Source organism: Rhinopithecus roxellana, chromosome 2 (assembly GCF_007565055.1).
Source record: "Rhinopithecus roxellana isolate Shanxi Qingling chromosome 2, ASM756505v1, whole genome shotgun sequence".
Classification (NCBI taxonomy): Eukaryota; Metazoa; Chordata; class Mammalia; order Primates; family Cercopithecidae; genus Rhinopithecus; species Rhinopithecus roxellana.
In genome coordinates this window covers 187,183,984-187,256,072 of record NC_044550.1, presented here as the reverse complement: position 1 = coordinate 187,256,072, position 72,089 = coordinate 187,183,984, and positions in this window count along the sequence as shown.

Here is a 72,089-nt window from a genome sequence, read left to right as displayed (position 1 = left end):
TGGCTCACGCCTGTAATCCCAGCACTTTGGGAAGCCAAGGTGGGTGGATGACCCAGGGTCAGGGGTTTGAGATCAGGCTGGCCAACATGAAGAAACATTGTCTTTACTGAAAATACACACACAAACACACACACACACACACACACACACACACACACATGTTGGGCATGGTGGCAGGTGCCTGTAATCCGAGCTACTTGGGAGGCTGAGGCATGATAATTGCTTGAACCCGGCAGGCAGAGGTTGCAGTGAGCTGAGATCTCGCTATTGCACTCCAGCCTGGACAACAGAGCGAGAATCTTCTCAAAAAAAAAAAAAAAAAAAAAAAAGAAAGAAAGAAAAACAGGTGGAATTAAAGAGGAAAGGAGAGCTTAAAAAGTTGAAGACACAGACGTAATAAAACAGTGGTTACCTGAGGTGGAGGTGGGGAGAAAACGAGGAGATATAGGTCAAAGGATACAAAGTTGTAGATGTATGGGATGAACAAGTCTAGACATATATAACATGAGGACTAGAGCTTATAACATTATATCATATTCAGATTTTAGGTGCTCTTGCCACACATGCAAAAATATGGGTAACTATATGAGGTGATGTATATATTAATTAGATTGACTATAGTAACAATTTTACTATCTATATGTATATAAAACAACATGTTGTACACCTTAAATATACACAACAAATTTTTTAAAAAGAGGAAAAGAGATAGCATATACTGTAGATCCAATCTGGGCAATTATTGCAAATTTCAAAATAAAACACAAGCTGAGAAATATTATAAGTTATAAAAATCCAAAATTAGGTAGTACAAGGATCTGAGTTTGGGATAATGGGAGATCTGGTGTGGGTGGCAGATTGCAAGCTTGAGATAAATTTGGGAGAACATTCTGAACAAAATGTGCAAGTTTTAACAATTTACTTTTTTTGCCCAGCATACATTTGTAGGATAACCAGTATACTAGAACTAAAAATTAATAAATAAATGTCATGAAATATCTGCTCTAAAAATGTTAATCTCTTTGAGGTATATAAATTATTTCTTCTACTTTTAAATAAATAGGGCAGTTCTATTCACTAGAGGCTGGCATCTTAGAGGAGACACAGTCCAGAGGGAACTCCTCTGAATAAGAGGAGAATGCCTTGGATACTTCCTTCCTCAAACTCTCCAGTTACCTCCCCACCCATTGGTTGGCTACAATTTCATAGAAGCTAGAGGACAAGGAGCTGGAGATAAAGCAGAGCATAAAAATAAAAATAACAACAACAACAACAACAACAACAAAATGGCTGTGAGAGCAAGGAACAAATGGCTAGGGAAGAGTTATTCTTTGTATTCACTTCTTATTGCTGCTGTAACAAATTATTAATGCCATAAATTTAGTGGCTTACAAGCACACAGCTTTATTATTGTACAGTTTTGGAACTCAGAATGTGAAATGCATCTTCTAGGACTAAAATCGAGGTGTCAGCAGAGCTGAGTTCTTCTGGAGGTGCTAGGGGTAAATCTGTTTCTTGTTGTTTTGGTCTAAATGCATACCTCCCAAATTCATATGTTAAGTCTTAACTCACAAAGTGATTATATTGAAAGGTAGAGCTTTTGGACAGTTTCTTAGTACCATTATAAAAGAGGCCCCAGAGAGCTGCCTTGCACCTTCCATCATATGAGGAAGACATAAAAGGTGCCATTTATGAATCAGAGAGCAAGCCCTCATCAGACATTGAATACGCTGGTGCCTTGATCAACTTCTTGGCCTCTAGAACTGTAAGAAGTAAATTTCTGTTGTTTATAGACTACCCAGTTTTTGATATTTTGCTATGGTAGCCCAAATAGACTAAGAAACTTATTTTACAGACTATGAAACTTGCTTTTCCAGCTACTAGAAGCCATGTGCATTACTTGGCATGTGACCATATCACTCGGACCTCTCATTCCATCTTTGTATCTCTTTGTCTAACCTTAACTCCCTGCCTCACTTCTGTAAGGACCCTTATGATTACATGGTCTCACCTGGATAATTTGGGATACTCTCCACTTCTCAAGATTCTGAACTTAATCACCTCTGCAAAGGCCTTCTTGCCAAATAAGGTAACATATTCACAGATTCAAGTGATTAGGACTCTGCCACATCTTTAGGGGGATGTATTAGTCTGCCTACCACATCCTTTTCCCCAATTTTGTAGTTTATTTTTCCATATTTGCCTGTGATTGAGTCATGTCTTATTGTAAAAAAGAAAAAAAAAAAGTAAGATATGAACCAATTAATATGTCTCTGATTTTCTGGTATTTGGAAATTTTTTATCCACAAACATAAGCCACTATTTCTTGTTCAGCAGATTTTAACACAAGATCTAAAGATGAATAAGTGGCCAATATTTATTGAATGACATCTCTAACAAAATTTCAAAGTAAAGGTTTCATGTATACATAAGTTATAATAATGTGCCAATTTTAGGATATTAAAAACAATTAGAGACATCCCAATACATTAATTTATGTAGTGGCCACTAGGAAAAGTTTTAAAAATGGTCTATTCCTTGAATTGGAATTTCATCTATTAAAGAATTGGCTTATGCTAAATATATGATTTTTTCATATATGCTATTTAAATGATGATCAATAATATTATCAGGCCCACTCTTTCTGAAGGATGGTGAGCTTAAATCCTGTTAAAATCTATATGAGAGACTTGAACCTTTCCAGATGTTTTTCTCTATTCCCCTTCCACCATTTATTTTCTCCCACATTCTGTACTCCTGATACAAGATTACCAACATTAAGATATAACTTTATGATTTCAGTGATCACATATGAATGGATCTAAATTTACAAAGGCAAAGGTAATATATCAGGGGCTCTAATAGTTCTTCCCATGGATATTTTAAGAGCCGATGTATTCCTACTTCAAGCATAGGTTCTAAACTATTGGGATGCAGGGAAATGATCTTTGTAGCAAGCAGAAGTCCATTGAATCTAACAGGTGTCATTTAATTCAGGAGATGTCAGAAAAGCAAAAAGGTTAAGAAAAAGACAGGCAATATTGCATCTGAGAAACTAAAGATACATCATTTATAATTCAGTGTCCCAAACAAAGGGCAAGAAGGAAGAATAATGCAGCTGCCAATCACCCACATGAAACAGCAGGTAAGCTCAGAGAAGGGCTGGAAGAGAGGTAACTTTACTCAAAAGTGCTTGGATCTGGAAACAACCAAACTGTCCTTCAAAACCGAATGGATAAGCGAAGAAAATGTGGTTAGCCATACAATGGAATATTATTCAGTAATAAAATGAAATGCAGTATCTAGCCATAAAAAGACATAGAGGACCCTTAAATGCATATTTGAGTAGTTAAAGAAACCTGTCTGAAAAGGCTACATACTGTATGATTGCAACTGTATGGCTTCCTGGAGAAGACAAAACTATAGAGATAGTAAAAAGATCAGTGATTTCCAGAGGTTTGAAGGAGGGCAGGAGGAATGGTTATGTAGAGCACAGGTGATTTTTAGGGCAGTGAAACTATTCTACATGATACTGTGATGGTGGATATGTAACATCATTTGTCGAAACATAAAATGTACAACACAAAGAGTGAAGACTAGTGTAAACTGTGAACTTTAGTTAACAGTGATGTATTAATACTGGTTATCAATTGTAACAAATGTATTGCAGTAACACTAGATGTTAATAGGGGAAACTGTGAGGAGGAAGAAAAAGGACATATGGGAATTCTCTGAAAAAGAAATTGTATAGATCTACAGTATTGTTCGTTGAAAACAATTTCCTAATCCAGAGTTGGCCACTGGACTGACACAGAGATGGACAGAGCTGCTTTCCAGGTTGAATTGTGATGTAATACAATCTTACTGCAAAGGATCACAGCGGAGCCTGCTTTCTTGTCTTCATAAGATATTACACTCCTTCAATTTTTTGTTCCTGATTTTGGACACTGTCTTCACAGATTATCTGGAGGAAAATCATTTTTAAGTTCCTCATTTATCTCTTAAAGCAAAGGGCATATTCCTTGAAATTTAGGCACACCCCTTTGACTTCGGCCTCTGCTCTATCCTTGAGAGTATTTTATTAACGTATATGAGATACCTTAAATTTTCCACTGTAACTCAACTCTAAACATATTTACCCCTTTCGTGTGCCATCGTCTCTGGTAACAGCTCCCAGATTGCTTAAAATTATTTTATCTTGGAGATATTACTTGTTCTTTTTTAATTTAGATGTGAGCTCTAATCAAGTAGATGAAGTTTCCGATGTTCATCAAGAGTTACCACTTCCTTGTTAGAAAAGATACCTAAGTTAGCTGAGAGTAAGAGAACATTGTCATCAGTAAGCGTAAATATTTATTTGTGTGAGTTTTTGTTCTCTCTGGGTAAAATATCCGATAATGGTAAATATAGAAAAAACTTAAATGTTGATTAAGGGTATATATATGACATAAGAAAACCAGACTCTGAATTTTTTGTTCAGCAGTGGTAGATCTGTAAATATCAGTAACATTTTTCTTTTGAATTATTTTTTCTTGATTTTAATAGAAAATTAATTGTATACCTGCTTATACGATTGATAACATATTTTCTTTAATTCTGTACATAAATATTTATAAACTAGTTTAAAATTATAAAATTGTACATATGGCTTAAAAAATGAACAATTTAGAAAGGCATATGATGACAAATAAACATTTCCCTTATAAATCCCCTACTCCCTAGTCACATGTCCTAGAGTATTTTCTATATAATTATTTCTTGTATATCTTTCCAGCATTGTTTATGCATATACAGGCTTATCTATGTACTTGAGTATGTATGTAATGTCTAAATTAAAGCTATGAGGAATCATGCTACATATATGTCTATACCTCATACACATTATTTATAAGATGTATATCTTACTTATATATATTTGACATCTTTGGACAATACCACATGTAAAACTCCATCAATCACGAATATGGGTTTTGGGTATTGATGTGTATATGGATGATGAATATGTTTTTGTGGCTCAGGAATATATTTCTGGGGGAAAAATTCAGAATGTCTTTTAATTATTGGAATGTACCTCTAATGACAATCATCTCATATAGTGAACAGCTCGCTGTCTGGAGTCACGTTCTTCAAACCTTGAAAACAGAGTAGAAGTTACTGCAGATCACCAAGGTTCAACAATGGATTTCCTGAGTCCATGTGTCTTGCAAAACTTGGCTTCATAAATGCTGCAATCGTGGAGTGTTCTGAACATGATACTTATAATACTTCAAAAGTTTCCCTTTGGCTGTTAGCCAAATAATACAATCTTTGTTTGACTGTCAGTGGAAAATATTCAAGTAGATGAATGTACAGTGGAATGAGCTCTTCCTACAGGATTCAAACTCAACAAAATATTGCCATAAAATTTCAATGAGACTACATTTCTCATAAAGCAATACCACTCTAGATATTAAATGAAATTAAATATGTTTTATTTTCTGGAAATAGCCTTATGGATAAGTTATACACCTCCCCCATTCCAAATATGTTTTATTTTTATGCCAGAAATCCAGAATTAAAAAGCAGCAAATTGTGGTCTTTAAAGTTCTCTGGGGAGGCCTCTGTAATACAAATAACTATTTGTATTTTTTGGCTATATTATTGACAGCTTAATAGTTACCCAATAATGTACTACATTATCCCAAGTAAGAAACCTTTTGCATATCTGTCGAGTTAAGAATGGGAAAGCAGATTTAAAGACTAGTTGACGAGTAGGTCAACGCAAAGCCTGTTAATACTAGTTAAGGTCTATTCAACATACAGGTGAAAGTGTTAACCATTTGCTCCTCAGCCAGTGGCTATTGAAGACCCTTTTATTACCAGAACATGTTTCCTTGCATATCCAGTGTTACTCTATGCAATAAATTGAAAACACACACACACACACACACACACACGCACACACATCCCTCAAGTAATTAATAAAGGGAACTTAATGGTGGTCATTTAGAGCAGATGAAAGCATTTGTTTAAAAGGATGAAGCATAAAATGTGGAAGTCATGGGAAGTGGAAGGCTAACATTTAGTTGCAAGTGTATAGTTTAAGGTTGCTTTGAGTTTCAGATATGGGATTTTGATGGTAGGATAATAACAGGGAAGGGAAATATAAATGAATTGTGAGAAGAGGCTAATGTTTGGGTGAGAGGGATTTTTTTCCTTTAATTTGCTTTTATGTGTGAGATTCTGTTCTTAATTGTATCTTTTGACTTTTTTACACAGTGATTACATAGCTTGATGTTTTATTCTTGAAACTCCCTGCAGAAATGGTATGTTGTTAACTCTGGGTATCAGAGAAAATTTGAAGAATTGGATGCTGTATTCTATTAACAGGTTCAAGAGCAAAATATCAATTTACATAATTTTCACACTGGCAGGGAATAAACAAATGGGAGCTATATCAGCTAAATCTTTTGATGTTAGGAGTCTATCCTCTTAATTCTGGCTCATCAGAGGTTACTTCAAATGTTGTAAGACACCCCCAAATTTAAATCCATTGACAAAATTTGGGACTTAAGCAAATTACTTTCAAAGCCTCTCTTAACACCATTACGTCGCTTTTTTTGTCTTCTTCAACAAAAGCAATCCAATATTCAGTTTCTCTGTCTTTTTATAAATTAACTTGTTCTGCATACATTACTTCATCTTTCAGAGATTATAAAAGTACCTTAAATATACTGAGTAGTTAATTTTACGTAATCCATGTTGGAATGCTGGTGAAAGTTAGAAGAGAATGTAGAGAAGAAGCACATCTCCAAAGAGCCCCATTTATTTTCTCATGCTTTTTTCTCTGTTAAAATGTGTGCGTGTGTGTATGTGTGTGTGTGCAAATATAAAAATGAAATCATAATGTATTTGTTCGCCTAAATCTCTCTCTTTTCAACTAATCTATTTTGAACCATTTTAATACACGTAAGTCTTTCAATTTCTTTTTAAGTGACATTCTGTTGTATAAAGTCATTATAATTTAATTAACTAATCTATTAATAGATATTTGGATTATTTTTTACTTTGTCAATGAACAGAAACAAGAAAAACAACAAAACTACTACAATTTTACCACATAAGTCTTTATACATGTGTCTAAACATTTAAATTCCCTACAATTTGAGTTACTATCTCAAGGAAATATAAAATTCTTATTTTGTTACTTAGATTTTCCCTCCAGAAAGTATCTCCCTATTTACATATCTAGGTGTAAAATAGTTTTTCAATGGTATTTTGGAAGAAGTCTTTTTTATAACCGTGTTGGATATTTGAGACCAAGTATAGAAACAGTTTACAAGGGTAAACACAAAGATAAGGAACATATTGTTGGTTCTGCCTTTTCAACTTTTCAGGCCTATTTAGTGTCTGTGCAGAGAGATTTTTCATGTCAAAAATAGTCTACTCCAGACAAGAAACAATGTTGGATCTATTTTGGAAATTCAGCTTTGAGAGGTTAACTGATGGTCTTACACATTGCCAACTATTAAAAAGTCCGTGAATTTAAAGATGAAACTCAGAAGAGAAAGTCAAGTATAGGACTTTTCAGGAAAGCAAATGTTTAATGTGTGTGTGTGTTTTGTTGTTGTTGTTGTTTTTACTATTGAATGAATTATACTTAGTAAAATATGTAAAGTGAAAGATGGCAGCATTGGAGGGGGTTGTATATCTTGATACCAGAGTACATTGTATATGTACCAAGAGCTGAAATTCAGAATGTCCAAAATATGTAATGTTTTGATGTTTTGCATTGGTAAATAATGGTCTACTGTTTACATTCTGACAGGAGTATATTACCTAGGAATATACTAATACTGAATGTTGTGAATTTTTTTTTTTAACAAAGGAAAAAGGACAATTTTATGACGAGAATTTTATATCCCGTGCTGTAAGGAAGCAAACTAACAAAATCTTGTAACATTGGGTAGTTGAAATATTTGATTTCTTTTCATGGGTAATGACGACTGGAAATTCATTTTAGTAATGGTCTTAAGCTTTGTGTTTAGTTTTATACTATGTCTCTCTATGGTTTTTCATAATTTTATAAATACTTTAGAATGAGCTTAGAATCAGAAATGTGACGTTAGTTAAATAATGAAGTTATAGGGGTGTTGTGTTGTTATCCTTAGGAATTCAGAAACGCCTGAACCCTGAATTCTGTCAAATACTTCTCTGTCCATTCTCATGAGGTTCCTAGAGGCTATTTAATTAATTAGTTTGGGAATAGATTATCGAATAACTTTATAATTTCCTAATCCTCTAATGCAGATTACCAGGGAAAAAGACGAGTCAGAGTTTGGTATAGTGGAGGCTTAAGTGGGATCTCCTACTCTGCCCCATTCCTGCTGCCACTGAAATATAACAGGGCACAGCAGACAGAGAGAGATGTTGTGAGTTGTCTACCTAGGAGACAGGCATGTTTTCACCACAGCCAGTTTATACTGAGCAAAAAATTCAAGAGGAAGGGACAAGGAGGCACTCTGGTCATTAAGGCAAAGTGATAAAATGAGATCCACAGAACGCCAAGGCTCTCACCAATTGTGTTAGTCAGGGTTCTCCAGAGGGACAGAACTAATAGGGTATATGTGTATATGAAAGGGAGTTTATTAAGGAGAATGGGCTTATAAGCTTATAGGGTGAAGTCCCATGATAGGCCATCTGCAAGATGAGGAAGAAAGAAACCTGTAGTAGTTTGAGTCCGAAAGCCTCAGAAATAGGGACACAAATAGTGCAACCTTCAGTCTGTGGCCAAAGGCCTGAGAGCCCCTGGCAAACCACTGGTGCATGTCCAAGAGTCCAAAGGCTGAAGAACCTAGAGTCCAATGTCCAAGGGCAAGAGAAACTGACACAAGCACTCAGCATGACAGAAAGATGAAAGCCTGAAGACTCTGAAAGCCAGCTTTCCCCACCTTCTTCTGCCTGCTTTGTTCTAGTTGCACTGGCAGCCTTTTGGATGGTGCCCACTCACACTGAGGGTAGGTCTTCCTCTCCCACTCCACAGACTCAAATGTTAATCTGTGGCAACACTCTCACAAACACACCCAGAAACAATACTTTACCAGCTATCTCGGTATCCTTCAATCCGATCAAGTTGATAGCTAATATTAGCCATCACATCAATCATCCTTATAAAAGTAATGCTTATATAGTGTACATCACGTACTTTAATATATGCATAGTGTACGCACACAATGTTCTAAGCACTTCACATATATCAACTCATTTAATCCTCATAACAATCCTGCAAAGTAAGTATGGAGAAGAAAGTTGAAGTCCAATGAGGATATCTTCCCCGAAATAATATCATGAACTGGAATTTGGCCTAGAAAATCTGGCTCCAGAGCCAATGTTCTTTACCATTTTGCTATACCTTTTTTCTCCAATGGAGGATGTGATCCTGGGGGACAGACAAAGAAGAAAAATTGGTATAGGTAGACAGGAGCGTATTTAATCTGACATGAGATAATAATTTGAATCTTACCCAAAATTGATTGAGTTCTTAAGCCGTCACTGTACTTGGCTTTCTCTTTACTTCATTTAATCTTCACAGCAATCATTTGAGGTATATACTTATTGACCCTATTTTGAAAATGGACAATCTAAGCAGAGGGAGACTAAGCAAACTGACCAAGTAAATAATTTTTGAAATTAGAAATTATAATTTATTTTTATTCACTGTGCTAGGCTCTCTGCTAGACTATGATACGAAGAGTATTTTTCCCTAATACTCCCCAATACTTGCTTCTTTCTTAGCTCATTGCAATTACTCAGAGAAACTATGGTCAACCAGAATGTAGTGCTTCTTTATGAGGGGGTGAAGCCCAACAGTCTTTAAAGAAAGTCCCAGATTCGCCTTGGGGTAACCTTCTGATGTATATCTATATCTATATTTATATCTATACCTGTGTCTCCATCTTTATTCTTGGAATTGCTAAAATGGGTAGTTCCATTGTTCTCTAAAATTTTTGTTTATTAGGCTGAAAATTTAACTTCTGTATCATTAAATATTTCAACTTTTGAAAAGTTTGCTATCTATCTTGCTTCACCAGAAGATTTGAGAGCCCAGAAATGAATCGAATTATACCCGTAAAAGGGGTCATTAACAACATGAATCATATCTCACTATTATATTTTCAAAGATAAATCAAAATACAAAAAAAGAATGAAATTCCCTTCCTGATTGGAGAAATTGCATTTCAAAGATGTTAAACTCCAATTTCACTTAAACTCTGAATTGCTGATAATTCTTTCAGAAATAGAGATCTTGATTATATTCTTAATATTAGTAGCTGTAGCCTGAGCCTCTTTTCACTCTATTCTCCCCAAACTTTTCATATGTTTCACTGCTCCCAAATTACCATGCATGAATAAAAAATAAAAAGAGCTCTGCATCAGCTTTACATTCTAATGCCAGATTTATTGTGAACTCTTTCTGGTATCAGAGCTTCTATTTTCACTGTAAGTAGGTATTAATACTTCACATTTGTAGCAGTCAGCCTTTTAAATGGCATAATTGTCTTGATTCAGCACATGACCAAATTCATGCCCTTGTCTCTGTATTTTTTCAACTCCAAAGGGATCCTCAAGTTTTTGTCTTGTGCTGTAGTGACTCTTGCTACTACCTTATAAGGAGGTGTCTCCTTTTCTCCTTGTATCATTACTGAACTAACTAGATGGCCATTCTTAACAGATTCCTGAATTTAAGATGCTGCTGTTTACATTTCTTAACCTGTGCTTTCAGAGACTCAGAGACTTGGGGGATGATTTTTGTTTTGTTTTGTTTTTGTTTTTTGCTATTTCGCAAAGTTGTGTGCTTCCTTCAGAGCTTTAATTTTCTAAACCATAAGTTTCATCTGTTCACTGTTTCAGAAACATGAGGAAAGAACTTTCTATTTCTTTACTTTTAAAGCAAAAGTTTTATTTCTCAACGGTTCAATTTTCCCCTGATTAACTCCAGTTCTCCTACAAGTTCCAGGTAAGCTCTATAATGTCCAATTTACTTTTTAATTGCACATGTTTCCTTTCTGTTTTTGATAGGAAGAATAGCACATTGTTGCTTTAGAATTTAAAAAATTATTCCTTTATTTTTGTTTTAGGTTTAGACATTTGTTTCCTGACTATATCCTTCTATATTCTGCCTTTTCAGTTTCTTCATCAAAAGTAACTAGTGGGTCTCCCCCAAAGCTCTTTAAAAGTAATGGCAAAACCCACAATTGCTTTTGCACCAACCTAATAAAACAGGAAAACTTCTCATTATCATGTTACTAATTGTGGTATTTTTTACACAGGAGACAGACTTTTATAATAGGCTTTGAAAATACTTTCAGCTGGCTTCTATCCACTAAAAAAAGTGGATTTGGTCTTCCCTGTAGCTTCTTTTCACCTTCCCTGAGCTTTTACATAGGGCAGAACTACTTTTCCATGATAACTCTAACTTCTTGAAACTGCTAAATGGTTTCAGATGTATTCTTTTCTGATCGTTCTGGTGTTTCCTTTTTCAAATAGGTTCACGTTTAAATAAATCACTCCATTTATCAGAAATACATTCCACAATTGTTCCAATGATTGACTGTGTTTTCAGAGGGCCTCAACCATTTCTTCATCTTGTTTCCCCTTTTGGAAGCCAGTTCAATTTAGTGTGTGTGTGTGTGTGTGTGTGTGAAATCTTTCCGTTCTATTAAATCAGACTGAGCTTTGGACATACTTTCTAAGAAACAATTAGGGTATTTTAACTTTTCTAACCCCATCTTTAAAAACATTTGTATTTGAGTATATCATTATTTCTTTTTCATATTTGTCTAGTTTGGCCTTTAAGCTCCCTGTCATTCTCCTAAGGAAATTTTTGTCTGTCCACAGGTCAATTAGTATACCTGACCTCATTTTTCTTTTTCTTTCCCATTATTCTTATTGAGAACACAAAATAAATATTTTTTTAAAAAAGTGTCCTATTAAATATTACATGTTTGAGTCAGTATAAAAATAGAGGAAATGTGAAAGGCAGAGATCTTTGGTTTCTCTCTGTTTTATGCCAGACCAGCTGCTATCTAAATTGGCTATCTAAATCTGGATTGATCTAAATAGTACACTTAATTAAACTATTTAGTTTGTACTTAGGAATGCCCATTAGAAGTGTTGATGTTCACTGGCTTATATCCTGACCTCGGATGCTAGGCGAGTTTGATCTCTTTTGATCTTTCTTGGAATTGAGTTCAAATTATTAGAAATAAAGAGTGCCCATATTACCCTCTGTGTTCTCAAACAATTTAATGAGTGCTACTCCACCTCCTGCCATAATTGAAAAGCTGAGGCTTCATTTCCCCTGCAGTAACTTTAAGTGGATTTCATGGCTTTTACTATAGCCCATGAATGTCAAGACCAAGAAAAGGGGTTGGTAGCTCTCTATTGCTGCTTCCAAGCCGTTATTTCTCTAACGTCTCCATATTAGTTTGCTAGGACTGCCATAACAAGATTAGGTACCTTAAACAACATAAATCAATTTTCTCACAATTCTGGAGTCTAGAAGTCTGAGATGAGGTGGTGGCAGGGTCATTCTTTGAGGCTTCTTTCCTTGACATTAAAATGCCATCTTTCCTTGTATCTTCATATGGTCTTTCATCTAGTGAGGCCTGTGACCTAAACTCCTCTTCTTGTAAGGACACTAGTCATCTTGGATTAGGGTCCACTCTACTCACCTCATTTAACTTTAATTACTTATTTAAAGACCCTATCTCTAAACAGTCACATTCTGAGGCACTGAGGATCAGGACTTCATCCCGTGAATTTGGAGGAAACTAATTCAGCCCATAACACCATCTTACTCATTCTTGCACCTTTGATAATCAACCTTCTACTGCCCTTTTGGTTGCTGATAACCTCTGATCTGATTATTCCTCCTTATTTAGAAAAAAAAAATTTACCTAATTTATAGGACTTACGTCTTGAATAATTCAAAGCTATGCCAATGTCCCATCCCTCCAATAATCTGTTTTATGCAGTTCTTTGATTTCTTCAGTTTTTTTCCTCCAAAAATCATCCTTTGAACTTTATTATCATCCAAAACTTCTGAATGAAAATATGTCACTCTGCCTTCTTCCATCATGTTTGACTATTGTCATTTAACTCTTCCTTAGTGCCATGAGAAAAGATTTATAATCTAATTTCTCTCAATATTTCAGACTTGTTCTTTCTTCATTTTTCTCTTTATCCAAATTAAATTTTGTGACTAGTAATTTCAATTTTACTCTTGCTAATATACCAAACATCCTTGTTTTTCATTTTTTTTACTACACCTTTATGATGTTCCAGCCATGGATGAGCCCAATTATACTTTGTTCTTATCCAAGCACGGAAAAAGAAAGTCCAATGGAAACAAGTTCCACTGTAAATGTATGATATATACCTCCACATTGTTTGACAGTCTTACGTTTCTTGACAACCTTAGTATATTTCTCTGGCCAATTTATTTATTTTTAAACTTGTCACTAACTGTAACTTCCTTTCTTTCCTGACCTATCCTTGACCTCACCTTCTATCTCACAGAGACAATAGAAGCCCCCATCCTTTTCAGGTTAAACATAACAATCTATTTAGAACACACTGTATATCTTACTGCCTATGAGATATCTCTTGTACATTTCAAAGGCACCTTGAAATATCTTTCCCCACCATCTCCCAAATGAAATGCTCCCCTTCCAATGTTGCCTGTCTCACGGAGTGGTACTTCTATCCATATAGTAATACAAGCCAGACATCTTGATATTTTCTTTTCTCTCACTCTCTTTATTTTGTACATCCCTTTCCGAAGTTTTGCAGCTTTTATCTTCTAATCGTCTTAATCTCTCTCCATATACTTGACTTCATTATATTACTGCTAATTACCACTACCTTTACCTCTAAGTACTATCTTATGTATATCCTTAACAACCCCCTTTATCCATTTTTTCACATTATAACAAGAATAACTTTTCAAAACACAAATATAATAATGCCACCACTTTTCCTTCCCTGTTGAAATTTCTTTGAAGTGTGACAGTTATTCTTAGATTTATAATCATTAATATAGTAAATATAAAACTTAGCATGGTTTCCCAGCAGTTCCTTCTTGTATCGTACTTCTTTGCTATTCAGTTACTATCTTGCTATTGTCTTTTAGTCTGCTGTACATACTGAATCCCTCTAATCACATTTGTGCATTTTTCCTTCATTCATTGATTCAAATACAGTGTGGAACACTCAAAAGACTCTCAAGACATATTTGACAAATTAGGAACAAAATGAATACATGAATGACGAATGGATCAATATCTGATTTGGGGGGAAGAACGTATATATGCAATTAGTAAGATTATTTTTAAATGATAAACAGATGTGATGAGTGTTCATGTAAATGAATGAGACTTACCTGAAAGGTGAATTTGAATTATCAGGCAGATTCCTCTGTGTCAACTGTGTTATTCTCTTCATCAACCTCAACATTGATTGAATCAAGATTGATTCAATCACTTTGGCATATCTTTTCTATCTCTTTTGATTTATCTCAAATCAAGTTACTTCGTTCCATCCTTATGATCATAGCCTAAATTCAGGTAACTAATATTTTCCATTTTGTTTCCTGAAAAAATCTTCCAACTGGTTTTCCTGCTAATAATTTTATATTTTTCTAATACATTTTTCAAAGTTTCAATCAGAGTGATCTTACAAAATACAGAACACATTATTTCTCACCTTGCATAGCCCCATTGCTTTCTGATTGTGTTCAGGATAAAATCTGAAACTTCTAAGCATAGGATATCCATCTCCTTTGGGACATCTCTCCATATTCTCTGAGATGCCTTCCTTGATTCATCATGACTGGTTTACTTCCCCTTCCAGTATGGTCCCATGACACCATATCTTGACCTTTTGTCTCTTACCACTTAATATTAAAATTGTCTGGTTTTTCTTTTATCTGTCTTCCTATCTAGTTTGTTGGATCCTTATGTATATTAACTACAGTTATCATGGAAACCTGTCACCGTGGAGTGGTTTCATAAACATCAATGAAATAAATGAATGATGAGTTAATACATATAAGATGTTTGTTAAAACAGTTACTATGGAGCAGTGGAGTTATTTGGTTTTCCTTCAATAATGTGATCAATGAATTTAATTGCACTTCTCTTTGCATAGGAATTGATATTCTAGTTCTTACTGGTGACATGTCCAGGATTATTGAATTAATATTGATCCTGAATTTATATTATAGGTAGTCCCAAACCAATCCTTTATCAAGTGTGAAGCAACAAACCTTGTCCTCTGTGGCCCCTAATCAAGTTGAAATTAATTTGCTACAAAGGACATGAACTCATCCTTCTTATGGCTGCATAGTATTCCATGGTGTATATGTGCCACAATTTCTTAATCCAGTCTAGCTGGAAACCATCATTCTGAGCAAACTATCGCAAGGACAGAAAACCAAACACCGCATGTTCTCACTCGTAGATGGGAATTGAACAATGAGAACACTTGGACATAGGGTGGGGAACATCACACACTGGGGCTTGTCATGGGGTAGGGGGAGTGGGAAGGGATAGCATTAGGAGATATACCTAATGTAAATGACGAGTTAATGGGTGCAGCACACCAACATGGTACATGTATACATATGTAACAAACCTGCACTTTGTGCATATGTACCCTATAACTTAAAGCATAATAATAATAAAAAAAGAAATTCATTTGCTTTGACTCTAGAACCCTGAGGTTCTGAAAACATGTTTTCACATGGTAGTGAAGGCCATACATGTGAGTCAATAAAAGTTGTATACTGAATAAATTAAGTTAAAAATGGATAAATGAACTAAGCAGGCTCTCTCTTAAGTTGCTGGATAAAATATTAAATGACTATTTTAAATTTTGAAAAGATTAGCCTCAAATTCATGATTTTGTTGCCTGTTTTAGATTTTTATATTATTCTTTCGATTTTCTATGTATCTCATTTGCTATCTACCGGGTAGAATGTTCCATCAATATCTCCAATTCCAAACTTTATCTTTTTTGCGATATTTGAGCTTGAAAAGTAGGAAATGGTCTGTACATGCTAAATCATTTGAAAGTATGGGCAAGAATTGTATAATTCTATTCAAGGATGAAAATAGAATTAGTAGGCAAATATGTGAGAAATGGGCTTTTTATTTGATAAATGAAACTTTTTTTTTTCCTGCTTAGTAAGGTAATGGCAATGTTCTGGCCTGGAAGAAATGAATTCCATGTATGTATTAAAGTCAGTTTCCTGCTACCAATTCAAAATCAAAATAAAATATAGGGAAATTTATATTCCAAAATCTGTGGGGAAAATAACATCAAAAGACATCATTTTGAAGTAGATGGTTATTTGGGGCCTTTTCTGCCATACCTGTATCTTGGTCTTTATAAATTTGGTGAAGTGACCAGACTGCCCTTTAAAAATCGAGTGTGAGGAGGCTGGGCGTGATGGCTCACGCTTGTAATCCCAGCACTTTGGGAGGCCGAGGTGAGTGGATTACCTGAGGTCAGGAGTTTCAGTCCAGCGTGATCAATATGGTGAAACCTCATCTCTACTAAAACTACAAAAATTAGCAGGGTGCGGTGGCAGGCTTCTGAGGTCCCAGCTACTCTGGAGGCTGTGACAGGAGAATTGCTTGAACCTGGGAGGTGGATGTTGCAGTGAGCTGAGTTCACACCATTGCACTCCAGCCTGGCAACAGACTTAGACTCCGTCTCAAAAAAAAAAAAAAAAAAAAAAAAAAAAAAAAAAAAAAAAAAGAAAGAAAGAAAGAAAAGAAAAAATCTAGTGTGAAGAGTTCAAATCTGCAAAGCTTTCCTAACCTTCAACCCTCATTCTTGGATTGCTCTCACAACTTGACTTGATTTCTGACATTTGTTAAGCAGATATCCAATATTTCAATTTATTTTTTATAATTAAATATTACTATGGTATAAAGTCATAAAAAATATGAAAAAAATACAACTTTAAGAGGGCTTCATTTATATTTATGTGTGAGTTGAAATTAATCATATGATAGAATATCCAAATAAAATATCTTTACTTTTCATTTTGAAGTATCACAATGTGAAAGGATAATTACAGGAAAAAATATTACCATTTTTTCAGTTCAAAATCTTCATAAATTAAAGGGATATGAAAGAAAACAGCAATAACTAGTTGTTTATATTTATGGACAAAAATACTAAAACTGTAAGAACAAGCTCCGGCTGAGTGTAGTTAATATGGAGTAATTTTCTCAGGTGACTATTAGAGAAATGACTGCTCATCAGTGTGAAAATAATAGCTTTGAAATGGACAAAGAAAAGGCTGATATATAGATAACTTGTATGAAAAGATTAATATTTAACATGTGAGATATATTTATAGCTGTCAGACATCACTTGACAAAAAATACAAAAATACTGATGGCATAAGGAAACAGTAAAATTACTGCCTTATTTTCTGCTAGCCAATTATCTTGGTGCAGAAAAAATGATTTTTGCCTGGTGGTTCTTGAATAGGAAAATATAAACATATTACCCAAGCCAGAACAATAGCGGGATGAGGGAGTGGGATGGGGGATGTTGGAGGCTATAAGAGTGGAGGAATTTGCACCATATGCTCTAATTTGGATTTGGACAGCTTTTTGGATGTCTTTGGTAATAAACAGGATTTCTGCTTTTTGTCTTCTTGATGTGGAGGTTTACATTTGAAGAAAAAATCCTTGTAGTTTAAGGAAACAAATGAAGACATTCTGGTTTGAACATTTATCTTAATGAGAAGAAAGCCCATTTGGATAAAAAAATGGTGAAGAAATACCAAGTTTAGACTCCCCTGATGTGCTCCATGATCACGTCTGTCTTACCCAGCTCTCATTTTCTTTGATTTTAACTCATCTGTATGACCAGACATCTGTGAGTATTTATGCCGTTTTTGGTTATGTGCTGTCCCGTTCTGGCTATCCATCAAATCCAGAACAGACTTCCCAGCAATGTTTTGTACAAAATGTGGAGTAGAATGATAACTGATTAGCATTACGTGATAAATGGACATTCTTCAGCTGAAACTGTAAAGTGCAAAACAGCTGAGACAACATATGAGCAGGAAATACAGTGCACAGTCTGTCTCTTCGTTCATGTTCGCACAGCTTATTTTTTATTGCTACAGTTCAGAACTATATACGGCTCAGGCAGTGTATATTCGATGCAGAAAATATGAAAAATGAGCTAGTGCTCTTTTGTCTGAAATATCCTTGTAGGAAGACATCTTTATAATATATTCCTAAAATGATATGTGTCTTAGTGGCAAACAGAAAAGGTAAGGGGCAAGGTTGCTGACTTCATTTTCTAGTAAGTCTCCTGAGACAGCTCCCCACACCCACAATGCTCTAGGACCAAAATTTCATGTCTTTTAATTTTTCAAGTCACATTAATCCTTTGATGAATTCCTAAAATAGAGAGTTTAAGTTTTCAAACAAAAAGTCAATGAGAAAATGAAGCTGGGTGAGGTTTCCATAACTCCAATCTAAAGGGTCCTAGCTACTTACCACCAGCCAACTGTTTCTCTGCAATAGGGATTGAACCAGTGTTTCCAAATCTCTCTTTCCTTTTTAGAGAAGTTTAAAATCCACTTTTAAAAATCATGTTTTATAATTTAAAAAGTTTAAACATTTATTTTAAAAATCCACTTAAAAAATCATGTTTTCTAATTTAGAAAGTTTAACTGTTTATTTTTTTTAAACACTGTAAGGGCTAAACATCAACTACTGATAGATTTAACTCACGGGCTTTTGAAAACTCTCTTAGATATTTTTACTTATTTTGATATGCACGTTTGTTACATAGGTAAACATGTGCCATAGTGACTTAGATATTTTTATAAGTTTACATTTTTGTGGCACTAACAAGAGCTGACAGTTAAATATGTAATTAAAATACACTAAACAACTACCAAAGTTTAAGCATAGTATTACATTGCATTATATCTATTGCAAAATGTCTTGATTTATTAAGAAGTGTCAGTGTATGACAGTATTGTATCAAGTAGTAGTCTGTTATAGTAAACTTTCATTAATGGGTACTTTGTTAGTTCACCTGGAAGAATTCTAATAGATCTTTTATCCAAATCACTTGCTGCAGAGACAAAAACAATTGGAATCAAAGATTAGGTGATGAGACCAAAGCATTAAAGCAAACTAGAAACAAGCTGTTACCTGCTTCTCCCAACTTTCCTTTTAGTGCCTTTCACTACATCAAGCTTTTCTAATTATTGTAAAGGGAAGAAGAGTTAGATTATGATTACTGAGTACAAACTGTTAAATCAAGCCTTTCTGTTTGTAATAATGAGACAAGGGTTAGATTACGGATTAGGTTTACATACTTCGCATCAACTGTGAGAAGGGGGAGTTTTACGCAAATAGATTACAGAATTTGCCAAGGAAAGTGTTTACCCTCAAAGGGGGAGTTTTACGCAAATAGATTACAGACAATGCCAAGGAAAGTGTTTACCCTCATGAAAGAACACAGTACTTCTAAGCACTTTAGGTCACTTCAGTGTAATCTGTCCCTAAGCTTGATAAGGCTGGTTCTTTGGGATGATACAAATAGATTTTTTGACTTTATTATTGACCATTTTTGTTAACTTTCTAAGTTTTTGTTTTTCTTAAAAGTAATACAACTGAATTTCTTAAAATAACATCTTAAACATAAGACATTTTAAATTCAAATATGCAGACTAACTTATTTAGCTAATCAAAGCTAGAAATGTTTTAGTATTGTAAATGTTGGTCTGTACAATTAATATTTATTTTATTTCAGAAATTAAATAAATTATGTTTGTCATTATAGTGGTTTATTTATTAATGTCTAAAAATCTAATAACCCTGTCAGAGATTTAACATTTCTCAAGTTGTAATTCCTTATTTGCCCCTAGGTGTTCATTTCCCTCCTATGGATAAGAGTAAATTAAAATTTAGATAATTGCATCTATTTCATCAGGAAAAATAGTTTTTTTTCTTCTGTGCATATTTTTATTTGTTTTGTTTTGAGAACAATTTGCAATAGCATTTAAAATCTTTGAAATATTTTGTATTGAAATTCCGAACACTTATTTTAGTCTGACATTTGATCTTTTTGACAAACCATTTTTGAAAATTTCTTAATGTTTTTTTAGCATTTTATTTACCCAAGTTATTTTTGTCAGCTAATGACATTTTTATTAAACCCATTTCTGCTTCTAAAAATATTCAAGAAAATGTATTATGATGTACAAATTGGGTAAAAAATATGTGAGCAAGGAAAGATGACTGTAATTATGCTTACATTTTCTTCTTCAAAATATCAATTACCTGAATTATCTTTAAGGTATCAGTTGCCTTCCCCTTATGCTGTTTCAGGGCTTTCTAGGTAACATGTTTTAGATGTCTCACCTTTTGTATGATTTATCTTTTGGCCTAAACCTTTTTATCTCTACCACATGTTTTATGACCCATTTCCAAAGATTACATGCAAAATAAGTTTTTAATATGGTAATGACTACAAAATAGTAGGTCAAGTAAGTTTCATAGTGAACTTTCACAGTGATATTTAATATAGAAATTGTATTTTATGCCTGTATTAATCTTGAGGGTCCATCCCAGTGCTGTTTGCTGCCATCCAATACAATTCATTCCCTGCCTCTTTGTAAATACACTTGGTCACCAATCTTAATTATTACCTTATTCTGCCTTATGGTGTGAATCCCAACCTATTTCCAAAATCCTCACCTGCTAATGTCATGAGCACTTTCAATGTCTTGGATTTACTTTATCCTTTAAACCTGGATTTTAGTGCTATTTCTCTTGTCTTCATCTTTGCCTTTCCTCTTTGCCTGTGATTTGTACTAGTTCTTTTGAAACAAAGCCGGTTTCTGTTAAGCAAGAAAGATGGGAAAATGCATCCATGACCAACACACAACAATATTTTGATAGAAGTAATACACAAAATTAAACTATAGACTTCTAATGTTGGAATACTTCTTTGCTCCTTAGAATCTCAACAAATATGACTACAGTGGACTGGTGGACTGACTTGCTTTAAATGTCAAAAGTTTATATTGATTTTATGGTGGTGAAATAAATTAGTTATTTAATGAAATAGTTTCAGTGCCTTCTTATGAAGAATGTAAGTAAAAATACTTATAGAGGAGTGTATGAAATGTTAATAATCTCTCTTCTAATATCTGTCTTGAGAGTCTTCTAGACAATATTCCCATGATATTTGGTATGATTTCATTTTAATGCTTAAGTTGTTTTAATTACAATTTCCAAAATCAGAGTTTTTCCATGGTATTTTGGAATTTTGATTTTATTACAGGGAAAACTATAAATGTTCTTTATATTTACTCTAGTCAAAGTTTATATTTACTCTGGTCCGAGTAAGTTAGTGCTTCAACTAAACAGTACAGTTAAAAGTATAGTGGTGTAAAAAAAATGTTGAACTTCAAAGACACAGACAAAAGCAAAGTTTAGATATTCCTTGTTTCCATTCTCCCACATATTACCTGGGGAAGATGGGCTGAGGGGAGTTGCCGAAACATTGCTGTTGTGTTGCCTCATTCTTTCCTCATTAGTTTTCATTATTTCATAATCATCATTATTGGTTAATACATTGCACGTTATTTCCAACCCAGTTTGTCCTCATATAAGAAGTCAATGCATAAACAACAAAGACACTTTTCATCATGAACATGTATAGTTCTACAGTAACATGCAAGGACTAGTGTGTACTTAAGGTGGATAAAAGAGTAACTGGGTGCGTATTTATGTCTGTATGTGACTGTGAAGTTATGCCAACATCTTCTTGTAAACTGAAGCCTTCCAGATCAGGTACACTTAGTGCATTAGAATGGCTTAAAACCTCCCTTACTTGTGAGAAAATATAAAAACTTAAAGATATTTCTGAGGTTCTGGAAGGTTATAGCCTGCCCTTTCCCAACCCAATTACTGACTGTCCCCGTTTATCCACTGATCAATGCCTGCAATTCTGCTGTCGGAATTTAATTTTTAGTTTATAGATTTTGGGCCTCTTAATGATAAATTATTATTAGAGATTAATATCTTAAGTGGTCAGTCATTCATGTGAAAGAAAAAAATGGAGAACTTTATTTAGTGGAAGGATTGTGAAATGATCTGGGAGTCTTAGCAGTCTTAGAAAAACAAAGATGTTAAACATAGCTTTACATGCTTGCAGGAACATCAAGGAAAAAGAGAATATGCACTAAGCTGTAAATTTGGCATCGTGGAGTTGAAATGTGACTGGCATGATGAAGGGGAAGAATGGACTAGTATTTTTTTATTTATACATTTTTGTATTGTTTTACTTGTTATAATAAATGTGTCTTAGTTTGTAATAAGAATATAGTCAAGAATGGTGAGGGAAAGGAGGGCTATTAAGTAAGAAGGGATCCTTTATGGGGAAGGAGATTCTTATAGTTTCCATAATTTTACTCAGAGCTACTCTGTGAATGCCACAGGATGGCTATCAAATAAACTTAATATGGCCCATTAATGAAGATTTTGTGGATGTAGTCTGTAGGTTGGAAGATTCAGCTGTGGTGATTCCCAAAACAGATGGTATTAAAAATCATTCTGGAGAACCACTAGTTTAATTAACCTGCTATTGTGGTTACATATTATCATCTGGCACTGTGTGGGGGGGCGGCTAACTTCATTCCTGCGTAAATAAACACAATGAAACAAATAATAGGACACTGACCTTTAAACAACGTTATAACAACTTTAGTAAAAAAATTGTGTTTGCTTCTTGAGAAGGGTGGCAAAATGTTTACATAAATGACAATGATGTATATATTAATATCACCCTTTCTGGAAGGCAGAATTGTGTGTCATACAAATACTAGAGCCAAGGCTCTAGTCATTCTCCATTCTGTCCTCTTTCCAGCCCCTGACAACTGCTAATCTTGAGTCTGTCTTGATGGATTTGCCCATGGCATTTCATGTAAGTGGAATCATATAATACACGGTCTTTGTGTCTGGCGTATTTCGTTTAGCATAGTGTCTTCAAAGTCCATCCACGTTACACCAAGTATCAGAACGTCATTTCTCCCTTTTTCAGCATTCTTAGAATTGTCTTTTAATCCAGACTGTCACTGATGGACATTTGGGTTGATTCCAAGTCTTTGCTATTGTGAATAGTGCCGCTATAAACATACGCAACCCAAATGTCCATCAGTGACAGTCTGGATTAAGAAAATGTGGCACATATACACCACGGAATACTATGCAGCCATAAAAAAGGATGAGTTTGCGTCCTTTGTAGGGACATGGATGCAGCTGGAAACCATCATTCTTAGCAAACTATCACAAGAAGAGAAAACCAAACACCGCATGTTCTCACTCATAGGTGGGAACTGAACAATGAGATCACTTGGACTCGGGAAGGGGAACATCACACACTGGGGCCTATCATTGGGAGGGGGGAGGAGGGAGGGATTGCATTGGGGAGTTATACATGATATAAATGATGAATTGATGGGTGCTGACGAGTTGATGGGTGCAGCACACCAACATGGCATAAGTATACATATGTAACAAACCTGCACGTTATGCACATGTACCCTAGAACTTAAAGTATAATTAAAAAAAAAAAAAAAGAATTGTCTTTTATATATGTGTTTTAGACAATTCGCTATGTGCATTACAGTGTGTTGACCACATCTCTTCACTGCAGTAACACTGTTCTCAACATAGTTTTCAAGTAGCAGTGTTAAAATTATCGTTTTATACATGTGTCCTTAAAGACTTCATTACGTGCTTTACAGAGTGGTTACCACATTCATCCACTGAAATGACACTGAAAACTTAATTCCTTCTGGGGGCTGAATAATATTCCATTGTATGGATATACCACATTTCATTTATTTGTTCATCGACTGATGAAACTGTGGTTTATTTTCACTTTTTGACTATTATGAATAATGCAGCTGTGAACATTCATGTCCAAGTGGTTGTGTGTGCATATACTTTCAGTTCTCTTGGGTATGTACCCAGGAGATAAATTGCTGAGTTGTATGGCAACTCTGTGTTTATCTTTTGGAGAAGCTGGTAAAGTATTTTCCAAAGCACCTATAGCATTTTGTATTCTCATCAGCTATGTGTGAGGATTCCAACTTACTTGCATCCTTGCCAACACTTGTCATTAAATGTAGTTTTCATTATAGTCATCTTAGTGGATATTAAGTGCTGCTATCTATTAGTCTGGTTCAAAAGTAATTGCGGTTTTGCCAATAAAAGCAATGGCAAAACCAAAATTACTTTTGCACCAGCCTAATATTGAGGTTTAGATTTGAATTTACCTGGTGACTAATGATATTGAGTGTCTTTTATATGTTTCTTGGTCATTCATACACCTCGTTTGGTGAAATGTCTAATTCAATGTCAATTTTACAATTGTATTGTCTTTTTATTACTGAATTACTGAATTGTAGTAGTTCTTTACATGGTAGACACAAGTCCCTTATCAGATATATGATTGGAAACATAGTCTCCCATCCACTGGGTTGTCAGTTCAATTTCTTTTTTTACCTATTGCAATCTATTTTGATAATAAACATATAGAAATCTGTCCATTGCATAATGTACTTATGAATAGGTATAAATGTTGGAAGAAAATGTTAAAAATAATGGTGTTATGACGGTGGGATGATTAGTAACTATACATTGATTTGTGGGTTTATAACATCCCACCCCCATGATTAAAGAAATCTGAGAGATGTGTCTTTGTGAGAGGACTGAATATAAAAAGGAAGCACCAAAGTTTTTAACTTTTGTGTAGTTCTGTTTATCTATTTTTTCTTTTGTTGCTTGTGCTTTGGTGTCATATCTAGAAACAAAGACCTAATTAAAGATCACAAAGTTTTATACCTATTTTTAACCAAATAGTTTTGTGACTTTAGCTCTTATATTTAGTTCCAGATTCATTTTGAGTTATTTTTGTATAAGTTATGAGGAAGAGACTCAATTCTTTTGAAGATGGATGTCTAGTTGTCATAGCACCATTTGTTGCCAAGACTGGTCTTTCCCCTTTTAATTATTTTGGAATCCTTGTTAAAGTAGGAGGTCCAAAAATTTAAGTATTTGCTTCTGGATGCTCAATCTACTCATTGTTTTACATGTGTATCCTTATGCCAGTATCACACTGTCTTGTTCTGAAGGCCTTGCAGTATGTTTTAAAAATGGGAAGTAGGAGTCCTCTAAATTTATTCTTTTTCAAGATTGTTTTGGATATACTGAGTCCTTTGAACTATTGTTTACAGTTTTGGATTAGTTTGTCAATGTCTACAAACGTTCATTTGGTATATTTATTGGAATTTAATTGACTCGGCCAATCGATTTTGGGAGTATTGCTGACTGTAATAGTGTCCCGGGTCTGCTGTGCAAATTACCATAACCTGAGTGTCCTAAACAACAGAAATGTGTTTTCTCATAGTTTTGGAGTCTAGAACTGTGAGATCAAGATGTTGGCAAGATATTTTTTTTCTGTTTTGTTTTCTGACGACTGTGGGGAGAATCTGTTCTATGCATCTCTCTTAGTCTCTGGTGTTTGCTGGCAATCTTTGGTGCTCCTTGAGGTGGCATTCTCCCTATGACTTCATATAGTCTTCCCTATGTATGTGTCTCTTTCTCTTCACACCAAGTTCTTTCTTTCTTTATTTATTTATTTGTTTAACTTTTATTTTAAGTTCAGGGGTACATGTACAGGTTTGTTATACATATAAACTTGTGTCATGGGGGTTGTTGTACAGATTATTTAATCACCCAGATATTGCCTAGTACACACTGATTATTTTTCTTGATCCTTTCCCTCCACCCACCCTCCTCGTGCTCACAGTCCACTCTTCCCTCTGACAGGCTCCAGAGTCTGTTGTTCTCCTCTATGTGTCCGTGTGTTCTCATTATTTAGCTCCCACTTACAGGAGCATGTGGCATTTGGTTTTTTGTTCCTATGTTGTTTTGCTGAGGATAATAGCCTCCAGCTCTATCTATGTCTTTGTAAAGGACATGGTCTTATTCTTTTTATGGCTGCATAGTATTCCATGGTCTATATGTACCACATTTTCTTTATCCAGTCTATCACTAAGGGTCATTTAGGGTGACTCTAAGTCCTTGCTATTGTGAATAGCGCTGCAATGGACATACACATGCATTTGTCTTAATAATAGAAAAATTTATATTCTTTTGGGTATGTATGCAGTAATGGGATTGCTGGGTCAAATAGTATTTCTATTTTTAGGTTTTTGAGGAATTACTACAACTGTCTTCCACAATGCCTGAACTAATTTACACTCCCACCAACTGAGTATAAGCATTCTTTTCTCTACCACTTCGCCAGCATCCATTATTTTTTGACTTTTAATAATAACCCTTCTGTCTGGTGTGAGAGAGTATCTCATTGTGGTTTTGATTTGCATTTCTCTAATGATCAGTGATGTTGAGCTTTTTTACACAGGCTTGTTGGGAGCATGAATGTCTTCTTTTGAGAAATACCTGTTTATGTCCTTTGCCCATTTTTTAATGGGGTTGTTTGTTTTTTTTCTGGTAAATTTGAGTTTCTTATAGATGTTGGATTGTAGATCTTTGTTGGATCCATAGTTTGTAAAAATTTTCTCCCATTCTGTAGGTAGTCTGCTCACTCTGTTGATAGTTTCCTTTGTTCTTTAGTTTAGCAATTTACAGATTCAATAATTCTTCACAGAGCTAGAAAAAAAAAAACTATTTTAAAATTTATATGGAACCAAAAAAGAGCCTGAATAGCCAAGGTAAACCCAAGCAAAAAGAATAAAGCTGGAGGCATCACGCTACACAACTTCAAACTATACTGTAGGGCCACAGCAACAAAAACAACATGGTACTTCTGCAAAAAGACACATAGACCAATGGAACAGATCAGAGAACCCAGAAATAAGATCACACACTTAAAACCACCTGATCTTCGACAAACCTGACCAAAAAAAAAGTAATGAGGAAAGATTTCCTATTTAATAAATGGTGCTGGGATAACTGGCTAACCATATGCAGAAGACTGAAACTGGACCCCTTCCTTACACATTATATAGAAATTAACTCAAGATAGATTAAAGACTTAAATGCAAAACCCAAAAGTATAAAAATGCTGGAGGACAACCTAGGCAATACCATTCAGGACATAGGCATGGGTAAAGATTTCACCATGATGCCAAAAGCAATAGCAACAAAATAAAAACTGACAAATGGGATCTAATTAAACCAAGTTCCTTTTAAAAGGACACCAGGGATGGGCTCAGTGGCTCGCACCTGTAATCCCAGCACTTTGAGAGGGCGTAGTGGGTGGATCACCTGAGGTCAGGAGTTCCAGACCAGCCTGGACAACATGGTGAAACCTCATCTTCATTAAAAATAGAAAAAAATTATCCAGGCATGGTGGTGTTGCACCTGTGGTCCCAGCTACTTGGGAGGCTGAGGCGGGAGAATTGTTTGAACCCAGGAGGCAGAGGTTACAGTGACTTGAGATCACGCCACTGCACTACAGCCTGGGCAACAGAGTGAGACTCCGTCTCAGTAATTTCATAAATAAATACAAATAAAAGGACACCAGAATATTGGATTAGGGGCTCACCCTGCTCCAATATGATTTCATATTAACTTGACTATTTACATCCTCAGTGATCTTACTTCCATAAAAGACCACATTCAGAGGGACTAGGGATTAGGACTTCAACATAAGTATTTGAGAGGTATCCCATAACACCAGTTTAACAATATTTAATCTTCTGATTTTGTACACAGAATATTTTCTATTTATTTAGGTCTTCTATAATTTATTTTAATGGTGCTTTTTAGTTTTCATACATATACCTATGAACTTTCTCTTTTGGTTTTCATATATAAATGAATGTTTTCATATATATATATAGTTTTCATATGTATGAAACATTAATTTCTTTTAATGATGTCTAAAAAGTAATTTCTTTTAATGATGTTTTTAAATTGTCATGTATATCTTTAATTTCTTTTAATGAAATTTAATTGCATTCATGATATTAATGATATGTATATGACAATTACAAAACATCCTTAAAAGAAATTAAAGATATATATATCTTATATTCTTTTTTGTTAAATTTATTTACAATTTTTATTTCTATTTGTTGCTATTGTAAACAGAATCTTAATTTCATTTTCATATCATTTATTACTAGTAGATAGAAATAAAATTGACATGTTTATATTGATCTAGTATCCATCCATGTTGTAAAACTCAATTGTTAGTTCTAAGAGTTTTTGTGTAAGTTCTTTAGGATTTTCTCTATACAAGATCAGGCCAACTGTGAATAGAAATGCTAGTTTTTCCTTTCCAATATGGATACTCTTTATTTCTTTCATTTGCCTAATTGCCCAGACTAGAACCTTCAGTACAACGTTGAATAGAAGTGGTGAGAACAAATATCCTTGTCTTGTTCCTAACTACAGGGTGAAAGTGTTCAATGTTTCTCCATAAAGTATGATGTTATTGTGAGTTTTTACTAAATGCTCTTTAATCAGTCAGGTTCAGAAATTTCCCCTTTATTTTTAGTTTGTTTAGTGTTTTCATTGTGAAAGTGTGTTGATTTTGTAAAATGATTTTCTTCTGCATCTTTTGAGAAAATTGTGTGTGGTTTCTGTTTTTTTAAAAAATTTAGTCATAGAGTGTATTACTTTTCATAAAGATATTCTCTAATTATTCTGAATCATTTTAAAACACTAGAAGTCCTTCTGATTCAGTAAGGAATGTAGTCTTTGCTTATAAAGAACCAGCCTAGCTCAATCGTGTTAATATAAGATTCTCATTATCTTATACCCTTCTTACTTGCTTGTATACTGAGCTCAAAAGTAAGACTGGAGTGCTTGAGTCAAACCATAAAGCATGGTGTGCCCCGAAAAGAAATGAAAAGAAAGAAGATAAATATGCTGGTTTACTTTTTGAGGGAGTGGTGAGAGGAATTGGTGGCAGCGATTTGTTTCCTCTAGGATCAGGCATATCCTAGTGCATGTTCCCAGTGCAATTGTGAGAAATGGTTCTGCCTATCTTAATGAAGATCTGCTCTAGGGACTAAAGATGTCCCATGGATAAATGAATAATTAAATGCTGCAGATGAATATCTTTGAAGGTGTACTCCTTCAATGTGGGACAATGGAGAAATCATCCTGATGCTACTATTTCAGAAAAGGGATTAAAACAAGAATCTTGTCAGTTCAAAATAGAAGGTAAAAAAGAATTGCTAACAATAGCAGTAGTGCACAGCTAGGTGAAGAAAAATGGAAGGCTTAAGTCCATGTTACGTTCTTCAGTGGGGGTTTGCCAGCAGGGCCTCTTGTAAGTAATGCATTTGGAAGTTATTGGTGGATAAAGTCCTGATGGAACAGGGACAAAAGATGGTAAAATGGCTGTCATCTACATATTTACCTTCATATTTTCATAGCTTCCATGGTTCATTTTATTTTTCCAGTTACTATTTTTACAAAAATAAAGAATAAAAATATTTCTTCCACTCCTTTCTGCTTCTAAAAATGCTCTTAAGCCAAGAACGGCATCATTGTTTAATCAGGTTCACACTTGCCAATTTACTTATTTAATCTGTTTATCACATTTAATCTGTGTATCACATTGAACACAGTTGATCCCTCTCTTGAAATTCATGACTTCCCTGACTTCCAAGCCTATATCATTTCTTCTTCTCTGCCCTCATTATTGGCCACTACATGTCAGATTTTCTTTCTTCTTCCATGTGCCGTAATAATAGATTCCTCTAGGTTTCCATCCTGCATTCTCTTCTTTTCAACTGTAAGTTCTTCCAGCCAATATAAAGCTGATGACTCCAAAATTGTAGTTTTTAGAGTAATAGTCTTTTCTGAACTCCACATTAATATTTCCAATAGCCTTTTTGGTAGCTGCTCCTCAGTGATAAATGGTGCCTTAAAACTGAAATGGAATATATTTCTACATAATTTCTGGTATTTATTATTTTGTGTAATGGCACTACTCTCCAACAAATCACCCAGACCACAGTCTTAGAAGCCCTTCTAGCCTAATGTCTGCTACTCATTTCCAACATCTAAGTAGTCACCAGTCCATGTTAAGTCTATCTTACTATCTCTCAAACCTATTCTCTTTTTTCCTTCACTGTTAGGGTTAAAGATCAGTTTCCTGGTAAACACTGTCTAGGGTACAGGGAATACAGTGAGGAGAAGGAGCAAAGCAGGAAAGGAGAGAGAACCAATGCTTGGATATAATATCTAGTTGTCTCCTGCTAAATAAGACTGCTGGATGCTGAATTCCCTCCCCCAAGAGGTCCTATAACATACATTCAAGGACTGGTAAGGAAAGATTTTAAGAAAATAGTGGAAGAATTTGTGAACTTGTTCTCATCTCCTATTACTCAAATATTTGTTACAGGGCTTCTATAGCCTCACGGTTTTTGGTCACACATATGTGGGTACCAAGTGGGACCACAGAGAAGTGTGAGGAGCTGCTATTAGGTTAAATATGTCTGGCCCATGTAGAAACAACTAAGCCTGAGAGGATTTGGAGTGTTTTATAAGAGGTGTCTAATACACTTCTAACTCTTCTCCCTTTACTTCATTTAGTCTCTTTTCGGCAATGCCTAATGCCTAAACTTTTCAATTGCAAATCCTAGCAATCCAGTCTAAAGTCCTTCAGCGACTCTATGAAGCTCGTTGATAAATTTGGAAATTCTTCATATTGAATACAAGGGATTCATGATCCAATTCTTGCTTATCTTTCCAGCATTTGCAGTACTTCTGCACATTTCCCCAAGGGGACAACCTTGAAGAATAGTTGTTTTTTTAGTGGTTATTTCTTAACTCGTTGTTTCTTCTGCTTATAATACTCTCCTATTCATCATTTAAAGTGGCTCAAATGTAATTTTTTATGTGATATCTTCTCTGAGATCTTCTGACATAACTAGAAGTGTTTTTCCTGAACTTTCATAACCACCAGTTCATACTTTTATACAGCACACAGCAAAATGACTTTAATAATTAGTTTAGGGGTAGAGAACAGGGTAAAGATTGCTCTCTATTCATCTTACTATTATCTAGGACTAGGAACAAATCCAAAATGAATCAAAATTGTACTTAATGTGGTAGGTTATATGAAAGAATGAATCTTAGAATAACCGAGGCCAAAAATTATTTTATCTTGATTTCAATCTTCAATAATCACCCTTTGTCTGATATTTCATATGCACATGTGTATTTTTTATTGTGTCAGTTACTTGTTTTCATTTTCCAGTTATCCACTTGTATTTCAAGGTTTTAATTCTTCAGTCAGATTTTAAGGTCTCTAAGAAAAGGGTACTATTTCTTAGCTCTCTGTGTTTTCCATGACATTTTGCACAGAAAACAAGCTCGGTAGTCATTCTTGAATTGATTCGACAAATGACGTATTAAAATTTATGTTTAACTTCCATTCAAAGTTCTACTTAAGTTGTTTTCTTTAAAGATATATATTTCACTGGTTTGAGGACAACTTAAAGGATAATTATTTTTTCAGTTTTTTTTTCCCTAGTTTGTTTCATTCTATTTGTGGGTTGGTGAAATTGGCTCTGAAATCCTATCAGTGACTTTTGTTGCATTCTATGAAATTTTTAGACATCAAACAGTTTTAACCACTGCATTAAGAGAACTGTTAAAGTGTTTCTGTGACCCTGAGATAATACAGAACATTTAGGGATCAATGTAATAATTGACGAGAATGATTATCACAGAATTGTGGGACTGGGCTAAATAATGTGTCTAATCTGTCTTTTTTGTTTCTGTTTTTTTTTTTTTTTTTTTTTTTTTTTTTCTTTTTTTGAGACGGAGTCTGACTCTGTTACCCAGGCTGGAGTGCAGTGGCAGGATCTCTGCTCGCTGCAAGCTCCGCCTTCCGGGTTCACGCCATTCTCCAGCCTCAGCCTCTGGAATAGCTGGAACTACAGGCACACGCCACCACACCTGCTAATTTTTTGTGTTTTTAGTAGAGACGGGGTTTCACTGTGTTAGTCAGGATGGTCTCAATCTCCTGACATCGTGATCCACCCGCCTCAGCCTCCCAAAGTGCTGGGATTACAGGCATGCGCCACTGTGCCAGGCCCAATATTTTTGATATAATGGAGAGAATATTATATTCTCTGTTTGAGCTCCCTTATCTAAAATTTTCATTCTCCCCTCTTTAATACATGTAAGAATATCTATTGTGTATGTCTAGAAAATCTATCATATATATGTAACATATTATAGAGATGCAGGGCTAATTTTAAAGATTGGATAGTTTATACTATGAGAGGGCCACTGAATATTAAAACTTTTTTTTTTTTACTATATGTTGTAGTAAGTGCCTTTACTACTTAGTTTTGAAGTTAGAAAAAAGTAATAACCTTATCATAAACCTTTATATCAATTAATAAAATGATTGTTAGTAGTGTTTATAAAATCACATGGAAGAAATGGAGGGAATAATTTTAAAAAGACAATTTTGGCTTGTCTTTCTTGCTTCTGTGGTATCTAAAGTATTGCAAATAAATAAGAACCTTAGTCTTCTGTTTTATCTGTTTACTTGTCTCTCTCTCTCTTTCTCTCTCTTTTTCCACTTGTCTTCTCTGAAGATAAGATTGATTTAATTTGGGCAGTTGGAGGAGAGTAGGATGAAAGACTATCAGAAAAAAAAAAAACTGCTGTCTTTAAACCCTAAATTTATTCTAATTTCATGTTTATTTCTTTTGCTGATTATTTCATTACTATCTTGTTATTAATCCATTATTAATTTTTGAAAACTTCTGATATGCAGGAGAAATATCTTTCATTTATATTCTTTAGAAGTCTTACTGCTTACAGAAAGCAACTTTGGTCTGGGAGTCTGGAAGTCTATGTCAATATTTTAATCAAGGAATAAGTAGCAGCCACTTGAACTGCAAAAAGGCTAATACAAAGCATTTTACAACAAATGGTTTCTGGCTCATACTGAAAGGGTATGCAAACTTATTTCAGCCTCCACATTTACTAAACATAATTGTGGGTGGGATAGCAGAAATTTCTCTAGTCATATACAAAACACCAGCTAACTGACTTGTGTGTATAAAAGGCATCACTGATAAAGAGAAGTCTTTATTAAAAATTTAAATATATGTATTATTATATTGTGACATCCATACTAAAATAGTTAAATAATCATAATTTTATATGATTTAATACAAATAAAATATATAAATATTGTATTGTGGGTAAATCTTATCCATCTGCTGAAATCTGCTGAAAAACCAAAACTACTTACTTAGGAAGTCTTTGAATTTAGTTCAACTGTTCAATTAGATTTATTTCAAATTGGTAAGTAATTTACTTTTGAAGTCTTATGTAAAACTTAAAGTAAAAAATGTTGAATTTAAAAATATTTTGTAAGAACTCCATTTTCTTATGTTCTTTATCAGATAATCTACATTGCCTGTTATATAGTTAATGCCTCTCATCTGAAACCTGTTTAGGAATAATCCCAAATAAAGGCACACAAGATAATAAATGAAGATGTAATGAAATAATTAGGCCTAACTATGAACAAGTAGAAGAATCCATACTTTGTCTGACATTAACTGCTAATTGGATCATAACCTTGACCAAGATGTGGCAGAAAGATAGAAATCATCCTAATTCTGATGCATTGATGCATGGGATACAGATTTGTATTTACAAGAAACATTTCCTGTGAATCTTGATCACCTCTAGTTTTAGTGACTAAATAGTCTTTATTTGAAAATCAATTAACCATTTATAAGCCCATAGATCTTTCCTCAGTCACAAACATAAATGTGACTCTAGAGCCACACATTGGTATTGTCATTGCACTGTAACCTTGCCTAATTAGAGAAAATGTGATTCTGGCTGTAGGGTAGATGTCAGCTTGATTCTCTTTCTGCCTACACTATATTCTTATGCTAATTTTTATCATATTAATTTCAATGTTTTCCATTACAAAAATATATGGCAATGAACATCCTTGTAAAAACACTTGTCAACATCTCCAATAACCATTGTTGGCTAAAGAAATTTAAATATATGCTTTTATCTCTGCTTTCTCCATTAACCAGCTCTTTTATCCAGCCATCATATTGTCCAATGCTCTAAAACACAAAATCTACAGTCAGCATTTCTTCAGTTTTCTTCTAAAAATGTGTCTACCTCAGTATCCCAACTCAGTAAACAGTAACAGCATCTACCACATTACTTAAAACATATGTATTTTTCCTTTTACCTCATGTATTATTGAATCCTTTACGTCAGATATATGTTCCATATTTATCCACTTATTTCTACTTCTACAACTACTACTTTAGCTTGAATCACACTGATCTCTCACTGAGAAAACTCCAATATCACCTTTACTACTTACTCTAATTTCATACTTGTCATCCCCATTCTTCCTGCCATAGCATTCAAAGTAATACTTTGAAATTGAAAGTAGATGATGCCATTTTCCTGTTGAAACTCTCCAAATGACTTATCATTAGACTTAGTAAAGTTCAAATTCCTTATGGTGGCCTTTGAGACTCTACATGAACTGGCTGAATAACTCTCTGATTTGCTCTTTTACCTCTCTTGCCCTTTGTTGAATTTGACCATATTGAACTTCTTCCTATTTTTCCACTATATAACAAATTTTATTGGATTTGACTCAAATATCAGCTCCTCAGAGACCATCCCTGACTATCGTATTTAAAGTAACTTCCTTCTGCACCTATTATTTGAATTGGTTTTCTTAAAGCATTAAGAGCATATTCACTGTATCATCTTAGGCAGAAAAAAATACATAAACATATTCATTATCAGATAATTGTCATTACTCTCTTCTATGTATGGCAATTATTAAACTACTTTCATATTCAGCTCATGATGTTGGGACTGAGACACTACAAACCATGTTTTCTCCTTTGTGAGCTGGGTCCTGTTAGATTCTGCAGGGGTAGAGGGTAACACAGAGACTAGAGAGTTGGAGGTTAAAGAGGGGATTTTCTGTTCCTATCAGTGTCTCCTACGCAAAGCTTCCTCACTGGCAGCAGTACACTACATTAGAAGCAGCAGATTCCAGGTTACAATTTTTTTTCCCAGTATTCCTAGAACTAGCCCCGTTAGAGACAGGTTCTTTGGAGTTCTGACAGCAATATCCAAGCAATACCTTCTTTTCAGAGATCTGAGTCCCAGTTCCACCAGGCCACTTCTCCAACATTCTAAACTTGGATAATTCCAACCTTGTCCTTTTGCTCTCATCCCCCATACTGGGTTAGCATCTGCTTCCTGCAGTTACTTGTTCATAATACCTCTGCATTTTCTATTGCATTTTCCATTTTCTAATAACTGGCTAACAATTATTCCTAGCAATTTTTCTCTGTTAACATTACTTGTGTGGTTTCTATCTCCTAACTGGATTTTGATTAATAAAGTAGGACTGAATTATTAGCTAATTAAAATATGTAAAGAAAAGACTGTATTTCACCTTCTAAAAGAGACCTTAGAATTAAGGAAGGAGAATGTTAAATGGCCTTGATGTTGTTCCTAACCGCACAAATTTTGACTGTTTCGTAAAAATATCTCTATATAGTGATCTCATGTTTGCCACATACTCATGTAGTCTTGAGTTGTGTGGTCAGGTTCTTGTTTGCAGAAGAGGCAAAGTAATGAGCGGTGTATATTATAAAGAAAACTCAGTGTAGAAAGAAACTTAATGAAGATATTATAGGATTAGTCAAGGGATCAGTAGTGGAGACTGCTGCTGTACTTATAAAAATATGTTTAATTTCTGTTTCACTGTTTCTTCCGAATCTAAAACACTAAAATAGTTATCCTTGCCCTACTTACATAATGTGCTTATTGACAGAAATAGGGAGTCATCTAACTAAAAATTATTTTGAGAAATATGAATTGTTACAACAGTAAAATTATTTAGTTATATATGAATTGTTTTTAAGAAAGAATTTAAATTGTATCAGAAAGGATCCAGGTACATTCCTTATCACATCCAGCGCAAGAATTACATATACAGTCTTATTTAGTATCTTTTGCTATTTATATGAATATAGACAATATTTTGAACTGTTAATGTAGCATGATTCCCTATTTGAAATGATTTTCTCTGGGAGTCAGGGGCTTTGCCTCACTTTCGTATTTAACCACCCTTGAACAATACTTCCGACATCATAGAAAAGGACTTGTTTTGTCATGGCCAAGATGTTACTGACATCAGAAATGGAGTGAGAGCTCACGAATTTGCATAGCAGTTTTGAGATGAATGAAACTGTGTGTAAATATTTAGATCCAAAGTTAGAAGAGAAAAACAATGAACTTGAAGTGCTTTCTTAGTTGTCTGGCACAGAAACAGCTAGTTTGTAAAACGTTAAAATGTTAATTTCTAATATTCTTAACCTTTGTTCTTATTTGAATAAATGGTGGCATGACAGCATGGTTGTTTCTACTCTCCTCTCTAGGCTGGAGGTGGGTTAACAATTCGGTGACGTTTAAGGTCCTGAAGCAAAAATGCCTATTTTCCAATCAAGGCACCATCAACTTGGTTCTCTGAATTTCAAAAAGAAGCCTCTTTTTTTCCTCTTAGAAAGTAAATCAAGGACTATAAACTGTCTAACGCTTGTGTGACGTCCTGAGAATTTGGGGTGACTAAGCATTTAGAGGCTGCTTTTGGACATGATTTTATCTTCTTCCTGCTTCTGAGAATCAGGTCTTGGTATCTGCAGTGGCTGTCAGCTGTGGCTGTACCGACTGATGCCAAAGAAGGCTCATGTAAAAATACATAGAAACTTTCAGCTTTGGATACAAATTCTACCTCTTTGCCAGATTTTGTGCCAGAAGAAAAGCTATGAATTCAATACTTATCTATAGAACACCAAATATAGGAAAAAATTCCTCTTAAGCATAGCAAAGAATATTATTTATTGAACTTGTGATAATCCTGGGCCTTTCTCCAAATCAACCTTTATAGCACGAGGTGTGTACTGTTGAACCAAGCCTTCTTAAACCATAGGCATTGACAGCAGAGCAGGGCAACTAATGGCTTTGGCCCCTTCACGCCAGGTGAATCTGAAGACCCTGCTGCTGGTGTCCTCTTTTTGTCTTACCTTCTGCCTCCATTCTGAAGAGGCAGTGATAGCAGCAAGCCTCTGTTACTGCAGTTGTCTTGGCATCAACACACAGATATTCTGTTCTCTGGCACTCACTCTGACGATTGGCAGACAGAGGATGAACAGGCTGCAGAATCAACCCCATTAGTGTCATCCTAATCCTCTGTAATGGGATCCACATTGGCTAAAGCTAGGCACCAGTCCTCATCCCCATCCTCATGCGTAGGACGCCTTAACTTAGCAAGATATCAGGCAGTTCATTGAAGAGATGACAGTAGTGTGTTTGCTGCCACCTTTGGAAGAAAACCAGAACAATGCCATTGGGAATGTTATGTTGCACATTAGAAGCCGGGGAAAAATATATATTTTTACAGTTAAAGGCCATTTTTGAGGTATATTCACATGTATCTTCCTAGCATTTCTCTTTTTAGAACAATGCTGTTAGAGCTACTGGTGTTATAGTATCAATATTCAAGAAAAAATATTATGAGCTTTCTGAGCAGGATAATGTATGTGTGTGTAAGAGAGATAGAAGGAAAGACAGGCAGAAAAAGAGAGAGAGGCAGAAACAGAGATAATGAGAATGACTAACATTCATAACACATTTTCAGCAGGAAAAGGACAAGAAGGAGGGACATGGCAGGCAGAAATTTAGTTAATGTTTGCTGGAGATAGTAGATTTGAGATTGGCAAGGGAGGGAACCTAGCATTTCTGATTACTAAAAGTCTTTAGAATCTTTTATTTTAGGTGAGAAATGAAGTACTTAGAAGATTAAGTTCTGCTTCTAGAGAATAAGAGGATTTTGATGAATTTCTCTAGCCTCACCACAGAATTAAAATTGCTTTTAACAGCTTACTAGACTGTCTTTCCCACCTTTCCTGCCTTTCTGTTTCAGGTCATTTTGATCATTAGAATACATCAGAACAAATAAAAGTCTGTGCTTTTGGCAATAGTACATAGTAGCCAAAGTCTAAACATCAGCAGAAAACAATAAATCACTTTGAATGCCGTTTATTATGACAGTGGCCTTGCACTTCCAAAGCATAATGAACATTGAACACAGGAGAGAGAAGCATCAGAAGATGAACAGCTTGCCTCTGGGTTCTCCAGCAATGACAACATGGCTGCTGACAGTCATAAGCCCTAGAAATTTCCAAGTTCTGTTTATAGAGGAGTGATCATTACTGATATATTTCAGTAAACCCTGGAACACTTCTGGTTCAGTTGCTCCTTCATGTGGCACCTGTGGATGTACCTGTGGGCCTAAAAATAGCAAGAGCCAAAAGTATATGGAAATCAAAAGCAAACTCTGTTGTGTTCACAGTTTGTGTTTCCATATAACTCCTTGTAAGGACACCCACTTAACATACTTTCCCAGATTTTATGGGCAGCTGCAGAATTGGGTTTTTATTTCTTTTCATGTGAGTTTTTTTTTTCCTTTAAGAATTTCAAGTTTTAAAGAGCTGAGTCATATCTCCCTGAGTTTTCATGATTTTATGGGCTCCTCTGAAGGTTTACATAATAAAGGTTTTTAACTAGACAACACAGGGAATAGTGGACTGAACAGACCAAAGTTACTATCATGAAAAGTAATTGAGATTGTCAGTTGAACACTTCTGGGCTCAGAAGGAAGTGCCTTCTAAACCCTACCCATAGCCTTTACCTTCTAACCCCTAACCATAGTTGATAAAACCAGGGAGAATAGGAAAATTCTTTATTTTAATGAGAAATATGTTCACTTTGGACCCAGAGGGAGTTTGGAGTTTAGGATTTTTTACGTCAACTATGGCTCCACCCAATTCAGGTCATTGGTTGAATGACTGGAAGGAAGGCAATAGGTGTGAAAGAAGTTTTAATTTCTAACAATATTGCCCCTTTCAAGCAAGCATATATGATTCTGAAAGGTCTGAGCACAATAAAAAGAACTTTGGTAGAGACTCTTATTTCCAATTCTGGCAGCCATTTCTTCTAATAAAAATGTCACACTGTCATCTGGAATTTAGTTTTTTGATAACAACTATGCCAAAGAATCACAGGCTATGAGTCAAGGCAGATTACATCTTCCTTTGCCTTCTGTAAAGCTCCAACCCAAACATGAATTGTGGCAAAATGAGTGAACAGCAGCATATATTTTAGCGAGGAAGCCCCGAACTTTCAAACTCAATATTTAGCTGTTGATACTTTCTCTGTGTCCCTTCAACTTGCCCTCCCCTACATTTTCCTCCATGTTTGCTTCCAGAATTGCAAAGCAACACAGATGACCCTTGAGTCAACCCTTCAGAGACGTTCAGAAGGCAGGGTATATTGTAGAATCAGCAGAAGCGTTATCATGTTGAGAGAACACAACTGAACATACATGTAACTCCTGCCCTTCTCTTAGTCAATTTCAGGACTTTCTATGACATTGTAAGCACAGATATGAAAAGCATTGCACTAAGAATAATTTAATCTGAAAGAGTATTATAAATACCCCAGAGCCATCTTCTGCTTCTCTTGTGTAGAGTTGTAATTAAAGGGAATTTAAGCCAAAGATAATTCTGACTTCTTATTCCATACGTTGTACAATCATAATGATATCTCATTCCTTATTCTGTTTGAAATAATATTTTAGAAGTTCTTTCATATTGTTGACTGTTTCAATAGTTGATTTTGTAAATTGCTCAGTATCATTATAATGGATATGTATTCAACAATATATTGTCATTCACTTGTTGGGCATTTGGATTGTTTCCAGTTTGCGACTGTTTCGCATAAAGCTTCTATAAACGTTTTTGCACAACTCTTTTCATGTGCATATATCTTCATTTATCTTGAGTAAGTCCCTCAGTCAAACTCACCTCTTAGGGAAGAAGTGGAGTATTTGGGGTCTAGAGTAGACGACTAAGTAGTTTTTCAAAGTAGTACCATATTATAATTTTATAATTCAAAAAATAAAGTGTTTACTTTTGATGATGTCCAATTTATCATTTTTTAAGGGTTTTAACTTACAGTGTCCTGTTAAGGAAATCTTTGCCTACTCTAGGGTCATGAAGATATTCTCATATGTGATCCCTAAGAAATTCATATTTTTAGCTTTCATGGTTGGCCTATGATTAATTTCAAATCAATTTTTGTATATAGTATTAGGTAGGGCTTGTGATTTATGTTTATCCTGTTGTTAGGGTAGCATTTGTTGATATCACTTTCCCCACAAAATTGCATCTTTGATGAAAATCAGGTTTCTGCAAGTTCTATTTCTAAACTCTCTATTTGGGTTTATTATGTTCTTTCCCTTACACCAACACTCTCCTGTATAATTACAATAGCTTTTTAGAAATTGTTAAACTCAGGCAGCAAGAATTGCCACAATATGTTCTTTTTAAAAGTAGTTTTGTTTATGCTAGATCCCTGTATTTCTATATAAATTTTAAATCTGGTTATGAATTGCCACCAAAATTTTATTGAGCTTGGGGCTGCATTAAAACATATAGACCAGTGTGGAAAAACTGACATATCAGTAACATTGAGTCTTACAATCAATGAACATGGTATATTTCTCAATTTATTTATGCCTGCTTTAATTACTCTTATCAGTGCTTTGTCATTTTCAGTGTAGAGGTTGTGCCTGGCATTCATTCGTTAACTCTTCTTAAGTGGTTTATGTGAGTCTTTAAGTTTTCTTTCCTTTTTCTCAGGAACCACAGTCCAATGTCAGAAAACAGTTATCTCGTATAGTTTGTCTATTTTTTATATGTTTATTGCAGAAAGGTATGTCTCAACCAGTTACCTCCTCATAGCTACAAGTAAAAATGCTAGAGCAATCCTTTTGAAAGAGAAAATATTTTATGTTACCCTCTGTACAAAAGATACTGTGAGTCTCCGTTTCAGTTATAGCAAAAAAACTTTCAAGTCCTCAGATGGTCCTGCACAATTTATATTCTGTCCCTCCCTCAGTCAATTCATTCATTCCATCTCCTCCCATGGCTGCCAGCATTCTAATCACAATAACTTCATTGCTGTTCCTCAAAAATTTCAGGTAAGATCCAATGGGTCATTTGCTCAAATATTCTGTCTGTAATAATCTTACTCAGAAATCTGCTTGGTTGATTCTTCGTCCTCCTTCATCTTTGTATCAATCTTATCCTCTCAGTGGGGTCTGTCCTAATCACTACTTGACATTGGAAACTGGCCTTCCTACTATCTTTTTTTTTTTTTTTTTTTTTTTTTTTTTTTTTTTTTTTTTTTTGAGACGGAGTCTTGCTCTGTCGCCCAGGCTGGAGTGCAGTGGCCGGATCTCAGCTCACTGCAAGCTCCGCCTCCCGGGTTCCCGCCATTCTCCTGCCTCAGCCTCCTGAGTAGCTGGGACTACAGGCGCCCGCCACCACGCCCGGCTAGTTTTTTGTACTTTTTAGTAGAGACGGGGTTTCACCGTGTTAGCCAGGATGGTCTAGATCTCCTGACCTCGTGATCCGCCCGTCTCGGCCTCCCAAAGTGCTGGGATTACAGGCTTGAGCCACCGCACCCGGCCCTTCCCACTATCTTGAAATAACAGTCACTCTTACCTTATTCTAATTCTTTTCTTTTTGCCAATAACATTTTTTGTTACCTTGTAACATACTTGAAACTTACTTTTCTACTCCGTTGTGTATTGTCTGTATTAGTCTAGCATCCCTGTCCGTGCCCTGCTGAAACTCTGGATAACTTTTATATACTCCTGCTCTTACCCAAGTACCATTTTATGCACCTCTGGGCTTTAGGGCTTTCCTCAGGGAACCATGAAGTCTGTCTTGTGTGGAAGCCTGAATGTAGAAGAAATTAGCACCCCAAAGCAGTTCCCAACCAAAGACTCACATGAATTAGTCCATATATACCCCAGCTCTCTCAGTCCATGGGTGGACAATTTTCAAGCCTGTGTTTTACAGTTTTTTTTCATAGTTTCCATGCAAGATGGAATAGCAGTTTTCCACCATGATAACTGATTTATCAATTCATCATTGACTGGCTATATTATTATTACTATTATTATTATTATCATTATTTAAGATGGTGTCTCACTCTGTAGCCAGGCTAGAGTGCAGTGGCACAATCTCAGCTCACTGCAACCTCCACCTGCTGGGTTCAAGCAATTCTTCTGCCTCAGCCTCCCGAGTAGCTGGTACTACACATGTACGCCACAATACCCAGCTAATTTTTGTGTTTTTAGTAGAGACAGGGTTTCACCATGTTGACCAGGATAGTCTCGATCTCTTGACCTCGTGATCCACCCACCTCAGCCTCCCAAAGGGCTGGGATTACAGGTGTGAACCACCACACCTGACCGACCAACTCCTTTTATATCCCTAATTCAATTGCCCACTACTGTGCTTTCCAAATAGTACACTCTAAATACATTATTTACAGTGAAATCCTTTATTCACGATCTGTTTCTAAGGCAACCCAAACTGAGACATCAAATAAAGTGTTTTACGAAGGTAGAGATCCTGTACTTTTAGAAATTAATATTACCTTTAAATGATGTGCAAATATCTGTGAAATGAATTAATAAACTTACTAAATACTTTTAAGAAACATTCTGTAATAATGATACTCACAAATAGTGTCTGTTTTTATTCCTGTGTTTGGAATTCTGAGTTGCCCATTTCACAGGTATAAAAGTTAACCTTACTGTTATTTATATTAAGAATTTCTTTAATAATTAGTATTTTCTTATTTTTAAAGGTTTCTTATGGTTATTTGTATTGACTTTGTGAATTTACCTGTTCTTTGCAATATTCCTTTTAGAGATATGATTTTTTAAAATAATTACATTTTACAAATGTTTCTCGTTTTATTTTTCAATGTATTTTATGTCTAGAAATTTTATGTTTATGTAATCTGATCAATTAATGTTTGTTTGTAATTTTTCCTATAACTATATCAAAATGTTATCCTATGTCTTCTTCAAGTATTTAATATTTTTAAAAATTGATATTTATTTTTCATTTTCCCCACAATATACTTTTATTTGAGACAGGTCTTTGTCCTTTGCTGTAGATAACCAAGTACTATTTCTTCAACATATTGAACTGCATTTTGAAGAATAAATAGAGATTTTTAGGATAAGAAAAGGGAAGAAATTTTTCAGCAAATAGAATCACATTGTGGAAGACAAAATTCTGAGTAAGAAAATGGTGGGATCTAGGACCTCTACTTTAGCATATCATTGGCAAAATGAATTGGGAGCTCTATACTTGGTTCTGGACACCATTTCTATTATACTTCTATGTCTTGTAAAGAAACAGATGGTGCCTGTAGCAGAGAGAGTCGTGTTCACTAAGCAGTCCATGTACTCCTCTACATTTCACAGAATCCCTTACAATTATGTTAAGACCATATAATTAGCTCTGTACAATGGACTGGGAATGGAAATAAAATGGATCATGTCTGGACAGAGTTGCAGTAAAAAAACTCATGTCTATTGCATCCCAGTGTTCTCTTTCTGTGGAACAGTCAGAGGCCCTCTGGTTCAAATGTGAGCTAAAGAGGGCAGAACTCTATCAGTCTGTGACTGTATAGGAAGAGTCCCCAGACAATCTGTGTGGAACATGTAATGAGAGTGAAAAATAAACTCTCTTATGTTCGATTTCTAAGGTATGGGAGATAACTTTCTGCAGCATAGCTTACCCAATCTTGACTAAAGCTGTATCTAAAATTAAAACCGAATTTATTATCCTTCACTCTAAATCTATTCTCCCATCACATTTTCTAATTTGTTTTAATGGCAAACTGATTCCTAGCTTCATAAGAATGGTGTGAGAATTAAAATATAATGAATATATTTGGGCTACTTAAAACTTAACAACCTCGCACTGTTTGATATTATACCATCCCCTTATGTACTTTTTTCTCTATCCCTACTGTATTATCATTGCAAAATACATATCATAGATTTCTACTTTTGTGCTTTATTGGGGTACTAGCTTTAGTAACTATGTGAAATATTCCAAATCTTAAACTCTATCTCAAATGTCACCTCTTCTTCAAAGTATTCCATGATTTTCCTAGTTAAAAGATATCTTTTTTCCTCTGATCTTTTGAAGCACATTGATCTTTCTGTATTACTCTATACATTGTATCACATCTATACAATGCTACATATTTAATAGGAGAACTCAGTTTTCATTTTTATCTTTACTTAACCTAATATTCTGAATCTCTTGGTTGTACAATTTCTGTTTCTTGAATATAGATGAGGTGGATTCCAATAAATGAAGTTAGAAACTTTGCATGCCAAGTTCTGTGAAATCTGTTGCAGAACTTACCTGTTGTTTATTTATTTAGTTGGGGCTTATTTTTAATTTGACTCACTGAATTGTGTCCAGTGCATTTTATTACTTATTAAATAAAACATTCAAGTTTTCTGCTTTTACCTTCCTACAAGGTGACATTCATACCATTACTATCTAAACAGAAAATCAATGGGAAGCTTTAATTTCCTATGTAGAAAGATTTAGATTTAAAAAAAATACACCTCTGACAGCAACACAGAGTAGCATAAATTAGAAAAAAAAATGATTAGGGACGTTAAAGATAAATATGGCTGCACTTTGAGAAGAAGAGAGAAGTATGGAAGAGCCTTTAAACCAGCTGCAATTAAAAATGTTAATAAGAATTCATGAAAGAACAAGAATCGTAAATGAGTATTTTAAGAGGTAGAGGAATATGATAAATTGTGGTACTCTGGATAATCACAATTAGCAAAATGGAGAATAATTAAAGAAACCAAATGAGAGCATATATAGTGATAAATGAGCTTAGACTTGTTAAAGAACTGTGTTATTAGCAGATTCCTTTTGCTGGTAAGGAAAAGAATATGGACAGAAAGAGAATTTCTCTGTAAAATAAAAGATAGGTTTTCATACCTTATTACACTTAATGAAATGCTGGTCTAACCGTGACCCATCCACAGGGATGAGAATCTACAAATAGGCAAATGTCCCTGAATCCTCAGGGAGGCAGCCTCTGTCTCATGCCTGCCATTCAAGCAAGTACTTGGAAGATTTAGGTCACTAAAGACTAACCTTTTCCTGCCTGTGTTTTTCTTTAGGAAGAGTGGCTATGAATTACACAGCAGGAGAGGTGTGTGTCCGTGCTTGTTAAAGACACTCAGCTTTGAATCACATATGGCTTCCAATACCTACGGTTTACTGTGGCAACTCTCTTGAATATTCCTGGGGAAATAGTGTTCAATAATCCCTGACAATATTTCTACCATGGTACAAATTATTAGAGGCATTTCTACATTTTTAAAAAAACTGTAAGAGAATTGATGATTGACCAGGAAACATGACCTAATCTCAAACCCTAGGAATTGTGTTGAGTGCCACATACAATGTCCTCTAAAATAATGGAACTGTCAGGCCTGTGCCTGGAGCTTTCTAGGACTGAGCTTATCAATGCAATCTGTGCAGAAATGGGCATACTGGGATGTTTTATTCAGTTCTTCCTGTTCAAATTACGTTAGAGCCATAGACTTAACTGACTAGAAGTTGCATTTATGTGCCCACATAAGCAGGCCAGCACTTTATGGCCACCAGACTCTGCTTTTCCTAATGCCTATTGCTTTTAGTGGCTGCCTTCCTGCTAGAGTCGCTTTGGTGTGGGAAAGACATACTGGTCAGAAAACATATATAAGTTCCAAAGACACAACATCCATTATGTCTATGCTATTCACAGATACTTAAATTGATTTCTGGAAGATTAATTCAAGATGGATTAGAGACTTAAATGTTAGACCTAATACCATAAAAACCCTAGAAGAAAATCTAGGTAGTACCATTCAGGACATAGGCATGGGCAAGGACTTCATGTCTAAAACACCAAAAGCAACGGCAGCAAAAGCCAAAATTGACAAATGGGATCTAATTAAACTAAAGAGCTTTTGCACAGCAAAAGAAACTACCATCAGAGTGAACAGGCAACCTACAGAATGGGAGAAAATTTTTGCAACCTACTCATCTGACAAAGGGCTAATATCCAGAATCTACAAAGAACTCAAACAAATATACGAGAAAAAAACAAACAACCCCATCAAAAAGTGGGGAAAGGATATGAACAGACATTTCTCAAAAGAAGATATTCATACAGCCAACAGACACATGAAAAAATGCTCATCATCACTCGCCATCAGAGAAATGCAAATCAAAACCACAATGAGATACCATCTCACACCAGTTAGAATGGCAATCATTAAGAAGTCAGGAAACAACAGGTGTTGGAGAGGATGTGGAGAAATAGGAACACTTTTACACTGTTGGTGGGATTGTAAACTAGTTCAACCATTATGGAAAACAGTATGGCAATTCCTCAAGGATCTAGAACTAGATGTACCATATGACCCAGCCATCCCACTACTGGGTATATACCCAAAGGATTATAAATTATTCTACTACAAAGACACATGTACACGTATGTTTATTGCGGCACTATTCACAATAGCAAAGACTTGGAATCAACCCAAATGTCCATCTGTGACAGACTGGATTAAGAAAATGTGGCACATATACACCATGGAATACTATGCAGCCATAAAAAAGGATGAGTTTGCGTCCTTTGTAGGGACATGGATGCAGCTGGAAACCATCATTCTTAGCAAACTATCACAAGAACAGAAAACCAAACACCGCATGTTCTCACTCATAGGTGGGAACTGAACAATGAGATCACTTGGACTCGGGAAGGGGAACATCACACACTGGGGCCTATCATGGGGAGGGGGGAGGGGGGAGGAGGGAGGGATTGCATTGGGGAGTTATACATGATATAAATGATGAATTGATGGGTGCTGACGAGTTGATGGGTGCAGCACACCAACATGGCATAAGTATACATATGTAACAAACCTGCACGTTATGCACATGTACCCTAGAACTTAAAGTATAATAAAAAAAAAAAAAAAAAAAAAGAAAAATACAAAAACTTCTTCTTAGACTAAGCCAAGTTGACATTTTATTAATGTTTTGAAGAGAATATCCAAGGCCTGTTTAAATATCTGATACCATTTTTATGCCTATTATGAATAGATACATCTACATACATTTGCACTTTGCTTTTTCAAAGTACATTGAGAGTTTGCCAAGAGGCAAACAACGTTTTAGGCATTAGGTATAAAAAAGTGAGTAAGATAGACAAGGGCCTGTCTAAAGTTATATACAGGGGGAAAGAGAGAGAAATAAACAAATTGATTAATACAAAATAACCAGCACAATATGTTGAATACAAGACAAGATAAAGTGTTAGAGATTAATTGGATAGGAAAGGCCTCTCTAAGGAGATAACATTGAAGCTGATTGTTGAATTCTGCGGAGTCAGCCCTTCAAAGATCTTAAGATAAGTCCCTAATATTTGAGACACATTGATATATTTTAAGAACAAAAAGATTAGCATAAGCAGAAGGTGCTGAGCAAGGGGCAGAACGTCAGTAGATGTGGTCAGAAGGTGGCAGGGGATACATATTGAGGTTTACTGTATGTACATTTATTCTAAGTGTAATGTGAAGCTTTGGGTTGGTTTTAAGCAGAGGAACATTACAATTTGATTTATATTTTGAAAAGTTCCCTCTGGTTGCTCTGGTGAGACTAGAGTGGAAGAGGGCAAGAAGAAAGCAGAGAGATCAGTTAGAAGTCACTTGTAATAAGCAAGATGAGAGATGATGGCTTGGGTGAGAACAGCGAAGATAAGAGGTTAAATTCATCAGAATTGCTGGAGAGTGGAGTGGGAGGAGGGTAAAAACAGTTCTACTTGAGATATGTTAATTATGAGATGCCTATCGGAAACCCAAGTGGATATATCAAATGGACAATTGGGGGTTTGAGTCTGCAATTCAAAGGAGACCCCAGGGCTGACTGTGTACATTTGGAAGTCAAAGGCATGTCAGTGTGTTTAAAGCTATGAGCTAATTGAGGTTGTCAAGGAATAGGTGGAGAAAATAATGGGTCTTGGATCATATCCATGAACAGTGAGAAATGTAGTGGAATGGAGAAGCAGGCCAAGGAGATAGAGGAGTAACCTGTTAGAAAGGGGACCTAGAAAAGAGGTATTTTGAATGACTGGAGAAAAACTAAAAAAAAAAAAAAAAAAAAAAAAAAAATCCAAAGAAGAAAAAATTTCCAACAGTGTCAAATATTGCTAAATAGTCAAATGTTATAAAAACAGAGAAGTGATCCTAGGAACAATGGTGAGGGAAATGAGGTAATGATTATAGGAGAACATGGGGTCCTGGGAGGGTTTATTTTATTCAAGAATGTCTGCATGCCACTGGCAGTGCTTCCATAGAGATAAATTTCTGTTGGCAGGATGTTGTTGCAGAGGTTTGTATAAATTTTGTAGGGTACATCTAATCTCAGGGACTTGTTGAAATTGATCATTTTGAGTTTGTACACTGCAAAATTAAGAAGAAAACTTAGAATTGCCATCATAGTATTAGTACTGTAAAAACAAACCTGAAAAGCTCAGCCAATGTGATGCACATTCTACAATAATATGCATTGTGAACATGGTTGGCATAGATTAATTTATCGTTATATTATAGACTCGTAATTTTGAGGAAAGAAATGAGTTGTCATAGTTGTGATAACTTTATATTATTTAATTGGGAAGAGTAATAGAGTCAGAACAGAATTTTGGGGTTGTGATGTAACTTAAAAAAACATCTAATTCTATTGTCTCATTGGTGGAAATGTGGCTGTAAATTGTTCAAAGGCACATAAGGCAGTTACAGCTGGTAAGGAAATCATGGAAATATGATCTTCGTATGTCCTTTTTTTTATCTACTCCCCAGTATAAAGTATGGTTATTCACATCTCTAAGTCCTCTAAATCTTCATATATTTATTTGAAAAACATTCTTTTGGTTAACTGTAAAGAGTATTTTTTGTTACATACACACACACACACACACACACACACATCTATAAGTGTTTTTGTAATGTATTTTCAGAAACATGTCTTTATATTAATGATTATCATGAAGTGATAGAAATATTATTGTCCGTTGAAATAATATCTTTTTTCATCAATCCTGTTTAAGAGCAGCCATTTATTGAGTAGTGTCTTCATGCTACACATCCTGTATATATTATGCTGAAACTTGACAGTAGTCAGCAAGGTAAGTATCACCTGGCAATTTTGCAAGTTGAGGAAATATAAATCTAGGAAGTTGAAGTACCTTTCCTATAGGCTCACTCTTATTTTGGTGGCTGAGTCTAGGTTTGAACTTAGCTGAACTTTTTCTTCTTATAAAATACCATATTTGTCAATGACTGGGTTTTCCACAGCAAAAGACTATGCATTAGTGTGTAAATGCACATGTGCTTGATTAAGCTAAAAATAATTATCATTCTGAGAAAAATTAAAATAATTTTCATCCTGAGAGATAATGATATAAAGAAAGAAATACATTTAGAATGTCTAGCATCTTAGAAGTGCCATAACATTTATCTGTCAAAAAATGGTGAAATATGACAAACAGTCATGTCTGGATTTGTGTCTTTGCTCAACAACTTAATATATGTAATCTTAGCCAAATTAACTCTTTGATCATTGGCAAAAATTTGTTATACTACTGTTATAAGTACTTCAGAGTTTCTAGAGTTTAAATTACATGTATTTTGACAGTTCATGGGGCCATATTGTGCTATTCTTTAAAACTTAAAGATAAGATTATGTTGCAAAAATAAAATAATGAAAAATCCACAAGTAAGTAAGATCAGATTTTGTTTTATCAGAGGAAACAAAAATGTAATAATAACTGACTCTGGATGAAGCATATTGGGAGATTCAAATTCCAATCAAGTTGCAGACATTCTTCCTTGTAGCCTTTGTTTAAAATATAAAAAGTTGACAAAGCAAAATCATCCATAGAATTATTTGAATATTTAAACTAAGAATTCAGCCTCCCTTTTTTCAGGATAGTCTATAAAAATGTACTTGAATATTGTATGCATTGAGAATATGCATATTTTTGAAAAGTGGAGATAGATAAGCAGGCTATTTTATTTTTTTTACCATGAATAAAATCAATTTTTTTTTACTACTTTATATTGCTTTATTCTACAATTTTTTTTATTATACTTAAAGTTCTGGGATATTTGTGTAGAACGTGCAGGTTTGTTACATAGGTATATACATACCATGGTGGTTTGTTGCACCCATCAACCCGTCATCTACATTAGATATTTCTCCTAATGCTATCCCTCCCTGAGCCCCCTCCCTTGACTGGCCCCAGTGTGTCATGTTCCCCACCCTGTGTCCATGTGTTCTCATTGTTCAACTCCCACTTATGAGTGAGAATATGCACTGTATGGTTTTCTGTTCCTGTGTTAGTTTGCTGAGAGTGACAGTTTCCAGTTTCATCTCTGTCCCTGCAAAGAACATGAACTCATCCTTTTTATGGCCACATAGTATTCCATGGTTTATGTGTGCCACATTTTCTTTATCCAGTCTATTATTGATGGGCATTTGGGTTTGTTCCAAGTCTTTGCTACTGTGAACAGTGCTGCAATAAATATACGTGTGCTTGTGTCTTTATAGTAGAAGGATTTATAATCCTTTGGGTATATACCCAGTAATGGGATCGTTGGGTCAAATGGTATTTCTGGTTCTAGATCCTTGAGGAATCACCACACTGTCTTCCACAATGGTTGAACTCATTTACACTCCCACGAACAGTGTAAAAGGGTTCCTATTTCTCCACATCCTCTCCAGCATCTGTTGTTTCCTGACTTTTTAATGATCGCCATTCTAACTGGTGTGAGATGGTATCTCATTGTGGTTTTAATTTGCTTTTCTCTAATGACCAGTGATGATGAGTTTTTTTTTTCATATGTTTGTTGGCTGCATAAGTGTCTTCTTTTGAGAAGTGGCCATTCATGTCCTTCCCCAATTGTTTGATGGGTTTGTTTGTTTTTTTTCTTGTAAATTTGTTTAAGATTCTTGTAGGTTCTGGATATTAGCCCTTTGTCAGATGGATAGATTGTAAATATTTTCTCCATTCTGTAGGTTGCCTGTTCACTCTGATGATAGTTTCTTTTGCTGTGCAAAAGCCCTTTAGTTTAATTAGATCCCATTTGTCACTTTTGGCTTTTGTTGCCATTGCTTTTTGTGTTTTTGTCACGAAGTCTTTGCATATCCTTATGTCCTGAATGGTATTGCCTAGGTTCCTTCTAGGGATTTTATGGTTTTAGGTTTTATGTTTAAGTCTTTAATCCATCTTGAGTTAATTTTTATATAAGGTGTAAGAAAGGGGTCCAGTTTCAATTTTCTGCATGTGGCTAGTCAGTTTTCCTAACACCACTTACTAAATAGGGAATCCTTTTCCCATTGCCTTGTTTTTATCAGGTTTGTCAAAGATCAGATGTGTGGCATTATTTCTGAGGCCTCTGTTCTGTTTCATGTGTCTATATATCTGTTTTGGTACCAGTACCATGCTGTTTTGGTTACTGTAGCCCTGTAGTATAGTTTGTAGTCAGGTAGTGTGATGTCTCCAGCTTTATTGTTTTTGCTTAGGATTGTCTTGGCTATACAGGCTCTTTTTTGGATTCCATACGAACTTTAAAGTTTTTTCCAATTCTGTGAAGAAAGTCATTGGTAGCTTGAATGGGATGGCATTGAATCTATAAATTACCTTGGGCAGTATGGCCATTTTCATGATATTGATTCCTCCTATCCATGAGCATGGAATATTCTTCCATTTGTTTGTGTCCTCTTTTATTTTGTTGAGCAGTGGTTTGTAGATCTTCTTGAAGAGGTCCTTTACATCCCTTGTAAATTGGATTCCTACGTATTTTATTCTCTTTGAAGCTATTGTGAATGGGAATTCATTCATGATTTGGCTCTCTGTTTGTCTGCTACTGGTGTATAAGAATGCTTGTGATTTTTTCACATTGATTTTGTATCCTCAGACTTTGCTGAAGTTGCTTATCAGGTTAAGGAGATTTCAGGCTGAGAAAATGGGGTTTTCTAACTATACAATCATGTCATCTGCAAACAGGGACAATTTGTATTTCTGTCCCTGTAGTCACCTGAAAAAAATAGTTTGGTTCTATTTTTAACTATCATTTGCATTTGTTATTCCTGAGCAATTTTTGTGAACTTGCTCAAATCTTTGGTCCAACAGTCAAATGTATGGAACTGCAATGATGAGACTAGATCCTTAAATGACGAAACTGACCAAAGACCCTCTACATCCTTATGTTTCAATAGAGTGCTATTTATCTCTTTAGAAATTATTTTTGTTTCATTTTATCGTAATGGTAAGAGTTTTTAAACAAAACAAAACATTATCTTCAAATCTGGTACATAAATGTACGACAAATGTGACTCTTTTTTTCTATTAATCTTTTTACAATTTCCTTTTTAGCCTTTTCATTATTGTTAACATGTATCCTTTTGTAAAAACATGACTCCATAGCCACATCTAGACAGAAAGTAGAAATCCATGACCATGTAACCCTTCAAGCTAGAATGACAAATCAATACTACATTTCTATAAAACAAGTATATCTAAATATTTCCACAAAGGACCTGACCTATGCTAACTTTCTGCAAGTTTGGGACCAATCCAATAGCAGTATAGTTCTGAGCAAAGTCTTCCCATGTCAAGAAATACTGTTGAAAGCTTTGAAATAGGCTCATAATATCAAAAAACTAAACAAGCCTATTGAAAATATGCACACCTAACTTCACTATGGCAAATAAATGTTATTTATTCATAGCTTTTAGTATACTGACCAAAATTATTTGAATAGCACACATAAACTGATACTAAATTAATTATTGTAAAACTGTTACATTTTTGTATGCTCTTGCCCTTCCAGATTGGGTGTGTATTCCAGTTAACTGTCAGAAGCCCAGATAACTACGTGAACACAGACTAGGCAAGTGCACTATTCAATACTTACGACTTTACTAATTACTGCCACTTGTGAATAAACATTTTCATATTGAGTAAAGAAAGGCTAAAGTGACTACAGGTGATAAACCAATTAACCAGCCCTAGAAGTGATTGAGGGACACAAGATTAAAGCTTCAACAGATATGAAGCCTGATTTACACTATTCTCTTCTTCTTGAGCAGATACATTGCATTTGTCAGCCTCCTTTACAGTTAGATATGGTAATATCTACTAATGGTAATGTACTTGTTACTAAAATATATGGAAGAAGGCATTGTTTCTGTCTTTAAGAAGACCAAAGTCTAAGAGCAGAATAAATAGACAGTAATCACAGTATAATGGGGAGAGCTTTGTAATAGTGCAAAAATATAGATAAGCAAGTAACATTTCTTAGGAGGGGAGGGAGCATAGTCAAGAGAATCAGGAGCTATAGAGAGGAGTATGTTTGGAATGTTACCTAGAAAATGAAAGGAAGTTTGCCTAGTAGACAAGGTAATTTAGACACAGTGTTGAAGCATGGGGCTACTTACAGGGGCATGATTTAAGCAAACAGGACTGGGAACACAGAAGCGGGGGCTAATGGCTACAGGGGCATCAAGTTGTGACCTTTACACCATTCTATGAAGCTTAGATTATTCTAAAAGCAATCAGTAAACACCAGTTTCTAAAGAAGTAACAGAGTTAACTCTGTTTGGAGAATCATCACATTCATGGACTAAGAGAGAACGGAGACAGAGAATATGATTAGGAAGTTTTAAAGTAATGTTCTGGCAGTAAGTGGTGGAATTGTGGCATTAACAATGGAGTAGAGAGAAGAAGAAGCTGCAAGAAATCTTAGAAGTAAATGAAAAAGAATTTGGTAAGAAATCAAATATCTGGGTAGGAACTTGGTAGAATTACCTCACAGTCTCTAGCTTGGGCAAATGGGCAGATACTGATAGTATTCCCTGAGAAAGGGAAGTTGACAATAAGAACAATAGCAAATAGAAATGACACTTATGTATTCTGCTAAGCCATTAATATATATTAACCCGTTGAAACCTCACACCTACTTTGTGAAGTTAGTGCTATTCTTTCTACCCTTTGTAGATATAGTTACTGAGGTGTAAAGAAGTTAGAAAGTTGCTCAAGGTGATAATAAACTAGTAGATGGTGGGGCAGCATGCACAGATTCTAGTCCTAGAACCAGGTTCTTGAGTACCACACTGTAATGCCTCCCAAGAAAAGACAAAAGATGGAAAATTCATTTGGGGGTATCCTGAATTGGAGATATCTGCAAATCACTCAGCTGAGAATTTGTAAACAGTTTAAAAATAGCTGTGTGTTTTGTGAAAGGAGAGACTCAAGCATAACCATAATAGTTGAAGCTGCAGAAGCCAAAAAAAATTTTACAAGAGAATCTAGAAGGAAGACAGAAGAAAAACTGAGGAAGGCATATTAGTGGATACATATATTTATGGATATGGCAAGAAAACATATCAGTATGTATGATGTGTCAGCAACACCAAGAATAAAAAAAAATTCAAAAAGAATTAAAAGGGCAGGGCCAGGTGTGGTGGCTTACACCTGGAATCCCAGCACTTTGGGAGGCCAAGGAGGGCGAATCAGGATTTCAAGACCAGCCTGGCCAACATGGTGAAATCCCGACTCTACAGAAAAAAAAAAAAAAAAAAAAAATTAGCCGAGTGTGGTGATGGGCACCCGTAATCCTAGCTACTCGGGAGGCTGAGGCAGGAGAATCGTTTGAACCCAGAGACAGAGGTAGCAGTGAGTCGAGATGGTGCCAGTGCATTTCAGCCAGGCAACAGAATGAGACTCGGTCTCGAAAATAATAACAACAATAATCATAGTAATTAAAAGGGCAGAATTTAGTATCATGGGCAGCCAGGGAAGGAGAATTCATAAAGGGGGAAATAATAAAAATGCCAGATATAGCTGAGACTTTAAGTAATATGAGACTAGAAAGAAATCAGAGGACACTTTATCAGATTAATTTTAATATATAGGAATCAAAGACAGAGTGAAAAACAGTTGAAAATTTAGTTGGAGGAAATTGAGAAATGGAGGCAACAAAAATCATTTGAAAGTTTGAAGAGATAGAAGTATCCAGAGAAGGAATTTTCAGGATGAACACAACTTGAGCCTGTTTTTAAATTGTGCTTTCATAATTCCAAAAAACTATCAATCTCTCAATGTCCTAAATATCTCCAGCATTTTGATACTAGTCTATAACATCAATTGCTTATAATATCTACTTTGTCCTACAACTCTCAGTGCTAGTTCCTCCAAATGTTTTACTTAATTTAAGTCTCTCCCCCTGGAGTTTTATTCTTATACTATTTGAGAGAATAACTGGCTATTATCTCTAATAATTTACCATGTCTGGGAAAATCACTAATTTCTATTAATTTAAATTAACTTCTAGAGCTAAGAAAATGCTAACTAGAAAGAGTTTAAACTTAGTGCTTCATTATAAGGTTTTTAATTTAAAAACAAAGACAGCAAGGGATTAAAACAACTTTAAACAATGGGAAAAGCAAGTAAATAGAAATTTAACCTTAATGGATTAAAGCAAATTCTTAAATGATCAAAGGTTTATTACTTTGTATAAAGATTATCAGAAATAATTAGTACATTGGCAACCAAATTAGTAAAACTCTCCCTCCCTTAAATTGTTAAGTTTTAACTCTTTGTTTTAATATGTGATTACACTGGTCAACTACAATTATGTGAACATGAAAGCCCCAGGGGTTTTATGCAAAGGAAAACCTGTATAAGAGATATCCTTGGAAGCTGATTTTGGCATATATTTTGGTCTGAGGAAGTGGGCAAGAAAAGAAATGGTACTCACAAAATTGCCAATCTCATTTTTTTCAGTGTTAATTCATATATATGTGTATATATATTCATTTTATACATACATATATCAATGTAATATATAGATTTCTCTATATAAATATATTTAGATTATCATCTCTATATATCCTCTCCATATATATATATCTATATATGCACATATATAATGTACTCTCTATATATGTATATATAGAGAGAGAGGTGACAATTAGGCTATAGAAATAAAAATGAGTATACCTGTGTTCAAGAAAACCATACCGTCAAGATGAAGACTAACAGGTTAAAAAAAAGACAAATTTAACATACACTGTGACACATGGTATAATGGAAGAAACAATAGTGACAAACCAGCTCTGGAATACATAGACTACCTAATAGATTCTATTGTATTCTCAATGAATAAATTGAAAAGGAAAAAATAACTTCTATAGTTAATTATACTGGAATCTAAAATAAGGTGATGAGAGTTGATAAGGAAGGATTACTGAGACACAAACACAAGAGGGATACTGGCCAATTTTATTTCCAAGCAAGAGAGTCCAAGGGTCTTAGTACATTTGTGTGGCTTCACTAGCTGCGTCTGAATATCTGAAGCTTCAGGAACACTAAAGAGAAGGTAATCAGCATTTCCTGGGAAAAGAGTAAAGCAATTAAGAGGCATTTGCAAGAATTTAGGAGACAAATGATGAAAGCTAGGGCAAGTGGTGGAAATTTACCTGAGGAGGAACACCTGAAATTAAAAATAAAAAATAATTGAGCCATTGGGTTATGGATCAAATAGGTTTGTTGTGGAAGACAGAGATGCCCAGGAACTTCAAAATTCCTGTCTTGGCTAATACTAGAAGCAAAGGAGAGGTGAGTTTGGAGGAGATACATTGAGTTGGAGGTTCCTGTGGGAAACATGAATGCTCATCTGAGGTAGGTAGTTCAGTGGTGCCATCTCGGACCACTGCAAGCTCTGTCTCCCAGGTTCACGCCATTCTCCTGCCTCAGCCTACCAAGTAGGTGGGACTACAGGCGCCTGCCACCATACCCGGCTAATTTTTTTGTATTTTTAGTAGAGATGGGGTTTCACCCTGTTAGCCAGGACGGTCTGGATCTCCTGCCCTCGTGATCTGCCCACCTCGGCCTCCTGAAGTGCCTGGGATTACAGGCGTGAGCCACTGCGCCTGGCCAGTTTTTATTCTTAGTGTTATTTTACTTATGCATTGCTTATGAGGAAAATAATCAAATTTCAGAAGATATGGTAAAGTTTACCTTAAAATATATATAAAGACATGTCTTGAATTTTAAAACAACATAACAGAATAATAAAATAAATACTTCTAAAAAGTGAAGAAATTAAACCAAAGAAGAAATAGTGGAATTCCACTCAAAGAAAGACAAGAGAGAAATACATTTTGAAAGAAAATAAAGGATGGAATTTAGAGCATGGGGATTTGTTATTTACATATTTTTCAGGAAGAAAGAATAAATCAAAGAATGAACTGGAAGACCACCAATAATCAAATAAATAGAAACAAACAAACAAAAAGATGATTTGCTCTTCAGTTGCTGAGTAGAATTAACAACAAATATAACTATACCAGATATTTACTAATGACATCTCTTTATTTTCAGATGAAATAGGAATTTTGAATAAACTAAGAAAAGATTCCTTATTAAAGCCCCATGCAATGAATAAACAAATAATCAAGAAACATATATAAAAAACGTGTGAAAGCCAGACTGGCTTGCAATATTTGATATGGCAATAAAACTTTAGAAGACATGGAATAATATTTACAGAGTTTTAAGTGCCTTAATTTCTATATGCACAAAAACTATCTTCCCTTTGTGAAGTTGATTTTATAAAAAGATACAGTTGATCTTCACTTGTTGATTCCATATTTATAAATTTTCCTACTTGCTAAAATTTTTTGTAATCCCCACATCTATGCTCATGGTGCTTAAACAGTCATTTGTGAACTTGTGCACGTTCAACTCAAAAGGAAATCTGAACAGCCCCGTGTAAACATTCCCAACCAAAGTCGAACACGGCCACGTTCTATTTTTTTGTTTCGGTTCCCTTACTGTAAAAAGGTGTTGCTTATTGACCATTTAGTGCCACTTTTTTCCCCCCACTTTTATGCTTTTTGTTGGTGATTTTGTTGTTTGAAATTATTCCCAAGTACAGTACTGAACTCTTGCTTATTGTTCCTAAGTGCAAGAAGTCTGTGATATGTCTTACAGAAAAATTGTGTTAGATAAGCTCCTTTCAGGTATGAGCATTGATTATAAAATGTGATATCATTTACATAGATTTAAAAAATAACCGAAATAACATATTATTATTGAGAGATAAATATGTATAAAATTATGACAGAATGTGTGACAATGATAAATATGAAATTCAAGAGAGTAGATACTTTTGGGAAGAGAAGAGAAAATTCAACAGAAGTATACAAAGGTTTTCAATTCTATTAATTTTTATTTATTTATTTTTTTAGACAATGTCTCCCTCTGTCACCCAGGCTGGAGTCAGTGGCACTATCTTGGCTCACTGCAACCTCCGCCTCCTGGGTTCAAGAGCTTCTCCTACCTCAGACTCCCAAGTAGCTGGGAATAAGGCATGCATCATCATTCCTGGCTCATTTTTGCATTTTTTAGTAGAGATGGGGTTTCACCATGTTGGCCAGGCTGGTCTCAAACTTCTGACCTCATGTGAGATGCCTGCCTCAGCCTCCCAAAGTGTTGGGATTTCAGGCATGAGCCCCCGTGCCTCAATTCTATTATAATTTAATATTCTGTTTCTATGGTGGATGTGAATTACCTAGATTATCTATTTATCTATCTATATCTTGCAATCGTTTTGCATTTCAGATAAAATGTTTCATTATATAAAATCAGCACTGCCGGGTGTGGTGGCTCACGTCTGTAATCCTAGCACTTTGAGAGGCTGTGGCAGGCGGATCATGAGGTCAGGAGATTGAGACCATCCTGGCCAACATGGTGAAACCACGTCTCTACTAAAAATAGAAAAGTTAGCCAGGCATGATGGCGCGCACCTGTAGCCCCAGCTACTCAGGAGACTGAAACAGGAGAATCACTTGAACCCAGGAGACAGAGGTTACAGTGAGCCGAGAATGCGCCACTGCACTCCAATCTGGAGACAGAGCGAGACTCTGTCTCAAAAGTAAATAAATAAATAAATAAATAAATAAATAAATAAGCAGCACACATTAAAATAACTCTGTTGACAAAATTCCTGATTATGTCACCAAAAATAGGCAGCTCAAACATTCAAAAATATATTATGTAAAAAGAAATTTACATTTTTATATAATACTAAGATGCAGCATTAAAATGATGAGTTAGATCCACTTCAAAATAAAGGAAAATAAATTTCACAATTCAGTGTTCTGAAAACAGTGAATAAATGCCTACAGTGAATGTAAGTATATCACCTCAAGAGATTTTCAGCCACGCAGTGCATAAACATCGGGGACATTTAGTCATCATATGACTATTAAGAGAATCTTGAAATTATTTGATATGGTACAAATTAAATTAACTTGCCAGAATGTTACAGTATATACACACAGAGACTTTCCTGAGACTTTTTGAGTCTCCATGTCTGCATTTATAAAACTGGTATTAAAAAGCGTTTGCCAAATGGGTGGGTAATGAAGATTAACTAGAAAGAATAAATCTACCTAAATTTTAATTGTGTAAATTTTATATAGAATTATATAAAACTATATCATTGTCAGCTATAGGAGTTTCTTTATATTTGTTCAACATTATATAATATGATTTCATATAATACTAAGAGGGATTGCATTTGTTTGCTTTTGTGGTTTTTTTATTATTGTTGCTGTCAATAGTAATGCAGATAAAACAATAAATAGCTCTTGATACAAGGTGAGAATAATGAATTCACCTTTCCCTTTCAGAATTTAGATAAAATCCACTCCTTCATGACAATAGTAAAAAACAAAACGAGTTAGAAAAATTCATCTCCCGTTCCTCAATCTCTTCTTAAAACTCAAACTAATCACTTCTTTATGAAGGATATTAGAATAAGTGGATTATTAATATGACTTGGAATGGGAAATCCTTTCTATGACGAGAAAAACTGGCTTTCTTTGAAATACAGTCTTTAGCTTGGTGTTCCTGGGGACATGCATAATCTGTAGATAAACCGTGGGTAATGACAACTCTTATTCAAGAAGTTGTCTTACCAATCATCTCTTCCTTTTGTTGGTTAGCTCATTATTTACCATGTAATTTTGTGCCTTTTCCAACTACCCAATATCACACATTAATTTTTGTGATATTAATATGTACCACTTACAGAAAATAATAAGAATGATATAAGACAAAGGATTACTAAATAAAGCAAAAGTGTGTGTCTGTATTTTTTTTTTTTTTAATTTTTCTTGGTCTAGCATGCTTTATGTTCCCCATTTGCTTCTGGCTATTAAAATGTTACACAAAACAGCAGGCTAAATAAAACAGATTTCCAAGGAGGTGAGCTATAAATTTCTTGACATATTATTTGATGAAGGTAAATAGTGTCATTTTCTACTTTATTAACTTCATGTGATATGCACTCTGATCTTAAAAAATTTATTATATTTGGATGAGAGAGAAGATAACTTGTTCAAATTCCTCTCTACCAGTAATTTATTGGACCTCCTATGACTGCTACACATCTCAAACTCTGATCTGTTCTTGTTATCTAGTGTTTGGCTAATGGGATATATTTTGGCTTTTCTTTATCTAAAAATGTGACAAAACAAGACTAAGAGATGTCTTACTGAAGGGCAATGGGATTTGTGAATCATCACGCAGGTAAAACAGTTTTCTTCTTCTTTTTTGGTAATGATCCATGTCTATTTTAAAAATTGTCATTATTCTAGTTCTGTCATAGCTTTTCTTCTTATTGTAACTTCCAGCATTTCCAGGCAATATGTGTGAATTTGACCTTGACATTGTTAATTAATCCTGGCTGTTTGCCACAATTTTATCTTCATTTCCTTCCAAGAAGCTTGAGTAAGTATACTGTGATTAACCAGGCAAAGGAAGAGTTTTCAGCTTACATTTTCTTGAGCCTAAGCGGTTGATTTACTTAAGTCCCTGGGAATTTTTAAACAGGGTGCCCATCAATATTAGTGGATATGTGAAGTATTTTACCTTAATTAGCACACTGAATGTATATTTTCCACAGGGAGGGATAATATTTCTAGTTCAGTGATTCTCACAATTTATTATTTTCTGATGAGACATTTTTGACAGATGATGCTCCCGTGACCAACATGCTCACATGAACTTATATAGGAAGATATTCAGTCCTGTATGAGAGTTCATTCTGTAGTGAAGACCCAACTCAATGTTGGTATACATAATACTATTGTAGGAGTAACTACAAACAACTTTATTTTTAAATGTTTTGCAAAACAAATTAATTGGGAATAGCAATACTTCAAACACTTTCAATAACAAACCAGGTGACATACCTCTCTTAACAGCATGACATAGGACTGTCACAACTCCCTGGTTGAGAATTGCAGCTCTAGATGATATCTAAGGTTATAGACCGGAATTTGATGCTGGGAACTTCAGGATTGGTAAAAGTGGCTCTCTTTGAAGACCTTTTTAAAAAACAAATAGAATACCTTATAAAATTGGTAATGGTTCACGTAAGGAAGACACAGAAAAGAAATGTCTAGATCTTATACTTCTTGATGACAGCAGTGTGGAAAGGAAAGAATACTGACCATTATGCCTTTTGTTTTTGATTGATTATACTAAGACTTTCAAATGCCCAAAATGAATGTGGATCACATCAATTTGGAGGAATCTAAGGATACTATGGTACTGATTACTAGAACCAAACAAACAAAAGCAGCAAAAACATTGTTTCCCATTATGAAAAAATTCTGATTGCTGGAGAAATGATCTGCCTGAAATTTTATCTTAGGCAAAACATACTTTTAAGTATTTGCTGACATTACTAGGTGCTGTGTTTGATTAAAGTTCTTGACATTTTCCACTGTGTCAGGTAACAATAAGTTGAAAGGAAAGGCCACTTAAAGCAAATCTTTTCATTCTATTAGATACACAAAACAAATGTGAGCCAGAGAGATAAGCAAATCTAAAGAAGAGAGAAGAGATTCTTAATATCAGGCTTCAGTGAGTTTATTAGCCCTTAAAATCTGTGTGCAAAATCATGGTTACATGCACATTTTGGGGGAGAAAAGAGTCCATCAAACTATTGGTTTTGTAAATAGTGTTTGTGGTCTATCAAAAATAAACTAAGGACCCAGCATCAGTTTAGTATTAATGTTTTGTAAGAGACTGAGAATAACAATTTTGGTAGACTGGGGATTAAAAAAGGATGTAGTTTGCTAAGTTAGATCAGTTTCTAGTCATTCTGACTAAATTAACCACACTGGTGTTTTCTCTAGTTTTAGGAATTTGGACATAACAAACATAATCACAAACTGCCATGTTAAATACAAATCATTCTAGGGTTAATTATCTTCTGAGTATTGTTCTACTGTTGCATTCTCCATTAAATTGGACCTGGGGTTGACAAATTATGGCCTGTGGATGAATGTGGCCCACAGTCTACTTTTTTACTACCTGCCAGCCAAGAAAGTGTTACATTTTTAAAACTTCTTGTGACAGAAAATGTATGTGGGCTGTAAAGTATAAAATATATATTATATGGCTTTTTATAGAAAAAGTTTGCCATTGCCAGCTCATATATTAGACAACTCATTAAGTCATTTGAGCAGTAGCTAATATATATTGAGGGCCATCAAAAACACCTGGACGTGTACTGAAGCTGGTGATATATCAGTGAGCAAAAATGACCCAAATATCTACTTTCATAACCTCACACCTACTTAGAGGACTCAAAAATAAACTAACTGAAGAAATGATATAGTATATTAGAAAGTAATGAATTCTGTAGGGTAAAATAGAGCAGGGAAATTTGGGAATGCGGAGGGGCAGGTAGTGCGTGTTCTTGAATAGGGTGGTTAGAGTTGACTTTACTGAGAAGATGCTACGAGTGCAGATTGGAGAAAGGTAACGTAACGAGACCTGTGGCTCTTTGCAGGAAGTGTGTAGCAGGCAGATAATCAGTGCAAAGGCCCCGAGGTGAGACCTTGTATTCAAGGAAGATTGAGAAGACCAAATAAGAATTAATTTTGTATGTTCATAAACTATGTCAACACTCTCTGGCATAATTTATTTAAACCATATTTATTTTACCTTTTGTCACATATATACATCTATCTTTCTGCTATTAAAATCTACCGAAGCTTAACGAGGCATCTGAGTTTCTGATCTAAAATGTTATCCACAAGTATGTGACCTGCTAATTATGCAAAGCTGCTTAATACCCAAGAGTGCATCACTATGATAAAGCACAGATGAGATTTTAAACTGTCATTAATTTTTTTTCCCTGTACCCACTGATGGCAGATATCATTAATTTTTGTATTTAGGATAGTACACTATAAAATAGAGAAATAAATAGAAATGCTGCTGCATATCTACTTGCATATATGTGAAGAAAAATGTAATCATTAAGCACAAAAAAGAATAATTAATTTTCTTAAAGAATGAAGCCTGAATGAGTTGTCAAGGACTTGAGTGGTAGTCTGTCAACTGTGCACTTTCCAGTCTAATAGCCATTAATAATATGTGACCATTTAAACTTAAAACTAATTAAAATTAAACAAAACTAACTATTCAGTTCCTCAGTTACACAAGTCACATGTCAAATGCTCAACAGCCACATGTAAACCACTAGCCACATGTGGCTGTTGAACACTTGAAATGTGACTATCATTGTGGAAAGTTCTACTGGACAGGGCTCTAACAGAAATACTCAACATGATTACACTTAAACCTTTGCTGAAGAATTGGGAATGTGAATTTATAAGAATAAAATGCCTTCAGTTTTGAAATGGATGGGGAATATTTGGGGAAAATTGGTCAACCGTTTCATACTAGGTGTTTTACAGATTGTAAACCTTCTATAAATTAGTAAATGATATCTGAATGAGGAAGAATATTGCAGTATCACCAAATTACTCTAATGACTTTCTTGAATTGCATATCTAGGGTGCATTCTCTTTTTCTAGAAAAACAGAAAATTCAACTCAATCATTTTTTAAGTTTTGCTATTAAAATCAGTTTGTTGACTATCCTCTTTTGACTCTCTAGCCTCTGTCTTCATAATTAGACCTTTTAAATATATTTACATACATTATTTATATGTTAAGCACATAAAAATGATCTTTGTTCAAAAAAATCTGGCCAGAACAAATATTAAAACAAAATGTATTCTATTTGCCTTAATATGGTCGCTTCTATCCTTGAAGTTTAATGTTTGGCACTCCAAGGTATAGTTTGATTCCCTTAATTAAGAGAAGATAATTTTCTAGTACCATAAATGAGGGCAGCAACAGTACAGGAAGTCATTTTGGCTCTAGATTAAAGAAATATAGACTTAAATGCCTGCCCCCTGGAGATTCCAAAGACAAGTAAGAAAAAAGATAAACTTCAAAGCACCAGCTCCATAGATTGTGATGGTCTTTGAAGAAGCCTCACATAGAGTAATGGCTTCACCCTAGACATTCTGAAGTTCTCCAGCTATTGCAAAATTTAAGAAAAAGAGAGTGAGACAAGTTTTTCATATATAGGGCAACGAAATGCCAAGGCCTTGATATTTGTAGATTAGACTGGCCACGACTAGAGGCAAGTTGTTACAGTTTATCAACACAAGCTGGAGAGAATACTATTTTTAGGAAACTAACAAAGATGTACTGAAGAGCTCACAGTAACCATTTTCCTAATTTTCTTTTCTAGTTTCAGGAAAAAAAAAATATCAACACAAATGGCAACTTTAAGTATGAAAGGATAGGGAATAAAATAATGCCCATGGAAGGACTTGAACACGCGCGTATGGTAGCATTTATACACTGGGACTGCCACACTGTAGTTCACATTCAGACTTGATGAACTGAGAAACATACCCGCTGGCACATGTTCAGAGCCCTGATGACATGAGAAAAATATTTGTATAGTAAAGTGTACATTTCATAACTTAAAATGTCAACAATAGGATTATGGGTAGCCCGTCTCATATGTGTCTTCCAATTTTCATACAATGAGCACTTATTGATTTTACAAACAGAGAAGATTACAGAACTGGAAATATTACAATGAAAATTCTTATTTATTTTCTGCTGAATTTTTTTCTCTGTTTAGCTTAATAGAAATATCTGGAGAAAACAACAAAGGGCACAGATCTTGAACATTTCTGTGAAGTTCTACCATGATACAGAAACGGATGCCACTTTAACTTTGGACATATATTTTAAAGTGTATCTGAACATACATTTTAAAGTTTACATTATTAATATATCTGAAGACTACGCGATAAATAGTCTTTGAAACATACACTACCAAATTTCCAGGAAAAACTTAAAATAAAAAAGCAGAATAAAGAGACGAAACAAAATTTTGTAGTTAATGGATATTTTCTCCTTAAACCTCACATCTCACCTTTTCCTTGGTCAGTAAAATGCTGCTAGAGTATAAGAAACTCCTGACACTTTCACTGAAATGTGCTATTTTTATGATTCATCTAAAATAGTGACAAAGGACAAATAGTCAGAAACAAGTGTAGAAAGAAAGGAAAGAAAGAAAAAACAACCCTAATGCCTAGGCAGCCTTACACCCTATGGATTTAAGATGAAATTGTTACAAAATGCTTCTGTTGCACTACAGAAGATGATGGGAGAAAATACAGTCTTAATTCAGTTCTCATAATCACTTTCTGTTAAATGTTTAGAAGTCCTGCTTTCTTCCACAGCACAACAATTACACAGCAGAGCATAATTATTTTACAGTCAATTGAGTACAACAAATGGACATATTTATGAAACCTGATTTATACTTCATACTTGCAACACTACATGGAGCGTAGCTTTACCTCCCACCAAACCTGCAGCCAGTAAAGCTGTCAGAAGGACTTTGCTTCAGCTCCAAAGTAAAATAATTTAAGTTTGAGCAATCCTTTTGAATACTGGTCCTGCACTTAGCTTTTTTCCTATCAAGTGCATTGTGAAGAGTAAAGGCAAGGAAAGCAATGTGGTATCTGTGGAGAAGCGCCATAAAAGTTTTATGGCTTTAGTTCATGCCCTGATTCTTGCTGTGGTGAGCAAGTACATTTTTCATTAGCCTATCCCACAAAGCAATGAGACCATCTACATTTAAGTAATGACCTTCTCCATGTAAACGAAAACTTGTTTTCCTTGTACTTCAATAACCAATAATTATTTATGAAGGTTTGCATAATGACCCAAGATAGTGCAGAAATTTGGTTACAACCTTCATAAGAACTTCTCTGAACATGTAATTTCTACGTTTTTGAAGATATTTTACCCCTTCCCTAATTTTGAGATGTCTTTTTCTCACACATTGGTACGATTTTTAAGGTTTTATCTATTGCAGAGATGGCTATTTAGTACCATCAGTAAATTTAACCTGGTCTCTGTAAATCATGTACATTGACTATCTGTTTTAGATGCAAAAAAGAAAAAGAAAAATAAATTCCAGGCTGTTGTTCTGAGGCTATTTCAGAAGTCACACTATTAAATAATGGTTGATTTTGTTGAATTTGCTGATTAACTACATGCAGTGTATACATTTTTCTTATTAATTGCTTCATTTCAGCCAATTTCATTAGAGATATAAAATCTGATTTCGCTCAAATCTGAAGAAAGAGAAATAATGATTCATAAATAATTAATAAGAACACTCTGTGGTCTCTGGTCTGTCTGTAATTATTTATCAATCAAGGTCTGAGGACAGCCTAACGTGGGGATGGTGAAACTAGATGCATCTATCTGCCTCTGACTTCCAAAGGAGAAAAACAGTTTTCACTCCTTTTATAATACCTGTGCACAGCAGCTCATGTTGATGGCCTCCAAGCTCAGTAAACTAACACATTAGGGTAAACAGATGTTTTCTCTATTAACAGTATCAACCATCTGGCTGCAGGCCAAATCAAATCTGAGGAGTAATTTCAACTGGCCTGCCTGTTAATGTGAAAACTGACTAAACAGTCCGTCCTGCTAATCTTCTCATCCTGAAGATGATGTTTCTTCCAGTGTATGATTCACGCACGAACAGGAAGGAGAGAGATCATTTCAGAGATATAATTAATTCTTAGTTGAAATTTTATTCAATTACCTGTTTAAAATATAAAACATACAGCATTTGAGATGCTAACATCTAAACTGAATATGATGTGGAGAATTAGGGAAAATATAGAAATAAATGTTCTTAAATGCTGGATTCAACTGTGGTATCTAATTTAATCTTTATTTAAAGAGCCCAAGTCCCTGGGAGACCATGAAACTAGGTTGCAAACCGCCTACTAAAAAGTAAAGGATTGAAGTAACTTTTGCTAACAGCACAAAGAATCATGATTATACCACTTATTACTTACTTTTAGTCATTAATATTATTTTTCTCCCATAGAATTACCTTAATTCATTTTCTTCTGTCCTTTAGTAATGACTCTTGAATTACATGGATTTCATATTTATGTGGACTTTCTGCCCTTAATGCAGACCAAATAAATTTGAATAAAACAAAGACAAGTTACAATACATGACAATATTTTTACAGATGATTCTCAATAAGTATATTTTTTAAAATTCTATCTCTTTGGTTTATTTATGGGCACTTGTGATAAAGACCAACTTGCGCACAATTTCCTTTTGTTTTTATTACTCAATTATTTGCCTCTAAATCATTTTATTTATGTTATCAGATTAGCTATACATAGTAGGGAATTGAAACCCAAGAACCATCCTTATGAATGCATGACCAGTGTTCCTGGTCTAGAAATTATTTAGCTGATACTGACCTATAAAAATGGCATCTTCATGTGGGCAAACCTAATGCAATTATTTTTTATCCTGCGCAGGAGAAAATGCAAACTCTAAGAATGATTAGAAATTCCTTTTTAAGACATCTAGTTTCATGTTCATTTTAAATAAATTTAGTTTATTTAAAAGTATGTGATTTATCTAATGATTCTGTAGGCTTTCTTAAGCAGATCATCTGACATGGAGGTGCAGTGTAATGAGTGCACCAACAAAGCATTTTGCCAAATATGGGTAGATCCCAAATTAGGCACTTGTTAATTGTCCATTCCTTGAAAAACGCATAACAAGTTCCTTTAAAAAAGGAGACAAACACAAGTGTTTATTGTGTGCCAGATACTCCATAATGAAAAACACTGATATGTATCTTGACCTCCCCAAACATAGGGCCTTGTGGAGAAAACAGAAATAAGCTGCAACCAGCCCAGCAAATATAATCAAATATGGAGGCACATGCTTTGAAGAAGAATAATGTGAGAAAGTAAGAAGACCTGGGTGTTGTAACACATTTTGCACTGGTGAATTAGACAGCGCTTTTCTGAAGAAGAGGCATTTAAATTGGGGCCTGAAAGGTAATGGGGGCAGTCATTTGGAAAGTGGGAGGAAGAGTCATTGAGGCAATGAGAGTGGAATCTGTAGGCCCCATGATAAAAAAAGAGATGAGCATATTCCAAAATTGAAAGAAATAAAATATGTCACCTTTTAGGCAAAATGTTTAAACTTCCCTGAAGCTTCAAATGAGGATCTATATAATAGAGCTAATATGATGTGCCTCATATACTTGTTTTGTGGATAATGATACCTAATGTTTATTGAGCAATTACTCTTTACCAGGTACAATTTGAAGCACGTGTTCTGAATTTACTCATTTAGATCTTAAAAGTTAATCTTATAACAATCTCCTTTTTCTTTAGATGAGGAAACAGATTTTTGGCAACTTACGTAGTTAATAAGTAAATGGCAGAGTAAAGTTTGAATCCAGAAATCTGACACTAGATGTCATCCTCTTAGCAATGACACTGCACTCTTGGAATGACATGATATAGAAGTATTTCGGTACATAGTAGTTACTCTTTTAAGTGTAGAAATTATTATCATTATCAGTATTTTACATGACATATAAATATGTTAACCTGTCCCAATATTGATCTCTCCTACAAGCACAGAGTTTTTATTTTTATTTTTTTACAATTTATTTTCCAAACCAGAATAATTTTGAGAGTGAAAGTGTTTAATTACATGAAGACAACAAGTGTAAACCAAGACTGTACTAGTCAAACTGGGACATATGTTTGTCTTTCATAAAAATGTTATAAATTTGTCATTATTCACCTGAGATACCTCATTTACTGGACAGCAGAAGTACTATGGTTTCATGAATTTCTTAAGCTGAAAAGGGAATTTAAAGGCTATCAATTTTAGGTTCTTGTTTTATTAATATTTTATTTTTATGACCTGGAGAGATGAAGTTACTTGCCTAAGGTAAGCACTGATTAGTACCAGAGCTGGACTAGAAACTCAGGGTCTTAGTCAACTTGGGCTGCTTTAACAAACCACCACAGATTGGGTGGCTTATGTGCAATATAAACTTATTTCTTTGGGGTCTGGAGGCTCGAAGACTGAGATCACGGTGCCAGCATGGTTGGTTTCTGGTGAGGACCCCACTTGGGGTTGCACACTGCTGACTTATTGAATCCTTACATGGTGGAAATAGCTCGAGAAGCTCTCTGGGGTCAGTTTTATAAGGGCACAAATCTCATTCATGAGGGATCCACTTTTATGACCTAATTGCCTTTCAAAGACCCACTTGCTGATACCATAACACTGGGGGTTAGTATTTCAACATGTGAAGTTTGGGGGGACACAAACATTCAGTTCATTGCATCCAGTGAGTTTTTAATATTAAAAGCTGCTTTAAAACAAAGGTGAATTTCTTTAGCTGAAACCAAGTGGAATGTATAGAACCTTATTCTCCCATCACACACAGGCAAGGATTTTTTTTTTTTTTTTTTTTTTTTTCTGCATCTGAGACAAGGTTTCATGCCTATCACCCAGCCTGGAGTGCAGTGGCCCAATCTCTGCTCACTGTAACCTTTGCTTCCGTACTCAAGTGATCCTCTCACCTCAACCTCCCGAGTAGCTGGACCATAGGTGCGCGCCACTGCACCTGGCTAATTTTTTCTTGTATTTTTTTGTAGAGATGGATTTTCACTATGTTGCCCAGGCTGGTCTTGAACTCCTGAGCTCAAGTGATCCAGACACCTCAGCCTCCCAAAGTGCTAGGATACAGTTGTGAGCCTTTGGGCCTGGCCTGTCTTGGAAACACTTTAGAGAAAAACCATGGTTAGTTTTTTGGAATGTGGAATCAGCATACCTAAGACAGGTTGTTAGATTTAACATCATTATTAATTGGTTAATTTAATGACCTTAGGTCAAATAAGATTAAATAAATAACTTATTCTTTATGAGTCTCAATTTTCCCATACTGAGAGAGGGGAAGTGGACACATTGCTTTCATAAGTCCTTCTTGCTTGAAATCATGCGAGAACAATGGTTTGAGTTTGGGAAGAATAGCTGATAAGGAGAGAAGCAGATACCAAACACAGAATTCAGTTTTGCCAAGGGCTAGCCCTAAGTCTATTGCATGTTAAATCACATAGCTCTTCAACTGGATTAGTGAGTAGGTAGATAGAATTATTGATTAGGACACTAGTGATTATCCAGTAAATTATGCATGACTGAGTATAAGTAGACCAACAGGATACTTTTGGACGGTTTCCCACAAGACAAACTAACATTGACAGCTCATTTTCTGGAATCATGTGAGACTACTTAGGGAATTACAAATGGGCAATAATGGGTATTTTAAAATTTTAATCCTAAAATAAAGGATAAGTAAGAGGTTGGGGAAAGAGCTCTAACATAAGAGAATTTTTAAAAGATGCTATGGTCCTCAGACTTCCCTTTGTCTCTTTAATTTCTTTTTATTTCCATAATATGGAAGTGATTGCTAAATATTTGTGGTAATAATAGTAAAAGAATACAGGTTAATTTTTAAGCGTTCAGTTCTAGGGTCAAATAGATGGGTTTAAATTCAAAGGCTAAGACAGAATAGTTTTGTGGTATTTGGCAAGACTTACTTCCACATTTGTCAAGTATTACTTTTGGCTGAATAAAAGTTATTACTATTGCTCGACTTAGAGGACTGTGGTGAGATTCAATTGAGATGATGCCTCTGCAGCAGCAGTCCCCAAACTTTTTGGCACCAGGAACAGGTTTTATAGGAGATAGTTTTTCCACATACTCAGTGGGGAGGGGCAAGGAGGGGATGGTTTGGGGATGATTCAAGCACGTTACACTTATTGTGCACTTTATTTCTATTACTATTACGTTGTAATATGTAAGGAAATAATAATACAACTCACCATAATGTGGAATCTGTGGAAGTCCTGAACTTGTTTTTCCTGCAACTTGAACTGGAGGTGTTGGGAGACAGTGACAGATCATCCGGCATTAGATTTTCATAAAGAGTGCACAACTGAGATTCCTTGCACACGCAGTTCACAATAGGACTTGGGCTACTATGAGAATTCATGCCTCTGCTGATCTGGCAGGAGGCAGAGCTCAGGTGGTAAAGCAAGCAATGGGGAGTGGCAGTAAATACAGATGAAGCTTCACTTACTTGCCTGTCATTTACCTTCTGCTGTGTATCCCAGCTCCTAACAGGCCACACACCAGTACCGGTCCATGGCCAGGGGATTGGGGCCCTCTGTTTTAGAGTATATACTCACTTTCACTGTGCTTCAGCTACACTGACTTTCTTTCCATTCTTTGATTGCATTACACTCTCTTCAGCCACAGAGATTGTGAAAAACACTATAGGTTGGCTCATTGAACTCTACTTGTCTCCCCTGTATCATGCATTTCTTTAAACCAGGGGCTAAACGATAGAAAAAGCTAATGACTACATTTCTTAGATTCCAATGCATCTGGAATTCTACATGAGACTTACTTCCACCAAACAGACACACACATATATAAGATTAGAATGGCAAAAATAAAAATTTGGAGAAAAAGGCTGATGGTTTATTTTATGTCTGGCTTTTGCTTCTCATGACTATTGTACAGAAGATAGTGGTGA